Here is a 72,089-nt window from a genome sequence, read left to right on the forward strand (position 1 = left end):
ACTAATTAATTAAAAACCACTTCATCCACATGGTAAGATCATCTTTTATTTTCACATGCATGTCCTTTTAGGGTTAAATTCAAAAATACTAACTAAAATTTTAAATCTTATGATTCTATAAATTCACAAAGACTAACTAGATTAAAAACCCTTTCATCCACGTCCATGAGGTCTTGTATTGATGGCGATTGAGTGCTCTGTTAAGGCACTCTTTGATGTAAATTCTTTGTTTCAACTCCCCACCCCGATTAGGGTGATATATTGGACATGTTGAATATGTAGTTGTGTTAAACTTACAAAAAAACCCTCTGTAGTAAAATTCATAGTAACCACATCATGTATGATGGAGAGAAACCCAACTAGCAACCAATGATTGAGCTACACACTTTTAAATTTTAACTTAAAGAAAAATTGAAACAAAATTAGACTAATGAATTTAAAGAAAAATTGAAAGAAAATTATATTACACAACCCAAATAGATGGGGCTGAAGTTCTATGTGGGCTACATAGCCACCATGTGAAAAGAGAAAGTATACCATTTCATTTGTTAGTGAGATGAAGTATTGGAAAACAAATGAAATTTGATTTGAAATCAAATGTTAATGTAGCCAGAATAGGGTGTGATTAATTATCAAAAATAAATAGATACACAGAGCACATAAAATATAGAAAAAAATGATTTTTTTCTTTCTATCTTATGTTTTTTGCTCTTCCTTACCATCTCCTATGCATAAATAGGTCTTCAAATTTTCCCTATCACTTGGGAGAAGTAGGTAGGGAAACTAGTTAATTTCCTATCAAGGTAGGAATTTTTTTAAATACATAATAAAATGAACTTGATAATTGTCCTAAAGAAACTTTAGACTTTCTAGCTAACAACTACTATTGGTATGCAATACTCCAAGATATATATGTAAAAGCTATAAAAAATATAAGAAACAACTATCAATAAGTAAAATAAAGAAGCCAAACTAAAGGAAACAAAAAATTAACCTAGCTAACCAATCCCCCAATGGAGATAACCGACATAATTAGAAATTACTATTATTCCTCCACCCTTAATAAACAATTATGCATTCCTAATAGACAAACATGAGAACAAGTGCACACAAAATTAGTAGACACTTTGAATAGAATCAAATGGATTAGATTCTTTTGTTTGACAAGTTTTTCAAAATAAAAAGGTTCTCATCTTATTTATAAGGAAAGAGTTTTGTGGACCTCACAAAAGAGGGACATCTTGAGCTCATTGTCATAGTATCAAATCTTACTAAGTCTGATATTACAAGCTATGGGATACTCTTTTTGTTATAGTAGTAGTAGTAGCTAGATTGGATCTTCGACCTCACCTAGATTACTTACATAAATTACCATTTCACAATGATAAAATGAAAAGAAAGACAAATAAATTACTGCAAAATATGTTGATTTCAATGCCAAGATGACAATTAATGATTGGATTAACTAAGATTGGTTTTGAATGAAAGGGGTTGTTGGAGCTAGTCAACAAAATTATGTAACTTTTCATTGGCCTCATAGGTTAAAAATGTTTATTTTTGGTTATTTCACATTTTTATTTTATAATTTTTAATAAAATTAAAAAGTTAATGGATTTAGATAAAAATGCATTAACATATTTTATTTACCAAAAAATAAAAAATTATGTAATTTACAAACTATGGACCAAGCCTATAAATGCCCTTGTAGATTTGATTATAATTTCTTTTAAGTAAATAAAGAATATTGCATAGTGACAAAGAGATGAGTTGAAGATGTATGTGAAATATCACATTGGAAAATTGAGAAATATATTCAATTTTTTCATATTAAGTGGTGTGGTATAGTGATAATTTTACTTCTGAGCTGGTGGTTTAATTGGCAGATAGGCTCTCCAAAGAAACCATTCGGAATATATCAAAAGTTAGTGTTAGGAATATGTGAAATATCACATTGGAAAATTGGGAAATATATTCAAATTTTTCATATTAACTAGTGTGGTATAGTGATCATTTTACTTCTAAGCTAGTGGTTTAATTGGCAGACAAGCTCTCCAAAGAAACCATTCAGAATATATCAAAAGTTAGTGTTAGGAATATGTGAATAAATGATGTGAAATATCACATTGGAAAATTGCTAAATATATTCATTTTTTTCATATTAAGTGGTGTGGTATAGTGATCATTTTACTTCTAAGCTAGTGGTTTAAGATAGGCTTTCCAAGGAATATGTGTATATCAAAAATTAGTGTTACGAATATGTGAATAAATAGTTAATTGGATGTATTTTTTCACTTTTAACCTTTATTTTTATATAAAGCAATTTTATATATTTTCAATAGCTATATATATTTATGAGAAAATTGTACCTATTAAAAATAATTTTTTTATATTATGTATCTTTAAATTATAAATCAAATTTATAATAATCTTCATAATATATATATATATTCTATCATAAAAATATATATAACAAAATTATCATATATTACCATTATATTTCTCTCACATATATATATAATTAACCAAAACATAATGAGAGTAACACATGGTCGTATTATTGTAATAATACAGGGTATTCCCACATGATGAAATACTGCATAATCAAGCAAATATGGCCATTCTAAACAAAAGCTTATATGAATATAAGTCCATTCATTTAATTCACTATTCATAAACTAAAAATTATAATAATACCAACCATCTATTTTAACTATGATCTTTTTTATATACTTGAAGTCATGAGTCATGGCTGAAACGAGAATCTTCGATTCGGCTCAAATGCCCTTGAAGAGCGGAGTAATGTCATGATAACATCTTCAAGTACCCCCAAATAGCCTTGAAGTCGGCTCCACGTTTTCTTGCTCTTCAAGGCTATTTAGGGGTACTTGAAGATGTTATCATGACATTACTCCGCTCTTCAAGGGCATTTGAGCCGACTCGAAGATTCTCGTTTCAGCCATGACTCATGACTTCAAGTATATAAAAAAGATCATAGTTGAAATAGATGGTTGATATTATTATAGTTTTTAGTTTATGAATAGTGAATTAAATGAATGGACTTAGATTCATATAAGATTTTGTTTAGAATGGCCATATTTGCTTGATTATGCAGTATTTCATCATGTGGGAATACCCTGTATTATTACAATAATACGAGCATGTGTTACTCTCATTATGTTTTGGTTAACAATATAATGGTAATATATGATAATTTTGTTATATATATTTTTATGATAGTATATATATATATATATATATATATATATATATATATATATATATGTGGAAGATTATTATAAATTTGATTTATAATTTAAAAATATATAATATAAAAAATAAAAAAAAAATTAATAGGTACAATTTTCTCATAAATATATATGGCTATTGAAAATATATAAAATTGCTTTATATAAAAATAAAGGTTAAAAGTGAAAAAATACATCCAATTAACTATTTATTCACATATTAGTAACACTAATTTTTGATATACACATATTCCTTGGAGAGCCTATCTTAAACCAATAGCTTAGAAGTAAAATCATCACCATACCACACCACTTAATATGAAAAAATTGAATACAATTAGCAATTTTCCAATGTGATATTTCACATCATTTATTCACATATTCCTAACACTAACTTTTGATATATTCTGAATGGTTTCTTTGGAAAGCTTATCTGCCAATTAAACCACTAGCTTAGAAGTAAAATGATCACTATACCACACCACTAAATATGAAAAATTTGAATATATTTCCCAATTTTCCAATGTGATATTTCAGATAATTTATTCACATATTCCTAACACTAACTTTTGATATATTTTGAATGGTTTCTTTGGAGAGCCTATCTTCCAATTAAACCATCAGCTTAGAAGTAAAATGATCACTATACCACACCACTTAATATGAAAAAAATGAATATATTTCTCAATTTTCCAATGTGATATTTCACATACATCTTCAACTCATCTCTTTGTCACTATGCAATATTCTTTATTTACTTAAAAGAAATTATAATCAAATCTACAAGGGCATTTATAAGCTTGGTCCATAGTTTGTAAATTACATAATTTTTTATTTTTTGGTAAATAAAATATATTAATGCATTATTATCTAAATCCATTAACTTTTTAATTTTATTAAAAATTATAAAATAAAAATGTGAAATAACTAAAAATAAAAAATTTTAACCTATGAGGCCAAGGAAAAGTTACATAATTTTGTTGACTAGCTCCAACAACCCCTTTCATTCAAAACCAATCTCGGTTAATCCAATAATTAATTGTCATCTTGACATTGAAATCAACATATTTTGCAGTAATTTATTTGTCTTTCTTTTCATTTTATCATTGTGAAATGGTAATTTATGTGAGTAATCTAGGTGAGGTCCAAGATCCAATCTAGCTACTACTACTACTATAACAAAAAGAGTACCCCATAGCTTGTAATATTAGACTTAGTAAGATTTGATACTATCACAATGAGCTCAAGATGTCCCTCTTTTGGGATGTCCTCAAAACGCTTTCCTTATAAATAATATGAAAACCTTTTTATTTTGAAAAACTTGTTAAACAAAAGAATCTAAGCCATTTTATTCTTTTCAAAGTGTCTACTAATTTTGTGCTCACTTGTTCTCTTGTTTGTCTATTAGGAATGCATAATCGTTTATTAAGGGTGGAGGGATAATAGTAATTTCTAATTATGTCGGTTATCTCCATTGGGGGATTGGTTAGCTAGGTTAATTTTTTGTTTCCTTTAGTTTGGCTTCTTTATTTTACTTATTGATAGTTTTTTCTTATATTTTTTATAGCTTTTACATATATATCTTGGAGTATTGCATACCCATAGTAGTTGTTAGCTAGAAAGTCTAAAGTTTCTTTAGGACAATTATCAAGTTCACTTTTTTAAGTATTTAAAAAATTTCCTACCTTGATAGGAAATTAATTAGTTTCCCTACCTAGTTCTCCCAAGTGATAGGGAAAATTTGAAGACCTATTTACGCATAAGAGAGGGTAAGGAAGAGCTAAAAACACAGGATAGAAAGAAAAATATCATTTTTTTTTCTATATTTTATGTGCTATTTGTATTTATTTAGTTTTGATAATTAATCATAGCCTATTCCGGCTACATTAACATTTGATTTCAAATCAAATTTCATTTGTTTTCCAATACTTCATCTCACTAACAAATGAAATGGTATACTTTCTCTTTTCACATGGTGGCTATGTAGCCCACATAGAACTTCAACCCCATTTATTTGGGTTGTGTAATATAATTTTCTTTCAATTTTTCTTTAAGTTGAAATTTAAAAGTGTGTAGCTCAATCCTTGGTTGCTAGTTGGGTTTCTCTCCATCATACATGATGTGGTTACTATGAATTTTACTACACAGGGTTTTTTTGTAAGTTTAACACAACTACATATTCAACATGTCCAATATATCACCCTAATCGGGGTGGGGAGTTGAAACAAAGAATTTACATCAAAGAGTGCCTTAACAGTGCACTAGATCGCCATCAATACAAGACCTCATGGACGTGGATGAAAGGGTTTTTAATCTAGTTAGTCTTTATGAATTTACAGAATCATAAGATTTAAAATTTTAGTTAGCATTTTTTAATTTAACCCTAAAAGGACATGCATGTGAAAATAAAAGATGATCTTACCATGTGGATGAAGTGGTTTTTAATTTAGTTAGTTTTTGTGAATTTAGAGAATCATAAGATTCATTGTTTTAGTTAGTCTTTGTGAATTTATAGAATCATAAGATTTAAATCTAAGGAACCCCCATAAAGATGGCTTCGTAAGCTCAATCTCTTAGTCTTTGTAAATTTATAGATTCATAAGATTCAAAGTTTTAGTTAATCTTTGTGAACTTATAGAATCAAAAGTTCAAAACTAAGTAACCCCCATAAATATGGATTTCTAAGCTTAATCTCCTTAATATTGAAAGAATGAGATTTTATTTCTCATTTGATTATTCACTAGCTTGGACAATGATTGTCTTAACATTTTTTGGAATAATAGGTATGTTGAACTATAATCCCTTAGGAAAGTATTGAAATACTTCCTTTGTGCATGTAGCCCTCTTCCATTAATATTTGTAATATTGTTGAAGTGGTAGGGATGTGAACAGGTCAGCCCGTCCTTTGATTTGCATGGAGCACTCTCAATTTTATCCAAGAAAATTTCACTACCAAACTCTTATACTAATTGAAAATGACATATTGTGAGATAAAAGTTGTGAACTTGAACAGTGGGGCCTTCAAAATTCTATGGCAATCTTGTTTCTATTTTAAATAAGATAGTTTGCTTATCAAAATATTACATAAATAATTCTTTAGCATTTTTCTATCTACCCAACACGTAAAATTGGTTACAAGACAAAACAAAAGGTTATTTTAAACTTTAATATTTAGAAATTGAATTTCTAGTAACCTATTCATTTCAAATATGATGCCAAAATCTCTAACAAATTCATAAATCCATTTCTAAGTATCTTATTCTCCTCATGCTTATTCATTTTAGGCTAAATAATCCTATTAATAAGCAAATTTTAATTTCCAAACTCAACTGACTTGACTCAATCTTTGTAATAGCCTCCTCGCAACCACTCGACTTGGGTAAACATGTGACAAAGAGTTACTGTGATATGATTCAACTTCCTATGTAATAGTTAAGGAAGTGGAATCGATGGAACACAGACAAGCTGACCTTCTACACATGCAACATAACTCGCAGGAGACATCCAGGTGACCAACCCCTGAGACAAACTGACATTTTGTTGCCTTAAAGCCTCAGTCTCTCCCTTGACATGGGCATGCATGTGATTGGGGACTTTTCCAGGTAATTTTGTGCCACTTTTTTAGGGCGAGGACTCAGGCCACTGCACAGAACTCTATGAAACTTTCACAAATGAAAAGTAACATCAAAACAATGGTACAAATGCAAATACTTGAACAAGGACTTGATTGGACCCCTACTAGCCATGACAAGTATTTCATTAAACATGTCACAAATATGCATTCTGCACGTTTAAACAACATATTTGAACGTGGGGGTCTCATACTTATCTGAGAATCACTAATAATCATTGATGCCTCACCATAATAACTAAATTTCCATCTATTAAGTCATATATTCATTGTACATTCATTGTTTAACCAAAACATGATGAGAGCCATACATTATTAGTGTCATAAAACTCATTCATAACCAACATAGAAACAACATAAATATCAAGGATTTAACCCCCATATAAGCCACATATAAACAAATATATTTACCCATAAAATATCAAGGAGAAAGAGAGATCTTATCGATGAATGCAACGGCGAAACAAGTCTGGGACTTTCATGTTCCACCTAACCATAAATTGGATGAACCAAGTCTCACTTCATCCAATCACCCCCGTGCCATATTCTAAGCATGAATGTGGGTTCTCATAGAACAAATCTATCAAAACCAAACCAGGCAACTGTAATGGCAATTTGAAGGAAAATTGAGAAGATCGGTAGCGGAAAGGAACTCACCGTGAATTGTCTAAGGAAAGAGCAAGTGAAGCTCTTGAGAGTGTCAAATGATAAAGCAATAGAGAAAGCTAAGAAGGATTAATGGAAGAACTAGTGTTACTAAAAGGCCAAGTTTAGAGAGAAGTTTGGTGAGCTACCTGTAGCAGGGTGAAACAAACTTGTTATTGTAGAGGCTTAGTGTGGTTCACAAGTGAACAAGGTGAAGTTCACATAAGGAAAAGTGAAGATGGCTACTGATAGTCATGGCAAGTATTTTAGTGAAAACTATAATAGGATGGAGGAAGATGTCAAGGAAAATGGCATGAAGAGGAAGAGGATGTCTCAAGAGGAAATTGAATGAGGAATAGTTGAGATGAAAGTACAACTTAGTGTACTAAAGGAGTTGCTACAAGAAAATGCAAGAATATGCGGATGGCAAATGAAGAATGAGGTGAAATGGGCCATTAAAAAAAAATTGCAAGGAAACTAAGGAAGAAGATGAGGCACGTGATGATAATCTGGTTGAAGGAAGAGGAACTCTAAATAACTGAGTACAAGGAAGACAAAGTCTACTATTCAGAGCCAGATCAAGGACCATTGCTTGGGGAATATAATGATGAGGAGGACTCAAATCAGCATAAAGACCTTAAGACAAAGATATCAAAGGAGGATTTGTGTATGCATGCATATATTGTTGTAGTAAATAGAGAAAAGTTTCCCTATGATGATAGTCAGATAGAGGATCAGAGATATGAAGAGAATCAATCATATACTATGATTGAAGAAGTTAAATTGTTAGAGAAGTTGATGAAAGAACCCAAGAATGACATTTTCTTTCATTCAACACAAGAGGGTGATAACATAAACGAGAAGAGTCCAGCACGTGAAGCAAGAGATGACAACCTTAGAAATGCATATTTAAATGCGAAATTGAGAATGTTAGAAAAATGGTTGGACAATCGAGGACAAAGTGTGAAGTAAACGAAATTATAGTCGATTACAACAATTCAAAGGAAAATAAAGACAAATTTTCCATGAAGGAAATAGAACACTTAGTGAACGACAACAATAATCAATCCCAACATAGATGTAACACCTTTTAAAAAGATGAAGGAATGCATGAAATGACTAGGGAAGCTTCAAGCATCAATATGCTAGTGGAAAACAACAACAATAATGTTACAAGGAAGCAGTAATTCATACAAGAAAGAGGAGAAGTTGGACACAAAAACTGAAGTGATGAGGAAGATGATATTGAAAGCGCCTCAAAAGAGCTTTATTAAAAATATAAAAAGGAAGGATGACAATGATTCCAAATGACTGAAGGAAGATGGGAATTGCAACATAAATTTTCGAAGCCTAGAAGGCAGAACAAGACAACAACAGAACAACAACAACATGACCAAACAAATGCTCAATGAAAAATTACAGTTTGGGATCTTAGAGGATTTTAATCTGTTTATGAAGACATAAGGTCAAGAGACCATGAATTTCTTTTACATGGGGAGTATGATGTAGGAGCATCTAACCTTGGGTTTCATTTCATTAAGCGAGTAGTTTCTAAAGTTTGATTTAATTAATGATTTTAGGCTTCTGCAATATGTGTTCTGTGTAGTGTTATCTTCCGGAGTCATCGCATTAATGTTTGTTGGAATCGACGTTTCGAACCAACCTCGGTGGTTCATCTTCAGGAATAGATCCAAGAATGAATAAGTCAGAACTCAATAGGGTTGATAAATAAGGTTAGGGTTGGTCTGGAAATGAATACTAGCCCAGAGGTTTAATTCAGATTTGTTTATTTTTAATTTTGTTGTTAATTGTATAATTATTTTTATTTTTATTTTGTTGTTAATTATATAATTATTTTTATTTTTATTATTGGTTTTATTTTTAGTTCCTAATTAAATGTCTATTTTTTTTCTTCTTTAAGATTAAAATTAGGATTAGAAATTTATTAATTCATAATTAATACTAATTAGTGATTATAAACTAATTAATAATTATGTGTATTGTTAATTAATTTTTATTAATTATATGATTATTTTGATTTTAAGTTATGTTTGAATGATAAAAATAATAAATAATAATTAATACCTAGTGATTAATAATTATTAACACCCATAATTAATATTAATTAGTGATTATGAACTAATTAATCATTGTGTGTATTATTGATTAATTTTTATTAACTATATGATTATTTTAATTTTAAGTTATGTTTGAATGATTAAAAATAATAAATAATTAATACTTAGTGACTAATAATGATTAACCCAATTCATTATTATGTCTTAATAAATTAATTTATGTTATGAATGTATTTAATCTTGTTAAATTAAATTAAATAAAAACTTTTATGTTCTTTTTATGTTTAGTGAATGATGTTGCAAATTTAATTATATTTCTATGCATTTAATTGTTTAGTTTGAATGTATTTTCCTATGTTCTAGGAGAATTGTATGAGAATGATAATTATTGTAATTAGATCTACTCTTTAGGAGATATCTTGAGAATATTTGGGAGAGCTAGAGAGATTTGAGGATTAGGTGAGGGTTTTGTGGATAATGGGAGGATTTTTACGATCTAGAGAGATTCTTGGAGTTAGTTTAGGGTAGGATTAGGTGAGGATTTTGTGGATCATGAGAGCATTTTTAGGATCTAGAGAGATTGTAGGAGTTAGTTTAGGATCTGAAACCAAAATTAGTTTCAGATTTACTTTTATAAATCTACGTAATTCTATGAGGCATGTTAGAGTGGAGAATAAGGGAAAGTGTGTAAGCAAGTGGTCAAGCACAAAATGATGCCTATATTATGAATCTCACCCAATTTTTCATATTTTAAAGTGAATAAAAAAGTGTGCTTTTTTATTTTGTTTTATCTAAGGTGTGTGTTTGTTTGATCTATTTTGGTGTTAATGTATGGTCATTTATTTGAAGGTGTCGACTTGTTGACACCAATTGTGAAATCCTAGAGCCCAAAAACCTCCATCCTTATTTTTACTATATTTTATTTTATTTATTATTTATTAAGTATTATTTTTATTTTTATTTTTTAAATGTAATTTAAGATTTACATAAGAATACCATTGGAAAATCCATTAGTTTTGAAAACCTAGAGCCAAAAAATTATTTTATCTCATTGTTATTAAAATTATTAATTTTTACTTTATTTTATTTTTAGTTTTAATTCTTTTTAATGTAATTTTACCATTAGAGAAGAATATTGTGGGCAAAATGATTTAAAATAACTTTTGAATGATCTTAGTTAATTAATAAATGTATTACAGACTTATGTGCTACGGTGTGCCTATGTTATTTTATGCAACAGATCGATAAGATTGCGAAATACACCGACACTAAAACAGTAAGAGAACACATTAGGCAAACACATAAAACACAACAAGATTAATAAGGAGTTATCCCGATACTCTTGGGCTATGTCTCCTGGTCCAACCTTCAGTGGTGGCCTTTCTATTGTGTCTTAAAAAGCATAGTTTTACAACAGTGAGCTCAAATTGAGTCTCACTCAACAGATGATGATCAGTAGGACTATACTTGGATCCTCCAAGTCTCTAGAGTACACAGACTCCCCTTACTGAAACTCGACTTCAACATGTCTTAGTGGTATGAGTTCAATTTGGTACTCAGTACCTGATAGGTATACACATAAGAGTTGCTTGAACCTCTGAAGCCTTCCCTGGAGTTCACAGACTCTCGAACTCTCTCTGTCTCTGTCTGCTCGATGTTGCCTTTGTTCTGCAGGTCAGCTTGGCTTCTCTATTCTCTGTAATTTTTCTTCTCTCTCTCTCTCTTTGCTCTCTTTTCCTGCTTCCCCCTGCTTCCTCTGTCTGTTATTGGATTAAAGCCAATCTACTCCCTGACTGTTCATTTCTACTTCCCAGCTCTCTAGATGTCCCACGTCTGTCTGTTGGAATTCCCGTGCTCTACGTCATCATCACTGTAACGCTTCACAGAGAGGTGGCCACCTGTTTCCTCACGAACTTATTGTCAGTTCTCTTTGAACAGTCATTATTTCTGTTTCTCTAAGATCGCGCTTGAAACTGTTTCCTCTTACAACTCATCGGTCATGCGAGATTTCAAATCTTATCCACCTCAGCCTATTTCCCTGTCGAATCCGGTCATCCATTGGATTGCTTCTCCGTTGTTGTTCTGGGGCCTCCAGATCCTATGGTCTCCATCCATATCAGGCGAGTAAGTAGCATGCCCTTTACCCATGTGATGTAAGTGGTTTTCTCTCTCATCCACAGGATGTGTGTCACCTGTTGTATGGCATCGGGTGGGACTCGGTCGAACCTGCTTACCTTCTTGAGGTCCTTTCAATATCCTGATGATTTTAGCGCGGGGCCTACCTTCTAACGGAATCAGTGATTTCTGTACGGTTTTATACTTTCCACGTGACCGAGCGCTCGGGACTTTCTTTCACTGAGGGGGACACCTTGTGATATCGCTAATCAGAAACTGCTTCTATTTTTGGATTTGAGCCCCCATTTTCCAATTTGTGCTAGCGCGCGGTTACCATGGGCCAACAGTTTGGGCGCTTTGACCGAGGGTCCTCGTTGCTCCATGCTAGCCACAAATTTCCATTTTTCAGAGCTTATTTATGATAAGCTCAACATCCATAGAAATTTGAAGCTTCGGTATGAGTTTTATATTGTTCAGGAAACTGTGAGTGTTTGAGGATCCAATTCAGATCGGGACCAAAGCTTTTGGACCTTCCCATGCGCGTTGTCCTCACCTCTTGTCCAGAATTGTGTCTTCCTGCAATTCATTGAGATATTCAAGTAACAGATCATCAATAGAAGGCAATTGACTCTGCTCTTTGGTATCTTCAATTAGTGAAGGTTCAAATAGTCTCAAGTTTTCTGCATTAATGACTGAGTAGATGTGCATGTAAGCTGGTAAATAAAGGCGAAAAGCATTCTCACCAATTTTCTCAAGTATCTTGAAAGGTCCATAGCTTATTGGCTTTAAATTGTTACCTTCACCTTGCATTTTGTCCTTGCTGATATACAGCCAGACTTGATCACCAACTTGGAAACTATGCTCCATCCGATGCTTGTCATGCCTTGCCTTGTACTTGGCTTGGCTCTTTTCTAGCCGTTCCTGTACTGCCTGGTGAATCTCTTGGATTTGTTCAATGAACTTGGTTGCCTTGTCCACATCACTATGTCCATCAACTGTTGTCTTTACCGAAGACAAAATCCAAGGGAGACCTTGGTGTGAAGCCAAAACAGGTCTCAAAAGGAGATCTCTATGTAGAAGAATGCTTTGCTCGGTTGTAAGCATGTTGCAGATAACATAAATGTTCATCCCAAAGTTTGGGATGCTTGCTGCAATAGCCTCTGAGCAACTGGATCACTATCATGTTGATCACTTCTGTTTGGCCATCTATTTGAGGATAAAAAGTTGTGATCTCCTTCAGTTTGGTGTCCATCATTTCTCACAGACTTGACCAAAACTTCCCAACAAATCGGGTATCTCGATCAGATATAATGGAAGTAGGTAATACAAAATGAACCCATACATGCTGAAAGAACAACTTTGTAATTTGTTCAGCTGTAATATGTTTATTACAATGTATCAAAATACACATTTTACTGAACCTATCCACAACAACATATAAATAGTCATGACCTTTCCTAGATATAGGCAGTCCTCCAACAAAGTCCATGCAAACACTTTCCCAAGGATGAGAGGAAACTGGTCGTGGAGTGTGCAAGCCTAATTTTCTATTGTTGGGCTTGCTTTTAGCACACATGGTACACCCTCTTATATATCTAGAAATTGTCTCATTCATTTTTGGACACTAACAAAATCTTTGCTAATGTGAAACCTTTTTACTTACACAAAAGTGACCTGATATTAGAGAAGTGTGTGCTTCTCGAATTAACTTTACTCTTTCAGTTTGTGGAATGCATAACTTTCCCAAATGATACAAGAGTCGGTCCTTAACATGATAATCCAATTCTTCTACTCGTTTGCCTTGACTTAAAGTTTCATATACATATTTAAAATATATATCTTGAGCATATTTTTTAATATAGCTCTCTTGCAGTACTAAATTATGCTTAAGTATAGTGGATGCATTTATAATTAGTCTAGATAACATATCTGCAACTTTATTGTGTATGCCCTTTCTATATCTGATGACTAAATGAAACTGTTGTAGAAAACCCATCCATCTATAGTGTCTCGATTGCTGCAACTTAATTTGGGAGTGTAGATATTGAAGTGGTTGATGATCAGTATGTATAACTGTCTCTTTGCCTATTAAGTAATGTTCCACTTTTTCACACTCTGTACTAATTCATACAATTCATTAGCATATGTGGGATAGTTAACTACTGCAGAATTAAATTTATCCGAATAATAACATATGGGTTTACCGTGTTGTATCAACACTTCTCCCATGGCATAGTCACTAGCATCTGTTTGGATCTCAAATGGTATTTGAATATCATGCAGTGCCAGTACTGGTGCTGTACTAATATTTTCTTTCAAGGTGTCGAAGGCTTTCTGCTATTTTCCTCCCCACTGAAACACCTTGTTCAATCCTGTTAAAGCATGTAAGGGAGCTGCAATTAAGGAAAAGTTAGAAATGAACTTTCTCCAATATTGTGCTACTCCTAAGAAGCTTCTAACTTCTGTAGCAGATTTGGGTTTAGGCCAATTTACAATGGCTGCAACCGAGGGATCTATCTTCAATTCACCACCCCCTACTATATGATCCAAATAATTCAAAAATGTTTTACAAAATTCACATTTTGAGAGTTTAACATAAAGTTTTTCTCTTTTCAAAACATCTAGTGTCTTCTTAACATGCTTTAAATATTCTTCCCACCTTTTGCTAAATATAAGAATGTCATCCAAATATACAATAAAAAAATCATCAAGGAAAGGTCTGAGTACATCATTCACTATTCTCATGAAAGTAGCAGGAGCATTAGTTAAGCCAAAAGGCATAACCAACCACTCGTACAATCCCTGCTTTGTTTTGAAAGTAGTCTTCCATGCATCTTGTTCTGCAACTCTGACCTGATGATATCCACTATGCAAGTCTAACTTGGAAAAATAAACAACTTCTTTCAATTAATCTAATAGATCATCTATGCGAGGAAGGGGATAACGATTTTTTATCGTTATCTTATTCAGTGCTCGGTAATCAATGCACATTCTCCACGAGCCATCTTTCTTTCTCACCAAGACAATTGGAGACCCACATGGTGATGTGCTAGGTCTGATGTGTAATGTCTCTTAATAATAAATAATAAATAATATAATATAATATAATATTAAAATACAAGAAAATAAATAATAAACAATAAAAAAATAGTAATAGTAAATAATAAAGAATAAAGAATAATAAAATAATAAATAACAATACTAAAGCTCTAAATAAATATAAAAAGGAATAAAACAAGAAAGCAGTAAAAATCGGTAAAGCTATCAAAAAGTAAAAACAAAAGAAACGAAACAAGAAAGCAATAAAGTTGCAAGTGGACACATGGAGTGTGTGAATGTGGTTCCCGTTCCAATGTTTGCTCTATTTAATAGATGGTGAGGAAGATGAGAGGAATTCCATCATTCCATGATTCCACCATCCATTATCTTGGGAGAATAGTGTTGTGAGACAAAAGATACCCTGGCAGTGGTACGTTGATTGAGGGCTCGGAGGTGGCTAGTTGTAGCAAGATTGTGTACAATTGAGCCTACGGTTGGGTGGAGAATCGTCCCGAAAACCTTGTTACAGTTAGCAGACTTCAACCGAAGTCACAGATAAGTGTCTCTACTCATAGTTTTGAACTTTGATGTTAATTAGTGGATAATTTCATGTTGATTACTTGATTAATCTAATTAATTACATGTTTATTTTGGGTTGTTACATATGGTATCAGAGGCTTAGGCTCAACCCTTAGGGCCTATAGGCATCTTAAAAAAAAATGTTTTTTTTGTTGGGATTTTTTAACTCGAGTTGTTCTGAAAGTTTCAGGATCGTTACTTCAGGGAGGCCACATGTCCCTTTTGGTCTACAAACCCTCGTTGTACACGTAATTTTTAATTTTAGGGTTTTCAAAAAAAAAAAGTCTAAAAGCCAATCTAATAGCTAAAAGCCGTTAAAATATCTGATCTGCTCTTTAGTGAGGAATTTAATAAATAAAATCCTTTGCAAAATTTTCTAGGAGTTCTTCTAACATTCATCGTGCAAGACTAGTTAATTTTCTAGTGAAGCCGACGGTTCTTCTTCCTCTTAATTGACCAAGATCTAGCGGAATATCATCATATTAGGAGTTTTAAGAATTTTCAGCCCATAATATTTGTTATACCCATTTTTCAGCCCATAATATTTCAGCCCATAATATTTGCTATACCCATTTTTCATCGCGGGTTTCAGGTCAATATTTTTTATCCGATGTCTCATCTTCGGTTATTGCTATTTTCTAGCCAAAGCACTAAATTGTTTTTATATCATAGATATCCCTATTTATGTCTTGTGTCAGACCAACCATTTTTGGCTTGCTTTAGGTTTTTTTTTTAATATAAACTTAAGCTAAATAGTTGATTCGTAAGTTGTTTTTGCATTAACTGTGGTCTTATTTTATTTTTTTGGTCAGGTCTATTTTATGCAAAATTCAGTAGCAATTCTTAGTTTGCACTCATTTCTATATTAACTATACCTTATTGCTTAATTAGGTTTTGCTATCCAATTTGTCAAGAAACGCCTTAATCGTACAAGAAATCAATCTGATATATCAATAGTGAACTTGAGAATCTTCAAACTTCACATATTTTAGAATCTGCTTTGTAATCATACTTTTAAGTCCAGTTTCTTTGACACATCGAATACATAAATCTCCACAGTTGCGCATAAGCAAATAAATATAAGTTCCAAAGTAAGGTACCCTTTAGATGATATACTGGAGGTCTGTTAATGATTTAGTGAGCTTTTCTGTATGTAACAACCCCGAAATAACAACACATAATTAATTGGATTAATCAAGTGATTTATAATCAAAAGCACTTTATCAACTAGTTAACATTAAATTACAAAAATAATGAGTGAAGAGAGAGACAACTTACCTGTGGAACGCTAGTTGAATGCTACTTGAAGTTTTCTACGTGTAACAAAGTCTTGGGGACGACTCTCCACCCAACTGTAGGATGCCTGCCTTGGGATAGACGAGGTCTAAGTCAGGCGCGAGCCTTGGGGACAGCCTTTGACTACGATACAGATCAGGGAGGCTTACGTCTGGATCTAAAAGTGGGAAAAAGGACAGAGATTCCTTGAGATTTCCGAGGTGTTATGAAACTTTCAATGCCTGTTGGTTATACTAATTCAGTAGAGGGTGTCGGGTGAACATGAAGTAATAAATAATAAATAATAATAATAAAAATAATTCAACATAACATCGAGACGAAATTCTTTAAAGAAGGAGAGTATGTAATGTCCCTCCCTTAATAATAAATAATCAGTAATAAAAATAAAAAATAATAAAAATAAATAATAATAATAGATAACCATGATATTAAAAAAATACAAGAAAATAAATAATAAACAATGAATAAAAAAATAAAAATAGTAATAAATAATAAATAACCATACTCAAGCTCTAAATAAAAATAAATAGAAATAAAACAAGAAAACAATAACAAAATTAGTAAAGCTATCAAAAAGAAATAAAAAAAGAAAACAATAAAGTTGCATGTAGACACACGGAGTGTGTGCATGTGGTTCCCCTTCCAATGTTTGCCCTATTTATTAGATGGTGAGGAAGATGGGAGGCATTCCATCATTCCAAGATTCTATCATTCATTCTCTTGGGATAATAGTGTTCTAAGACAGAGGATTCACTGGCAGTATTACGTTGATTGAGGGCTGGGGGGTGGCCAGTTGTAGCAAGACCTTGAAAAATTGAGCCTATAGTTGGGTGGAGAGTCGTCCCCAAAACCTTGTTACAGTTAGCAGACTTCAACCGAAATCACAGGTAAGGGTTCTACCCATAGTTTTGAACTTGAACCGTGGGTGGAAATCGTTGATCTACGACATGAGGGACCGGAGTTGGTAGTGATTGCTAGAAAACATGGTTTACACACAAACTAGATCACAGTTGAATGGGCGAAACAATCTCGTTGGAATGCCTTATGAACCTAGTCTTGCAGCAAAAGTTTAGAATCATACTTTACAGATAACATGCATCCATCTCAATGGGTAAATATTTAGTTTCAACTTTCAACATATTTATTCCACTAACCTCTAACCTGGTTGTCTCTTGGGTAGTGATAACTGCATTGCCATACCTTTCTCAAAAGGGGAAAAAGGGCATTTTTCCCAGTGTCCCACTTTCTAATGTCATTCTTACAAATTCTCAGGTTTTGTATTTCACTCAAGAGCCGACATTCAATCATGTTCAAGGCACACTATTTTGTGTTTTTAGACTGGTTTAAATGGCATTGGTGGATGTCAACCAAGATTTTGTCTCTTACTGTAGTCCTTGGTGGCTGTGAAACCAAGACTACCATTCCTTGCATATCAACTTGTGTGCAATTTGAAGTTTGTGATGTGAGGATTATTTAAAGATGATGAGAATACTTTGGCAAGGACTGAATCAAATATATTTATAATGAGGGGTCTAAAGTGGTGCATGAGTAGAAAGCTCTGCTCAGGAAGGTACTTGACATGCCTAATTTGAGAATGCATTGGATGTGTACTCGCAACATTTGAGAAAAGTTTGGCAGCCTGTATAATTTATTAAGATTGTTTAGGCATTGGAGGAAAGACTAGCATCTGTCATGATCAAGCTTTATGGAAGTTTGTGCCCTATGTAATGCCCAACGTGTGCAGAGGAAATTTCCATGGAAGCTAGTGCACTGTGTGACACCAACTTGTACAGAAGAAGCCTTTTGAAGTTCTTTACTTTTCTGGTTGCAGAAGCAATGACTTTGAGCTCTCAATTTTAGCGTTAGATCATTTTTATTTCTATGTATTCTATTTGTGCTAATATGGCTAGTAGTGGGTATTTTCTCTAATATTGGAAAAAATGTACTAATGTCATTCCTTTTTTTTATAACATGGTGAAAGTAATTTTTGTTACTAGGTATGTAATCTTCCTTCCCAAAGTATAATTCTCGATTGAGGTAAATCATTATAATATTATACACATGAATTTGCATTTTTTTTTATATTCAACTGACCTAACTGTTGAAAGGCATTTATCATATCCATAACCAAATATATAGTCAGTTTCTCTAATGTACCCAAATCGTCCAAAATGATTTTTAATACCACTAAACTTGATGATTAATTCACTGAAGGAATAACATTAGAGGTGCTAGTAACTTAGAGGAGGGAGTTGCACACTGCATTCGCTTTTAACTTTCATAAACAATTCATGCTTTGGGGGTTTAACCCATAAACATGCTTGTTCTATATTTAGTTCCTTTTATTGGTGTCAAATTAAATATAATCTTGTATGATTACTTTTAAATAACTATGTTTTTAGTGGAAGACATTTTTTTTTTATTCTAATACTCTAGTATGCTAACTACCAAAATTTTCAATTTTTCTTTAATTTTAATCTTCTTTTCTTTTTCTCCATACTCTTCTATCAGAATCTTATTCGTAATGAATTATTATGATATTTCAAAAGAAACACTTAATTTTAGCAAATGCAAAATGCAATTCTTCGAAATTACTATGTTAATCTCATTATTAAACTGTCAATCCTCTATTTTGTAGTTGCAATTCTTCTCGGAAATTTGTTTTTGCATAAAAGTTCTCAGATCTCCATTATTACATAAAGTGCTCTGATACCATATGTAACAGCCCCAAAATAACAACACATAATTAATTGGATTAATCGAGCAATTTATAATCAAAGGAACTTTATCTTTTTTTTTGTGTAAGTCAGAAGTTATATTATAGCACAAAATATAGTACAAAAAATCTGCCTAGGCAGATCGAGAGCAAAGACAGACTGATAGACAAATCCAAACCAACTGCTCAGAAGATTCAAAAGATAGCTAAGGGCACACCACGCAGGGAGGCCAAAACTGAGAGCATCTGCTCAATGAACCGACACAGAAAACACTTGACAGTACATAGACGCAAAGCTAGAAAACAAAAGGCCGAAGCCTGAACCAGAAACAGAGAGAACAGACCGAGGGAGGAAGCTAGATGAACTTTCCCATGTGACTGATAGTGTCCAGGCCCACCTCCAGAACATGCTTATCCACTTTGGCCTGCAGGGCTTCAATCGGCTCGTTCTCCTGCACCTCCGTAGTATTGTGCTGCTGCTTTGCGCGGTCTGGACACATGGTATTCCTCAGTATTCTGATAAGTAATGTGAGTTTCTTGTTAACTGTTTCAACTGCTTCATGCACAGTTGTAATGTGACGGTCCATCGAGCTGTTGTAGTCTATGATTTTCGCCATCTGGGCCTCAGTCAGATTAATTTCATTCACCACATGCTCTTTAGCTTCGTCGTTAGATTCCAGGGCTTTGGCTAAGAGGGTTTTGATGCGCCAATTTTCTGCTTTAGTTCTGACATATTGTGTGGCTCGCTTCGAGGGAGTACCGGGGTCCTGAATCCAGTTTACCTCACCCGCCATGTCTTCCTCAGTCCGCCGAGCCTCCTCCTCTTTCACTTTGGCTTCCAGCTCGGCCACCTTTCGCTTATTCCTGCTGGCCGTTCTCGTCTCATACATAGTCTGCGCCTCGCGCAGCTCATGGTTAGCAGCCGCAGACCTACAGCTTCCCGTATCCATGACTTGCGCTCTGTGCTTATCCCGGCTGATACGAATGCCAATGAGCGAAACTTTCTCAGCGTCTTTAGAGATAACAGTAGGTAAACCAGGGTCCCGACAGTCTGATATATAGTGTATCCCCATGTTATTTCGTATGAAGCTTGTCCCTGTCCATCGCATAGTGGGAGTACTGTAGTAATAAATTGGGGTGATGGCCGCACAAACCGAGCCAATCCAAGCCGATATTACATTAATGTTGCAAATCTTCATCCAGCCAAAAATGCACCAAGTGTCCCGTTCATTTGTGCTGCTCCTACGGTTAATTCGGTGGTGTGACTTTTCATAATTGCCAGCTTGGCTGGCCGGCTTGTGCCAAGACCCAGGCCGAATCGCCCCTCCCAAAATTATCATAAAAGTTGCTGATATTTTCCTATACGGAAACGTACCAAGCATCCCGTCTCTAGTTCTTTTGATGCTGTTAAACCTGCGGTGTGATTTGCTATGATTGCTGTTCTGGCTGTCCTGCTGCCGCCAAGAATGCCACCGCCACTTTTGTTCTATCATCCAGCCCCCGTGGAGATTACTTCTGCCGTTACCGGTTTCTCCACTTATCCGGTACCTTGACCAGAAACCGTTATCGGCTAAGCTCGATCGGCTTCGGTTAAGTCCTTCTCTGCCAGCTGTGCACATGTTGTTTTAAGAATAGGGCAGTCCACCTCCTGCCAACACCTGTCCCAAACTCTGTCCTGGTTGTCCACGCCGAAGTTTTCCAGATGGTCTGCCAACCCATTCGCTTTCCTTCTGATCGTTTGGAACACTAAGCCTCCCATTCCTTCCAACAGCTCCGCGATACTCTCAGTGACCTTAGCCAGCCTCCAGTGGTTAATGGCTTTGCTAGCCTTGGTTCCTGCCTGAATGCGTTTGGCCGTAGAGATAACTAGTGAAGAATCTCCTTCCACAATTACATTGCCTCTTCGAATTGTCTTAAGAATTCTCAGACCCTGTTCGAGCGCAGCAAATTCCATTTCGTTGTTTGTGCTCTCTCCTAGCGCCCTGCAATATATATGTAAAATTTCTCCATTCTGATTGCGAATTACGCCTCCTATGCCTGCTTTACCTGGGTTCCCCCTTGAAGCTCCATCAAAATTCAGTTTTAGACCTCCGATCGGCGGACGTTGCCATCTTATGATTTGCGAGGAAGGTGGTGGCCTGTTCACCGACGTCGATGGATTGCTGGAGACCTCCAGATGAAAGCTCTTCAGGATGCGTAAGTCCTGAGCTGACGGTTTCTCATCCTGTTCTACTTTAGATTTTGTCTGAATAAGCTGTTGGATATTAGCTAGAATTTTTTCTTTAGCAAATTCTATATTTATGTGTTCATCTTGAAATGTTCTGCGACTACGCTCCTTCCATATAGTCCATAACATAAACCCTGGGACGCATTTCCATATGTTATTAACTCTTCGAGACTGTGAGAAGTTTTTTCTCCAATTGAGAATTGTTCCGTGAATGGATTCCCTGTCACGGTCAGATTCACTGAGAATACTCTCCATCCAACTCCACAGTTGGTTTGCCCAATCACAAGAGTTAAAAAGGTAATTCATAGTTTCCGCATCATTAGTGCACATTGGGCACCTTGAGGGTCCCCTGAAACCTTTTTTATACAGATTTTTCCAGGTTAGAGTTTTCCTTCGCATCAACAGCCACATAAAGGTTCTGATTTTCGGCCAGAAGAGGTTGTCCCATACCTTATTGCACCAGGGCACGACTTCAGGTTGCTCTTCCTTTTCTATTATGCTCCTGGCTTCTTTCAGGGAGAAATTTCCATTGCCATGCAGACCCCATCTCAGCTTGTCATTCTCTTCTGCTTTTCGAATCTTCCTTTTGAGAATTTTGTGATTCAAAATTTGAATGTTCTCCCTTGTTTTCTCGTCAATGTCTGTGTTGAAAATCATCCACTCCCTCCAAATCGGATCTCTACTGTTAGGGTTCCAGTACTGGTTAACTCTGTGTTTACCTTCATTTTGATTTATCTGCTTCAGGAATGCAAGCTCTGGGGATTCCAATTTAGGGAGTTGCTGCCAGGCATCCTCCCAGAAAAGAGCCTGGCTTCCATTCCTTATCTCCTAGAAACTGTGTTCCTGAACTATATTTCTGTTGTTTTTGGCATGGTTCCATATTGGCGAGCCAACAAGGACGTCCTGAATTCTTATGAGGTCCTGATCATTATATTCCGGCAGGTACTTCTCATTCCAATGTTTGGCCCAAGGTAAGCTTGTATCAGTTATCCATTTCCACCAGATTTTGGCCCCACAAATTCTGTTGACCACTAGGGGATCGGCTAGATTTAAACCACCTCTGTCCTTTGGTTTGCATAGTTTCTGCCACGCTACCAGAGACCATTTTTTCTTGTCTCCTTTTCCATTCCACAAAAAGGATCGTTGTATTGTTCTCATCTGATCCATGATCCCTTTAGGAGCCGGGAGAATTGATAAAAGGTATTGAGGAATGGCCTGCAGGACAACTTTAGTTAAAGTAAGCCTTCCTGTGAAATTTAGAGCTCTGTTAGTCCAGTGCTTGCATTTCCTTTCCATACTGGCAATAATTTTTTCCCAATGAGCCTTCTGCCATGGTTTGAGAGTCATAGGGGTTCCAAGATATTTTGAAGGAAGGGATCCAATTCTAAATCCTAGAAGCCGAGACAGGTGAATCTGGATTTCCTTATGAGTGTTGAAAAAGAAGATTGTGGACTTGGAGAAATTAATCTCCATACCCGAGGCGTTGCTAAACAAGTTGAGCATGTCCCTGTAGGCTTGCGCTTCTTTCACTGTGGGAACACCATGTAACATGGTGTCATCCACAAATTGTTGATGTGTTGTGGCTGGAATTGATCTGATAGGTTGAAGACCTTTAATATGGCCCTCTGCTTTTTTCTTGGCGATAATTCTGCTCAGGCCTTCCATGAGAATCACAAATAAAAAAGGGGATAGGGGGTCACCCTGTCTAATACCTCTCGAGGGAGAGAAGGGGACTGAAGGAGCGCCATTTATTAGGATAGAAAATCTTGGTGATTTAACTAGAGCGAGCACCCATTTTATCCATTCCCTGCTGAACCCGAACGCTTCTAATACTGCTTCCAGGTAGTTCTAGCTTACTTTGTCATATGCTTTAGATAGATCTAGTTGCATAAGCATTCCTGCTACTTTCCTTGACTGAAGTGAGTGAATCATCTCCTGTGCCATCAAGATGCTATCTAAAATTTTCCTGCCTTCAACGTAGCCAGATTGCTCCTGCGATATTATGCCCGGTAGTATTGACTTCAACCTGTTGGCAATGACCTTAGATATGATTTTGTAGATTACATTACATAATGCAATGGGTCTGAACTTTTCCGGTTTATTTGCTTCTTCAACCTTAGGTATGAGAGCAATGAAGGTAGATTTCAAAGATTTCAAGATGGAACTAGATCGTCTGGAGTCTTCCACCACCTCCCAAACTTCCTGCTTGACAACGTTCCAGCAGGCTTTGTAGAAGTTGATGGTAAATCCATCCGGCCCTGGAGCTTTATCGTTGGGAATGCTCCTCACTGCTTCCTCAACTTCTTCCAGAGAGATTACTCTCCGAAGGGCCCAGTTTTGATCATCTGTGATAGATTTAGGAATGGCATTAGTAATTTCCTTTATAGCTTCCTCTCTATTGGTTCCCGGTTCTTGTGCTATGGAGCAGAAGTGGTCCGATAACAGAGCTGATATTTCAGTGTGATTCTTAAGGACCTCCCCTTCATTGTTTTTTAGTTCTAAGATCTTGTTTGCGCTTCTATAATCCATGGCCGACCTATGAAAGAACTTAGTGTTCTGCTCCCCTTCTTTCAGCCATTGGATTCTCGATTTCTGTTTCCACAAAGTCTCTTCTTGCTTGCATCTGCTGTGCCACTGTTGAGTGAGCATTTTTTCTTGCTCAGAAGTTTCCTCGCTTCTGTTTCCTACTGTACCTTCCCTTTGAATTTGTTCCAGCTTGTTTTCTATGATACTTTTCTCCTGAAAGATGTTTCCAAACACTGTTTTGTTCCACTCTTTTATTCTATTTTTAATGGTTTTTAGCTTTTTTTGGAGGTTGAACATTTTGGAACCTGTTTCTTCTGCTGGTTCCGACCACCACTGCTCAACCATCGATAGAAAATTGGGATGGTCTAACCAAAACTTTTCGAATCTAAAGGGCTTATTCTTGGGGGTGCCCTGAAGTTTGACAATGAGTGAAATAGGCCAGTGATCCGAACCTCCACCTGGGAGGATATCCGATTCAACTGTTATTCCATCCAATAATATGCTTTCTGAAATTAAAAAACGATCAAGTCTGGAGGCTATTAATCTTTCGCCCCCCCTTCTGTTGTTCCAAGTGAATTTACCACTCTTAGGGTGAACATCCACCATCTTGGCATTGTCAATAAAACTTGTGAAGGCATCTGCATCCCTGTTAAGTTTCCTTAGGCCTCCTTTCTTTTCCAGAAGGGTGGTAATCATGTTGAAATCCCCCCCCAGAATACATTTGGAATTGGGGTGTCTTTCAATGAGTCTAGAGATCGAAGATAGGAAACTTATTTTGTCTTCTAATAACTGAGGGCTGTAAATGTTAATGCATAAGAAGGATCTAGAATTACCTGTGGGTTGAACCTCCACCGCAATGAAATGTTTACTTGCCTCCGCTGATAAAATCCGGATTACCCTTGTGTCCCAAAATGTTGCCAGGCATCCTTCACGACCTTGACTCTCGATCTCCAGGACTTCAAAATTTCTCCCCAGCTTGATGCGAATGCCTTCAATGCCATCTCTGTTACATTTAGTCTCTTGTAGGAACAATATTTTCGGTTTGTATTTCTGCATTTTCCTCTTTAGAACTCTCTGCTTAGCCTGGCTGTCAAGCCCCCTTGCATTCCATGATACAATCTTCATGATAAAACAATTTATTGGAAGGACGCGAAGGCGCTTAGAACCTTCATGTTTCCTGCGTTACATAGCATCTCACCCAGCTCCTGCAGTACTTCTCCACTTGTTTTACAGCCCCTGCGTCGTTTCTGCTTCAAACCTGAGGTTCTTCCCAGAAGGCTCTTGGTGTAGAAGCTACTGCCTTTGACTATTCTTAACTTCCTATTTTGTTTTTCTAGTTCAGCTTTTTGTCGTGCTATGAATAAATCATTAACCTTCTTGATTTCCTCATACGGCACTGTTTCAATTCCTTGAGTCCTCCAGCTTTCAGCAATAGCAGGGAGGTTTAGTCCTTCATAAGTTAGGGCCTCTTCCAGCTCTAGATCCTCACTCCCTCCTTCACTGGTTAGCATATCTGTTTCTTCTTCCGTTTCTTCAGTTCTCTCTTGCATTTGGATTTCATTGTTGAAATCTCCTTCCCCAGTTTCTTTCCTGGTTGGTTCTTCCTTTCCTTCATGCCCTGCGTCCTCAGTCGATGTGTTGTTCTTATCCTCTGAATCTGTCTCAAGGTCTAGGACACCGAAAGAGTTGTTGAAGTTGTTTCTGTTTGTGTTTCCTTTGTAAGCTCTTCTTCTGTTGGCTCTTTGTCTGTTCTTTGGTTTAATGAATGAATCTTTGTCTTTGTTGTCTTGCAGTGTTTCAGTTTATGCCTCCTTCTTGTTCATCGGGTAGTCTCTTATTAGATGCCCATGCTCATGGCATTTGCGACAACGAAAGGGTATCTGCTCATAGTCTATGGCCTGAAAGTATTCCTCATCCCTGTATTCTAACCATAATCCTTCGTGCAGCGCGCCAGAGACATCAATTTCAACACAGATTCTGGCATAGTAGGTATATCTTTTCTGTAGTGTTGCCTCTGATGCCTTAATGAAGGTTCCTAGTTTGTCACCAATTTGTTTTAACGCATTGAAGCCCTAGTGTCAATCGGGAGGGAGAACAGTCTGATCCAGACTGGGACTCGAGTGAAAGATTCCTTTTCTGGGACGAAGTTTGGCTTCCATGGTCTCATGTATAGACCCGCTGAAGCCAGAAAGTATGGACCACCATCGAATACTCGGTCTTTATCTTCTAGATTAGAAAACACTACCGTGAAAAAATATTTTGCACCCGGATGAAGCTGAACATCCCCTCTTGACTTCCATTGCTGTCTTATCCATTGGCACAGAGTTCTTTCTGATGGCCAAACTCCCATAAATTTATAGATAATGGCATTTTCCACCATATGTTCCCTATAAGCTTGGATCTTTGGGTCATTGATTATTACCCTCAGATTATCATTCTTCTTGGGCTTGCAAGCTTTGTTAGTTGTGGGCTTCTTGTTGGGGTTTGAGCTGGTTTCCCCCTCCTTCTCTGGTTGTCCCTCATCATTGTCTTTTTGCTCTTTGTCTTCTTCTGATTGTTCTCCCTTGTTCTTTGATGAGTTGGGTATTGCGGCTATTTTGTCTTTAGTATTTGTCCGGTCCTGCACCTCTTTGTTTCTGATTCCTGAGGTATTATCTGTTTTGTCATATTCTACTAGTTTTTTCTCCTTGTTCCTGCTGCGAGTCTGCTTATTGCTGTCCCTTCCTGATATTCTGACTCCTTCTTTCAGGTTTTGTCTCTGATTCTGCATGATGATCTCCTTGAAAGTTGGGGTCCCACTGGACCCCTTTGCTTCCATCCAAACCGACAGCGCTTGCCCCTTTCGAAACAGTGCAGCCAATCTGGATCTGTGCGGTTCCAGCTCTGAGTCAAGATCTGTCCAGCCTGAACCCTAGTTCCAGAGCGCTAATCAAAGGAACTTTATCAGCTAATTAACATTAAATTACAAAAATATGAGCGAAGAGAGAGACAACTTACTTATGGAACGCTAGTTGAATTTTTCTACCTAAAACAAAGTCTTGGGGATGACTCTCCACCCAACCGTAGGCTCAGTTGCACAAAATCTTGCTACAACTGGCCACCCTTGAGCCCTCAATCAATGTACTATTGCTAGGGATCCTTTGTCTCATAACACTATTCTCCCAAGAGAATGGATGATGAAATCATGGAATGATGAAATCATGGAATGATGGAATGCCTCTCATCTTCCTCACCATCTATTAAATAGAGTAAACACTGGAAGGGGAACCACATGCACACACTCCATGTGTCTACATACAACTTTATTACTTTTTTTGTTTTTACTTTTTGATAGCTTTACTGATTTTACTGCTTTCTTGTTTTATTTCTTTTTATATTTATTTAGAGCTTTAGTATTGTTATTTATTATTTATTATTACTATTTTTTTTTATTGCTTATTATTTATTTTCTTGTATTTTAACATTATATTATATTATATTATTTATTTATTTATTTATTATTATTATTATTATTAAGGAACATTACATACTTCCCCACTTTAAGGAACATCGTCCCGAAGTTAAGTTGAATTATATAATATTTTATTTATTTAGTTATTTATTACTTCATGTTTGCCCTACACCCTCTACTGAACTAGTATAACCAGTAGGCATCGAAAGTTTCACAACACCCGAGAAATCTCAAGGAATCTCTGTCCTTTTTCCCACTTTAGGAACCAGGCATAAGCCTCCCCGGTCTGTATCCTAGTCCAAGGCTAGCCCAAGGCTCGCGCATGATTCATACATCATATGCCCCAAGGCAGGCATCCGGTACGGTACTCAATGACTCCGGGCATCTCACAAGGCTGGCCCACTCCCTCCACAACTACTGAGGTGCACAACTGTGGGCATCGAAGTCCTTACACCCCCACCAGACTTCGGCATCCCAATTCAATAATAGGCACCTAGCCTAGAACATCAGGCACTTGGCCTCCTCAGGATGGTCCCAAAGCCCTTCAAGAGATACACAAGACAAAGGAACCACTGGCATATGTAGTGTTGATTGATTTTGTGAGTGGCCCATATGGTGTTACATATTATTCTTCCCAAGTATGGGCTACTACAAGATCATCAAATAAACTAGCCCTCTTAGCCCATTTGTGATTTCCTGTCAATCACCACATCTCAATATGAAACCAATGCATTAGCTATACCATCATAGTATCATAAAAAATAATCCACGCGCCATGTCTTGCATGTCATCATGAGAACATTCATCATTGTTAACCGCAACATTATGAATAATAATGAACTGCATGCTCATGCATATCATAAATTTGTATGCAACTATCATATGCTTTACCTCATGAAATATGTTGGGTCCCTATAATACTAGTGATTACCCCATTACTATTATAGTTATACCCCTTATTTATATTGTTGTGCCCCTATTACCCCCTTATTGTTATTTCTGTGCCCCATAGAATCCCTCTATTGTTATTTTTGTGGCTTTATATTATTATTGTTAGGTCCGCTGGATTATATTGTGACTCCTTAGACTCCTATATATAGAAAGGAGGTTTTGTCATTTGAATCATCCAAGAATTGTTCATTTGTGTAATGTAAAGGAGGTTAACCCCTCGAAGAGGCTGAATTCTAAGGCGTTGATCTATCTTTCCTATCTTTTCTTGAGCTGGTTTCATAACATTTGGTATCAGAGCTTTGGATTCTAGGGTTTCGCTGCTCCAAATAGGTCATCGTGGAATTTTCGCTATAACTTTTTTTCTGTAACGTTTTAGACGTCAAAACAAAAACCCATTTGATAAGAAATCGTGTTGAACCTTGGGTCTGAAATTCAAAGCTTTTCGCGCGATATTTTCGGAGATATGATCTGAGAAAGTTGGTCTTTTTGCAGACTCCTCAATTACATTCAAAACAGGTGACCTGGGGAAAATTGTCATAACTTTCTCTCTAGGAATTAGATTCAAATTTCGTAAGAAGGTACAGAAAGAGGATGGATTGTACTTTCTTTTATATCATTTTCAGAGCCAAATATCTAAAATTTTACACGTGGAAATTCACACAACTTCGCTCTTTTGAAAAGGTTTATAATCAGGTCATCTTGGGAGATTGTGCATAACTCTTTCTTGGAGAATCCAATTTGGATCATATTGGTGGCATTGGAAAGAGGACATAGAGAGCTACTATAGGTCACAAATTCAGAACTAGATGATTGGAAAGTACAGAGATACATCAGAGGCAATATCGAGCTCCTACAAAGTGAAAAACGATGTGTAGATTTTTTTTAAATTTTTGCTTAAGTTTGGTTTGAAAATTTATTTTGAAGGAATTCAAAGGGCATAGTAGAGAATTATTATCGGTAACTGATGCCCCGAGGAAAGAAAATGAAAACACCTAGTAAGGAACCTGAAAGCTCTAGCATGACTCATGAAGAAGAGGAAGAAATGCTACATGATATATCAAAATTACAAGAACAAGTGCAACAAATGTCACGCTCACAAAAGTTAACAGATGCTAAGATAAATGGCGTGGAAGCTAAGATAAATGGCATGGAAGCTAAGATGGACAATTTGAAGATAGATTTGAGCACAAATTTGAAGACAAGCATGGCAGATTTGAAGACAGATTTGATAAATTTTCTACAAGAAGTACTTACTTATGGTGAAAAGGTAGTAAAGGAAACTCATGATGAGAACAAAAGAAATGTTAATCATGATTCCATAGATGCTAATGTTGGATCGAAGAATCACCATATTCCAAAAATCGATATGAGGAAGTTTGATGGCAAGGATCCCGCCACATGGATATTACAGATGGAGCAATTCTTCGATCTCAATAATGTGCAAAACGCACAAAAGGTACGTATGGAAACTGTATATTTGGAACCAAATCAGTTTGTATGGTATCAATGGCTTTGTTCTCGTAAACAATTTATCACTTGGGCAATTTTTACGGAAGAATTGATAGCACATTATGAGGATACAAAAAGCAACACTTTTTTTAGCCAATTGATAAGTCTCAAACAAAAGGGTTCAATAATGGAGCACATTGAGGAGTTCCAAAAATTGAACATAAGGGTAAAAGATATTCCAGAGGAGCATAGGATTGATGTGTTCATAGGGTCTTTAAAGGATAATATCCAACATGATGTTCGCCTTTGGGAACCTGATTCATTAGAGAAGGCATTCAGGTTAGCAAGAAAAATGGAAAGCAAAATTATGGCAACTAGGAAGCATACCACTCACAACTATAAAGACGGAAGTGTTGTTTCCCCTAGTCTTCCACAACCTACAAGGTTGACACCACAACAATTGGAAGAAAAAAGAGCAAAAGGGCTTTGTTACAATTGTGATAGCAAATACACAAAAGGTCATAAGTGTGCTGAGAAGAAATTATTCTACATAGATTGTGAAGAGGAAGAAGAAAAGGAGCAAGAAAGGTCAAAAGAAGAGGATATATTCCAGGAACAAAGCCTAGATGAAGAACAAATAAATCCGACCATATCTTGTAATGCATTGGCGGAAATTACCACTCCTCAAACCATCAAGATAGAAGGACAAATCAAGAAGAAAAAGGTAATAGTGTTGATTGATTCAGGAAGCACCCACAATTTTATTCATTGTAGGGTAGCAAAAGAATTGAATTGCTTCCTATATCCAGCACCAGAGTGTCAAGTGATGATTGCAAATGGAGGAACAATAAATTGCTCTGGAAAGTGCCATAATATCAAGCTATCCATGGGAGAATATGTATTGACTAGCCCAATGCTTTCCATTCCAATGGGAGGTGCTGATGTTGTACTAGGAGTCCAATGGCTACAATCCTTGGGTACAATAGCTTTTAATTTTCAAGAACTTTTCATCAAATTTTCTACGGAAGGAAAGGAAGTTGAATTAAGGGGTATTGCAGGGAAACCAGGAAAGATAATCAGCTCTAATGGCATGACAAAGCTTCTAAAAAAGGAGCAAAGAGGTGTAATTGCACAATTATGTTCGCTAGATGTTTCCACATTGGAATCATCTATTTCTCCAGATCTCCAAAAAGTCCTGGACAATCATTCCAAGGTATTTGAGACTCCCAAAGGTCTCCCACCTATGCGTGATCATGATCATGCTATTCATCTGATTCCAGGAAGTGTTCCTCCAAACATCAGGCCGTACAGATATCCCTATGTCCAAAAAAGTGAAATTGAACGTATGGTTGCAGAAATGCTAGAGGCTGGTATAATTCAACCGAGTCAAAGTTCTTTCTCAGCTCCAGTAGTATTGGTGCACAAGAAGGATGGATCATGGCGCATGTGTCCAGATTATAGGGAGCTCAACAAGCTCACTATTAAAGATAAGTTCCCCATTCCTGTCATTGATGAATTACTGGATGAATTGCATGGATCAATTTACTTCACCAAGTTGGATCTTCGTTCGGGATATCATCAAATCAGAATGAAGATTGAAGACATTCCAAAAACGGCATTTAGAACTCATGAGGGTCATTATGAATTTTTGGTCATGCCTTTTGGCCTTACCAATGCACCTTCAACATTTCAAGGTTTGATGAATTCAATTTTCAAACCATTCCTTAGAAAATTTGTGTTAGTATTTTTTGATGATATACTAATCTACAGCAAGTCTTGGAAGGATCATGTTGAACATGTTGACAGGGTGCTACAACTATTGGAGGAGAAACAATTATATGCAAAAAGATCCAAATGTTTCTTTGGAGTCCAGGAGGTGGAATATTTGGGTCATATTGTATCTCATGAAGGAGTTAAGGTAGACCCTAGCAAAATTAAAGCCATTAAGGAATGGAAAATCCCCACATCCATAAAGCATCTGCGAGGATTTCTTGGGTTGACAGGGTATTATCGCAAGTTTGTTAAGAATTATGGGAGAATAGCAGCACCTCTAACAACATTATTGAAGAAAGATTCATTTTCATGGACTCCAGAAGCAACAAAGGCCTTTGAACATCTTAAAGAGGCAATGTGCCAAGCACCGGTCTTAGCTACACCGGACTTCACAAAAACCTTTATTGTGGAATGTGATGCTTCAGGAAATGGAATTGGTGCTGTTCTAATGCAAGATGAAAGACCCATTGCTTTTGAAAGTCGTCCAATCAAGGGAAAGTTTTTAAGCAAAGCTATTTATGAGAAGGAAATGTTGGCAATACTCCATGCACTTAAGAAATGGCGACCCTACCTAATGGGAAGACACTTCAAGGTAAAAACGGATCATGATAGCCTTAAATACTTTTTAGAACAAAGATTATCCTCTGAAGAGCAACAAAAGTGGGTCACAAAGATGTTGGGTTATGACTTTGAAATCATCTACAAAAAAGGGAAGCAAAATGTGGTGGCAGATGCACTCTCAAGAAAGGATGAGGATGTGGAAGCATTGTTGTGTGCCATTTCTATTATCCAACCAGATTGGATAAACGAAGCAAGGGAGGAATGGAAGAATGACGAAGAAGTGTGGGCACTTATTCGAAAGCTACAACAAGATTCCAGTACTTCTGATACATTTAGCTGGAAAAATGATTCGTTATGGTACAAAGATCGCTTATACCTCTGTAAGAATTCCCAGCTAAAACAAAAGATTCTTATGGAATTGCACACTTCTCCCTTAGGAGGGCACTCAGGATTTTTAAAAACTTACCACAGGGTTAAGAAGGAATTTTTTTGGGATGGCCTTAAATCAGATATTCAAAAGTTTGTGGCAGAATGTTTGGTTTGCCAACAAAATAAAGTTGAAACAATTAAGACACCGGGTCTATTACAACCTTTATCCATTCCAAGCCAACGTTGGGAGGAGGTTTCAATGGATTTTATCACAGGTTTACCCAAGTCTGAGGGAAAGAGTGTCATCATGGTGGTAGTTGACAGACTTACCAAGTATGCACACTTTTGTGCATTATCACATCCATTTAAAGCCAGTACAGTTTCTACTGCATTTATGGAAACAGTTCAAAAGCTACATGGAAACCCAAAGATTATTGTAAGTGACAGAGATCCCATTTTCACTGGAAATTTTTGGACAGAATTATTTTCTTGTCTTGGTACTCAGTTAGCTCATAGCTCATCTTATCATCCTCAATCTGATGGGCAAACTGAGATAGTAAACAAATGTTTGGAAGGATATCTTCGTTGCTTTGTATCTGATAAACAGACACAATGGGTCAAATGGTTGCCTCTGGCTGAATGGTGGTATAACACTTCCTTCCATACAACAACAAAAATGACCCCATTTATGGCACTTTATGGGTATCAACCACCATCCATCACATCATATTTAAGAGAAAATTCTAAGGTTCAGGCAGTGGAACATCACATCGAACATCAACAACAAGTCCTCCAACTCTTAAAGGATAACCTCGTGTTGGCACAAAATAGAATGAAACAACAGGCAGATCAACATCGCAGTGAAAGAAGTTTTGATGTAGGTGATTGGGTATTCCTACGGCTACAACCATATAAGCAAATGTCCCTAAAGCAAGCTAAGAAGGATAATAAATTATCACCAAAGTATTATGGTCCATACAAGGTGTTGCAAAAGATTGGTACTATGGCATACAAATTGGAGCTTCCTGCAGCTTCTCGATTGCACCCAGTTTTCCATGTTTCATGTTTAAAGAAGGTTATAGGCGACAAGCTCCCAATTCAAAAAATATTGCCAGAACTTGATGAGGAAGGAAAAATTATATTGGAACCGGAAGCAGTCACAGAAACAAGAACTCGACAGCTACGAAATCGATCAATTTCAGAGTATCTTATCAAGTGGAAGAACTTATCCGCTGAAGATTCCACATGGGAGGATGAGAATTTTATGCAGAAGTATCCAGAATTACTCAAGCGTTGAGGACAACACTTTTTTGAAGGAGAGGGGCATGTTGGGTCCCTATAATACTAGTGATTACCCCATTACTATTATAGTTATACCCCTTATTTATATTGTTGTGCCCCATAAAATCCCTCTATTGTTATTTTTGTGGCTTTATATTATTATTGTTAGGTCAGCTGGATTATATTGTGACTCCTTAGACTCCTATATATAGAAAGGAGGTTTTGTCATTTGAATCATCCAAGAATTGTTCATTTATGTAATGTAAAGGAGGTTGCCCCCTCGAAGAGGCTGAATTCTAAGGCGTTGATCTATCTTTTCTATCTTTTCTTGAGCTGGTTTCATAACAAAATACCATCATAAGTTATAACATCAACATATTTGAATCAAAGACATATCATGACTTCACATAATAAATGAACCACATGTCAGTAAACCTCATATTATAGCATCATAATTCCTATGCCACGTTATGCATATCATCAATCATGAGTATTCAACATTAAATACTATCATCATGTAGTAAATGAATATGTCAATATACCTCAACATAACATCATAATTCCTATGCATATCAACATCATCATAAGGATAAATCATCACTATAAGAATCACATGTGCATCATTATCCTGATATCATCATATCATGAAACCTCATCATAAATATGAGAATCATCTCAATACACATAAAATATAGAACAATAGTACTATAATCATCTTATCATGAATCAATTCTAAATACCAACTATGAAATAAGATTATTCAACATCTCCCTAGGATCTAGGTTATCTCACCAATCTTATTAGTGTCATGTTTTCATCAAGATACTGATTACTTTTTAATAATCATTCCCACTTTTTCCAACTACTAAGTTGTCCATTTACCCCATAGGTATAATTATTTTAAGTACATCATTAAATTTTAAATGCCCTCTAACTTTCAGCCATGTATTCTTCTTTCTCAGTGAAATTTAGTGAAATTCATCATTAAGATATTATTTGTTGCACAATTATTTTTTAAATCTTCAACACCAAAATTAAAATTTCATGATCACTATTAATATTTTGGTTATCCATTATGCATCCTCAAATTTGCATATCCTTATTGAAGTATCATTTAGAATTTCCAACAACATATGTTCTTATGCTTCATGTTCAATGTTTTCTCATTAATCCACCTAGTTTACAAGTATTCACAAATTCCAATGTTGACACTTCAATTTATTAGGTCATCATTATGACTCCTCAAGGAAACTAAAATTCAATCCTAGGTTGTGACTTGTAAATCATAATCACTGACCTAGATAAACATAACATATTTGTGAAGAGAGGAGAAAAGATAAAACCTATATACTATGAATTAGTAAATACATGAGCTTGATGACTAATTAAGTGAAAGTCAGAGAATACTTGACAACAATAAAAATTACAAGGTTGTATAATGTCAAAATACTTGACAACAAGAGAGTTCATAAATGTGTTGTATTACTTTTTTCTAAACTATAAATGATATTATGAATTTCAAAATTTACACACACACACACACACACACACACATAGATATGTTTATGTAAAAGGCCATAAAAGATATAAAATAAAATAGCATAAGTTGGTGCAAGCATACTATCATAAATCAAAAGGGCATATCATGCATAGCTACCCTACTACATGTATAGCATGTTAACAAATAATATACAATGAACAACAGACTACTACTAGCCTACTAGGCTTCAACCCCCTGTAAGAATGGGAAATTGAGAGCAGACTCAGAAAATAGAGCATTAGTCCCACAGTCATGAATGAACTACATTGGCAAGATCTGGTACAGATGACTCATAAATCCCATGGTGGATTGTATACAAGTAGCATTTGGCAAAATGGCAGTAACCCCACTACAGGGATACAATGTTAACAAATACAATACAATGTGAAATAAACCACCAATAGGCTTTAACCCCTATTAAAATGGGAAATTGCAAGCAGAATAAGGAAATACTGCAGTAATCCCACAATCATGAACTGGTGAGCAATCATAAACTAAATGGCAACACTACAACATACAAAATACAAAATCACAAAAGACATACTTATTACAAGCAGACAATGAATGATTGCTTCACTCCAATGCAGTGCAATAACCTTGTAGCATCATTAGTTGCTCTGCATATGAGACACTACACAAACCTCGACACAATTAATGGACCATGCACAAATTTAATTGCATCATTCCACACACCCCACAATCAAAAGTCATCAAGGGCTTGCTAGAAAGCTAGAGTAGGAAATCCACTTCTAGAAAGTTCATTTTTAGACACGATTGCATGCCATAAGGTCCAATATCAGAAACTCAGGATAGCCAAAACAGTCATCAATTAGCACATAGGTACTGCAAATTTTATAAACCCACCAAAGTAAATCATACACTATGATTTCAATTTAGTTTAATTAACTGTTATGATGTTGAATATTAATGTTACAACGACATTATTTATGTCTCTCAATAATGCTTGAAATACTAATATTTGAACAACATATTTCATATCTCTGTGAGGCTCATCTAGTACACTACAATTGCAGTTGACTCTGATTAATGCTGGAAATGTCCATCTGCTGTTAAATTCAAAATCTATGTTTACATGGTTCGTCATTATTCCTTGAATTCCCAATCTTCTGTGAGATTGCAAAATTTTGAGTTCCCACACTTAGGCTATTTTAGTTGGTCTTCCTGATTTTTTTTAATCAGCTTGCAAAATTTTAAGAATCTATATTATTGTGGATGGAATTTTGGCCCAAGTTTCTTCATAGGTTGTAGATATTAATTACCAAAACTGTTGTTTTAGATAGCTATTTGACCTATCCATTATAAGATTCTCATTATACTCATTAAATTTCAAGTATCTAGATTCTCTTAGATGGTTGCTTGAGGCTTTGAGCTATCAATGAAGTAGTTGTTTTCATTTGCTTCGTAGTAACAGTATTAGAAATATTTTGGAGCTGCTTATGAAACTGAAATCCTTGGTGGGTTTATAAAATTTGCAGTACCTATGTGCTAATTGATGACTATTTTGGCTATCCCAAGTTTCTGATATTGGACCTTATGGCATGCAATCGTGTCTAAAAATGAACTTTCTAGGCATGGATTTCCTGCTCTATATTTCCATCAAGCCCTTGATGACTTTTGATTGTGGGGTGTGTGGAATGATGCAATTAAATTTGTGCGTGGTCCATTAATTGTGTCGAGGTTTGTGTAGTGTCTCATATGCAGAGCAGCTGATGATGCTATAAGGTTATTGCACTACATTGGAGTGAAGCAAACATTCATTGTCTGCTTGTAATAAGTATGTATTTTTGTGATTTTGTATTTTTTATGTTGTAGTGTTTCCATTTAGTTCATGATTACTCACCAGTTCATGATTATGGGATTACTGCACTATTTCCTTATTCTGCTTGCAATTTCCTATTTTAATAGGGGTTAAAGCCTATTAGTGGTTTATTTCACATTGTATTGTATTTTTTAACACTTTATGCCTATAGTGGGGTTACTGCCATTTTTCCAAATGCTACTTGTATACAATCCACCATGGGATTTATGAGTCATTTATACCAGATCTTGCCAATGTAGTTCATTCATGATATTGGGACTAATGCTCTATTTTCTGAGTCTACTCTCAATTTCCCATTCTTACAAGGGATTGAAGCCTGGTAGGCTAGTAGTAGTATATTTTTCATTGTATCTTATTTGTTAACATGTTATACATGTAGCAGGGTAGCTATGCATGATATGCCCTTTTGATTTATGATAGTATGCTTGTGCCAACTTATGCTATTCTATGCTAATTTTATTTTATATCTTTTATGGCCCTTTACATAATATATATATATATATGTAAATTTTGAAATTCATACTATCATTTACAGTTTAGACAAAAGTAATACAACACATTTATAAACTCTCTTGTTGTCAAGTATTTTAACATTATACAACCTTGTAATTGTTATTGTTGTCAAGTATTCTCCAACTTTCACCTGCATATGCATGCGATGATAGCCAAACACTTATAGTTGATCCTCCAAAACAAAATGGTGATACCCCTAGAATTTCAAGTCTCACTTCCATAATTTAATATCAGACTTTTGTAATGATTCTACTGTAAGATCAAAGAAATAAGCTAGTTGTAGCTAGTTTAACAAGTATATCAGTCTACCAAGCCAGATCAGTTATCAAAATGTGATGAGAAAGAAAGTTGATGAATTGTAAAAAGAAAAGAAAAGAAGGTTGATGTAGAGACTTTGTACGCTCAAAAGACACCATTGGAATAATGCAACCAAACACTGTGATAATACTATCAGTCACTCAATATCAAGATTCATCACTCAAGAAGCATAAAATAAGAGCCAAGATACTTATTGTTGTGATAATTATGCAGTGAATTCTTAACCAAATATGTATTAACCGTGCCAAATTTATTCAACAAAGTTTTGAAGATTCTTGATTCATTTCAACCTCCTGTTTTGTAGATTTTTCCCCTACTGCACGACATGCAATCAGACCATTACCAAATTTGAAATTGTTTGGTTGATCATGCAAGTTACCAATTTAGCAGTGTGATTTGACAATATTTATAAATTCTTGCTCTCTACTTATTGTCACACTTAATAAACTCATGGATGGTGATAATCTACCCATAATTGATGATGTATAATTCTCTGAAAGATCGATATATTTTCTGTCTATCAGCTTATTTTCACATGTAATTTTTATTTTTATTTTAATCTAGTGCTATTCATTATGTCATAATTATGTGATTTAAAGACAAAAAAATTTACATACAATTCATTTTCAAATCCGATTGCACTGTGACCATTATTTACCCTAATTATATAGGTCGGACCCAGATAGACTCTTAAAGTCAGAATTTTCTTTTCTTATCCAGTCATGTTTTTTTTTTAAACTCTTCTTGAACCAAAATTGAAATAGATAGAAAAGTGAATTAAATCTGAAATTGGTCGAGGAGAAAGAAAATAATAAGGGGAATTAATCAAGAATTTGATAAAAGAAGCTGGATTTTTAAGATCTTATTCTGTGATCGAGATTAATAGGAAATGTGATTTGATTAAATATAGATTCCTTTTTGAGGTTTTCGTTATTGAAATTGATCTGCACCCTAATCTATTTCTGGTTCTATGTTGAAGATGTTTTATGGCAAGATTGCAGTAGATCAAATCCTAAAGTAAGAAGAAATACTGCAAAAAGTAAACAAACACTCATGATAGAAATTCAAAGTAATCTTATACAAAAGAAATAAGGAAAGAGCACATAATGTGTTCCCTTCTTACTGTTGGTTGTCCAATTGAATAGAGCACCATAAAACACTTTGTTATTTCTTCCTCAGACATCCCTATGTTATCTTTTAATGAAGATCACTATGTAGTCTTGTTCCTTCCTCGTTTTCCAGCCACCCAAATATCCCTTGTGCAAGGTCTGAGAGTCCCACTCAAAACAAGGTCAGTTACTTTTATAACTGGCTTTTACATTTGTTTCCTGCAATACATTTTTTTATTTCAGTTCCAACATGTTCATTTTTAAGATGGATCAGGCCTTTTCTTTCCCAGGATGATAGATGTCGTCATCTTGCTCATGAGATGTTACAATGCAATTTTGATTAACTCTGCCATATATCGTTTACTATTTTCGGTGGCATCGTTTTCTCCCACTCGTCAGAACTTTAGCATACGTTCGCTTGGTTCTAAGTTAAATTTTACTTTATTTGTCTGCACCACATTCATGAATGGTGGAAAAGGAATCCATAAGATTTGAACATGTCTCATCATAGTAAGCACCTCCTACTTACTGTTCAAGTTTCAACTTTCTTTCTCATCACATTTTGATAAATGATTTGGATTTGGTAGATTGATATACTTGTTAAACTAGCTACAACCAGCTTATTTCTTTAGAATCATTACAAAATTCTGATATTAAATTATGGAAGTGAGACCTGAAATTCAAGGGGTATCACCATCTATTTTGGATGATCAACTGTAAGTGTTTGGCTATCATTACATGCATATGCAAGTGACTTGATTTCACTGTTAGAAATCTGATTTTTTTCAGAGATCTCATATAGGTCTGATCTTGACATTACAGTGATAAATTACCTTTGCATTTGGCACTAAGCTTCAAGCTAGATCATTAGTACTCCTTATCTTGCATTCAGTGATCATTTGAGAAGCTATATGGTGGACTGATTATATCATCTAGTGACTCACATCACATTGCAGTTTTTCTTTAATTAGTTATTGAATTTTGGTATCTAAGGACTGAGATATTGTTGGCAATAAGCTACAACAATTGGATTTCTTGACGGCAGACTAACATTGTTATAACTTAAAGTTTGGTGCATTCATTAGTTCCTCATTGTTTTTCTCATGCATTATTGTGCCATTTTATAGACAACAGATTGATATTTACATTAGTATTGTAATTAGCCTCCTTTCTTATTTCTTCTCTGGTTTGGATACTAGCCTTTTCCTTTGTGGTTATCTACTCTCATTAGAATCTCATTGCATGGTAAAACCACTAATAGAAATCTCATTTTCTTGAGTTTTTTGTGCTTGCATCCTCTTACCATTTTCTAAATGCTATTTCATAAAATGAACAGTGCTATAATCAACTACAACAGTTAAAGGTGTGACAGTGCTTCACTAATCTAAAAGTTTATTAATCCAAGGTGTTGCTCACATAGCTCTCTGTGGACAACTTGTTTATCTCTAGCTACTTGTGCTTGTACACTTTATATTCCATTACAACCATATAACAAAGCGAAATTCTAAATGAGTCACATGATTAAAGGTATATAGTTTTGTTGTGACTTATTGATTCATTGGAAAAGTTTTTTTGTAATCTTGTAATCTTGGATAGCAGGTTATTCAATACTCTTGATCTACATTGTCTCATAAGAGCATTTTCATTGCATTTCAGTCTTGCATTTTCTGGTTGAATAATTGGTTTAATATTAAGGGCAAAGTCTTCTTTAGAGCAAGCATCCATGTTTCTCGAGTTACTTATATGGGATTTTAGGAACAGTGTACTCATTTATATCAGTCATAGTCAAAAGATACCCACTTAGAATATCTTAGAAATTTCCACAAAGAAATCTAAATTTACTTGTTGGTTCACTGTGGTATTATAACAGTTGGTAGACAGTATATTGTAGGTGTTTCTCTTCCAAATTGTGATTAAAATAACATGCAAAGTACTAAGCAAACATAAAAGAGAAACACCTACAATATACACCTTGCGTTAAATTTAAAAGCGCACACACCACTGAAAGTATACAGTCCAGCAATAGTATGATTTCTAAGGTTCATAATGATGATTGCTTATCAAATTTATCAAAATTTCCGTTGATGGATTGCTTACTTAGCTAAGATAGATACTTTTATGGAGCATATAAAAGCATGTTTTATTGTTTAAAATTTATGATACATCTAAATCGTACAGTATGATTTCAGTTTAGTTTAATTAACTGTTATGATGTTACATGAGGGTTCGTGATTCAAGGTTAATTGCATATATTGGATAAAGTTGTCTAAGGAGAAATGGAAAGGAGAAACTTGCAAATTTTTTGATGATGATAACTAATGTGATTATGGTCAACTTCGATCAGCTAAGTTGTGTGCATGACAATATCTATAATAGTTTTTCCCTCTAATGGGAGAGCCACATTGTAAAGTTTTACATAGGTTACTAACTATGAATTATGCATAACAAGATGTATGATCAGGCAATTTTATTATCCTGATGTCTTAAGACAGGAAATGATAAGCGGATTACATTTGGTAGCCATCCTCATGAATTTATTTATAGGGTATTACCCAAGTTGGGGAATAGTAACAACATTTCCAAAGTGTATCAATGCTATGCTTCTAAGACACAAGGAAAAGAAACCACAATGCGTGGAGGTGAGAAATTAGAGTCAATTTTATAAAATAGAATGAAGTGAAGAAGTTTCCATTTTTGAAGCTAGTAGCCATGGAATATTAGGAAATTAAGACTACGAAAAAAATAAAAATATATCTATGAATATCGGGTAGGAGGAAATGATGGAATGTTCTATTAAGAAGAATGTTCTTTTAAGGGTATTGATGAGTGGACTGAGAAACATGATTGGTAATGGTCATGGTGATGTTCTACGTAGTTTAATAGTTGAAGTATAGAAGGAATGTTGCTAGAAATTTTATAATGATACCTTGAGAGGGATTGTGTACATATTGACAAAAGAAATGAGAGTCAATTAATAGAGGGGTTGTACTTGACTGATTTGCACTCATTATTGCATGAGTGGGACTTCACATAGAGAAACTTATCAAGTTTTGTTCCCATAGCATTAAAATAGGTTGTTCCCAGAGAACACTACACACTTAAATTTTTCATGGACAATGATGGTAGTAGTGTTTCCAAATGTTTCAAAATCTGAAATAAAGATACTATTTAATGAGCAAGAATCTCTTGTCCAACTTGAAGAAGAGTGAATTTTGATAAATAAATCAAGTGGTATTGAGATAGGAACTTGACGAGATAAGAAAATATTTTTGTAGATGAAAATGATAATCGTTAAGTGATGTATGTATAAGTCAACATGGATCAACAAACCCTCATGCAAGTAAATTAAGCATGATATAAATTAAATCATGATGACCTAGTGTTTATATGAAATTGCATATAGTGGTATTTGAATCGGTAAGCCAAAGGGTAAATGGATGTAAAACCAAGGGATTTTAATTTTGAGATATAGATGATTTAAATAATGATTATATGACTAGTAATATCTTAACAATGAATTTCACCAGAATTTCCTTGGGGAAGGAAGAATATATGATAAGAGATTAAGACTCAAGATGTGAGGCTCATGTGAAATTTAGCGATGTACTTAAATGATTATACCTATGGTGTAAATGGTCAACTTCCTAGGTGAAAGAAGTGGAAATGATTATTGAAAAATTAATTGGTATCTTGATGAACACTGTTGTGTGTGGAGCCTGATTATCTTCTATATTAAAAGGTATCGCCACATAGGACCCCAGTTCAAAATGGGGGCGGCAATGCCGCCCGTAAAATATTCGCTGCAGGGGGGTCCAGGGTGGGCGGCTGTGACCTTTGGGAGCCCCCCCCTGGAGGGGAGTTTCGGGGGCAGTGCCCCCGAAGCTAAAAAAAGCTGTAAAATTTCCTTGTAAAAGTATAGTAATTTCTAGTCAGTCTGGGCCGTTCATTAGGCAGATGATCTCACGATAGAACTTATGTTTAGTTTAGGGTTATTTTTTCCCTAGAAGGCAACCCCTCTCTTTGTATGAGGGTGTTGTATTTGAGGCTGTGTGATAGATGTGTATTCTGTGAGCGAGAAACAGAGAGGTGAGACTGTGAGAGAAAACAGAGGATATTATAGCGGATTTGCTGTAGGTTGTGTCTCTTCATTTTGTTGAATAATAGAAAGGAAGGACTAGTTTTTCGGGGTGGACGTAACCTAAACTGGGTGAACCACGTATATCTGTGTCTCTCTTGTTTTGTGCGTTTTCAGTGTTTATATTTCTGCAATATTTTATGTATTCCATTGCTCCGTAATATATAATTTTCTAACAACTGGTATCAGAGCTGAAGGTCTATTTGGCTGATAAACTTGCAGGAAAGAAGGGTTCCTGGTTCAAGTGGGAGCAATGGTGGAAGATGGTAAGTTTAGGGTCGAGAAATTTAACGGCAAAAACTTCTCGCTATGGAAGATGCAGATGGAAGATTATCTGTATCAGAAAGATATATACCTAACCTTGGGCAGAAAATCAAATATGCCGACGGGTATGACAGATGAAGAATGGAACCTTCTCGATAGAAAGGAACTCAGAACAATACAATTGTGCCTTGCTGAGTCAGTCGCCTTCAACATTTCGAAGGAAACCACGACATAAGGTTTGATTCAGACGCTGTCGAAACTATATGAAAAAGCGTCGGCCTTAAACAAGGTATTTCTTATGAAACGGTTATCTAATATGAATATGTCGGAAGGTGGATCTGTTGCAGACCATTTAAATGATTTTAATACAGTTACAAGCCAGTTAAGTTCTGTAGGGGTAAACGTTGATGATGAAGTTAGAGCTCTATTATTCTTGTGCTCATTACCAGAAATTTGGAATGGTTTGGTAATGGCCATTAGTAACTCTATTTCTGGATGTAGTACTTTAAAGTTTGATGATGTTGTCGGTGCTATCCTTAGCGAGGAAATGCGACATAAAATCTCTGGTGAGACATCGGGAAATGCTTTGAGTGCAGAGTCTAGAGGAAGAAAAATGGAAAGAGGAAAGAGCTTAGGATATCGCAGTAAATCAAGGAAAGGCAGATCCAAGTCCAGATCGGGGATAGTGTGATGGAAATGTGGAAAGAAAGGACACCTAAAGAAAGACTGTAGATCTCGGAAGGGAAAAGAAGGAGATGCATAGCAAGAAAACAATCATGAAGCAAATGTGACAGGTGAGGTGTTAACAAGATGCTTTGATTCCTTCTTTTGAAAATATAACTGATTCCTGGGTGGTATATTTAGGGGCTTCATTCCATCCCACACCTGATAAGAAATACTTTCATGACTATGTTCAAGGAGATTTTGGACAAGTTCATTTGGGTGATGATAAACCCTGTAAAATCGTTGGAATGGGTAAGGTTCTTGTAAAACAACAGAATGGAAACCAATGGCTATTAAAGGAGGTAAGGCATGTTCTAGAGCTAAGGAAAAATCTGATTTCAACAGGGAAGTTAGGCAGTGAAGGTTGTGTGACAACTTTCACAGATAAAGCTTGGAAGGTCACCAAAGGAGCCCTGGTAATAGCAAAAGGCGAAAAGGTTGGTACATTGTATTTATGCAATGGTATTTCTAACTCTGTTAATGCTTTAACTTCCAAAGGAGCAGATGCAACATTATGGCATCATTGGCTCGGACACATGAGTGAAAAGGGGACGAAGATTATTCACTCAAGGAATTTGTTGCCAGGTTTGAAGAATGTTGATTTGGACTTCTGTGAGAATTGCATTTATGGAAAACAGAAGAGAGTCAGATTTCTCAGAGTTGGGAAAGAAAAGAAGAACGAAAAATTAGAGCTTGTGCATACAGATGTATGGGGACCTGTTCAGGTATCATCTCTCGGTGGCTCTCGTTATTATGTTACTTTTATTGATGATGCAACTAGGAAAACTTGGATTTATTGTATTAAGAATAAATCTGATGTATTTGATACTTTCAAGAAATGGAAAGCTTTGGTTGAGATTGAGACAGGAAAGAAATTGAAGTGTCTTAGATCAGACAATGGAGGTGAATATTGTAGCAAAGAGTTTGATAGGTACTGTTCAGAGCATGAAATTCGCAGAGAGAAGATAGTTCCAAGAACACCAAAAGAAAATGGTGTGTCAGAAAGGATGAACAGAACAATCATGGAGCGTGCAAGGTGCATGAGATTGCATGTAGGATTACCTTTATAGTTTTGGGCGGATGCTGTAGATACTGTTGTTTATCTAATAAACAAAGGGCCTTCAAGTTCCTTGGATGGTGGTGTTCCGGAGGAAGAATGGACAGCTAAAAAGGTAAACTACTCTATTTTAAAGCCTTTTGGTTGTGAGGCCTTTGTCCATATTGATAAAGAAAATAGAACAAAGCTTGAGGAAAAGTCAAAGAAATGTACCTTTAATGGATATGGTGTTAATGATTTTGGTTATCGCTTATATGATTACGAAAATCACAAAATCATTAGGAGCAGAGATGTAACATTCAATTAAAAGGTCTTGTATAAGAATCAGTTGTAGGAAAAGAAACAGGAAAAGGAAAACAAGGAATACACAGTTCTTGATAAAATCACTGAAAAAGTAAAGGTGCCTGAAAATAATAATAATCGACAACCACAACAACAGCAACCACAACAACAACAACAGGCACCCCAAACACCTGAAAGTGGTGTTAGAAGATCTACCAGGATAAGTAGACCCCCTGAACGATACTCTCCTTCATTATATTATTTATTGTTGACTGATTCTGATGAACCCGAATGTTATGAAGAAGCAATGTAGGTTGAAAGCAGGAAGAAGTGGGAGGTAGCCATAGAAGAAGAGATGGACTCCTTAATGCATAACTAGACTTGGGGTTTAGTCAGGTTTCCCGTAGGAAAAACTAAATTGAAGAATAAATAGGTTTACAGGCTGAAGGAAGAAGATGGAGGAAAACAGAGGTATAAAGCTAGACTTGTGGTGAAGGGGTTTGCACAGAAGAAAGGTATTGATTTTGATGAAATATTTTCTCCTGTTGCTAAAATGACTTCAATCAGAACTATTTTAAGTCTTGTAGCAGCTGAAGATTTGCATCTTGAGCAGTTAGATGTAAATACAACCTTTCTCCATGGGGGTTTGGAGGAAGAGATATATATGCAACAACCACAAGGATATGATGTGAAAGGGAAGGAAAAACTAGTGTGCAGGTTGAAGAAGAGCTTGTATGGCTTAAAACAGGCTCCAAGGCAGTGGTATCTAAAATTTGACAAGTTTATGTCTGAACAAGGTTATACTAGATGTCACTCTGATCATTGTGTTTATTTGAAAAAGCAAAATGATGGAAGCTATATTATATTGTTATTGTATGTAGATGACATGCTTGTTGCAGGATCTAACATGCAGGAAATAAATTTGCTCAAAAGAAAATTGGAAAATTCATTTGCAACGAAGGATTTGGGAGCTGCAAAACAAATCTTTGGTATGAGAATTACTAGAGACAAGAAAAATCGTAAATTAACATTGTCTCAGAATGAGTACAGACAAAAGGTGTTGAAAATATTTAACATGCACAATGCAAAACCAGTTAGTACACCTTTTGCTAGCCATTTCAAACTTAGCAAGGAAATGTGCCCAAACACCCAAGAAGACATGGATTATATGTCTAAAGTTCCATATGCATCAGCGGTTGGAAGCTTGATGTATGCAATGGTCTGCAAAAGGCCTGATATTGCACATGCAGTGGGAGTTGTAAGAAGGTACATGAACAATCCAGGAAAGGAACATTGGATGGCAGTGAAATGGATTCTCAGATATTTGAAAGGTACCACAAATCAAGCATTATGCTTTGGTGGTTCAAACATCTCCCTACAAGGATATGTTGATGCAGAAATGGCAGGTGACAGAGATAACATGAGCAGCACTATAGGATATGTATTTACTGTTGGAGGAACAACTGTCAGTTGGGTTTCAAAAATCCAAAGTGTTGTTGCACTTTCAACAACAGAAGCAGAGTATGTTACTGCTACAGAGGCTAGTAAAGAAATGATTTGGTTACAAATTTTTATGGGTGAATTGTGTAAGGAGCATGATATGGGCACGTTATACAGTGATAGCCAAAGTGCCATTCATCTTGCAAAGAACTTAGCATTTCATTCCAGGACTAAACACATACAACTCAAGTACCATTTCATGCGATCAGTGTTGGAAGATGGAGAGTTGAAGCTGGAAAAGATACACACTAGCCAGAATCCTACAAATATGCTAACAAAAGTTGTAACCAGGAGGAAACTGAGAATATGCTCAATTTCAGTTGGTCTTCAAGGATGACGATGAAGATGAGAAACAGCCAGGTCCTAAGAGGAGTCATTGTCCAGAAAATGGAGCAGCGGTGGAGTTGCTATGTAATCAGTATCCAAGTGGGAGATTGTTGTGTGTGGAGCCTGATTATCTTCTATATTCAAAGGTATCGCCACATAGGACCCCAGTTCGAAATGGGGGCGGCAACACCGCCCGTAAAATATTCGCTGCAGGGGGGGTCCAAGGGGGTAATTTCTAGTCAATCTGGGCCGTTCATTAGGCGGATGATCTGACGGTAGAACTTATGTTTAGTTTATGGTTTTTTTTGCCCTAGAAGGCAACCCCTCTCTTTGTATGAGGGTATTATATTTGAGGCTGTGTGATAGATGTGTATTCTGTGAGCGAGAAACAGAGAAATGAGACTGTGAGAGAAAACATAGGATATTACAGCGGATTTGTTGCAGGTTGTGTCTCTTCATTTTGCTGGATAATAGTAAGGAAGGACTGGCTGTTCAGGGTGGACGTAGCCCAAACTGGGTGAACCATGTATATCTGTGTCTCTCTTGTTTTGTGCGTTTTCAGTGTTTATATTTATGCAATATTTTATGTGTTCCATTACTCCGTAATATATAATTTTCTAACAAAAACATAACACTAATAACATTGATGAGATAACATAGATCCTAGATGGATGTTGAATAATTTTAGTTCATAGTTGAATGTTTGTAAAGTAAATGAAATTGATTTTTCTGATGAATCATGATAATAATGCTTATAGACTATTATTCTATATTTGATGAGTATTGAGATGCTTCTCATATTGATGATGATTCTTGTTACGATGGTGTTGATGCCCCAAAAATTGTTGTATCAACATTCGGGGATAACCACCCAGTCCGGACCTTAATACAACGCCTTTTCCGTTTGGAATGGTGGCTCCGACTAGGGATAATGGGACCATTTTCCCAGCAATGAATAAAATGGGTGGATAAATGATTGATTATCTAATCTAACGATAGGCAAATAATTTAATATATCAACAAAAATAAAAGAACTACTACTAATCCCGGGAACTATTATTCTTTGAAATGTAGCGTTTGATGATCTTTGTCTATTGATGTGCATATAGATGACTCTATCTAATAAACATAGACATTTATTCATTCAATGATTACTTTTTTTAAATAGTTAAAAAAAGTGATTAACACAAGATTGCTACACTTATCGTTTATATCATCGATACATATATGATCAGAAGAAAAGCATACTGTAAACATCCAATAGTGGAAGGAATAAAGAATGTTGTTAAAACACATACATATATCCGATAATAGCAAAAGCAATCAAATGACAATTCATATAAAAAGAATGAATTCAGACATAGATAATAGTACCATATGAGCTGCTTATCACTCCCAATATAAATCGCTATTTGAAATTCTTCTTCCAATGCAGAAATACTTTCAAACAAACACAGTAGTGCACATTCGCATAAAAGCTTCTTTTTCAAAATCAGAATAATTGGTCCAATTTTATAAAAGAATATACTTGAAGTACAATAGTGCAACTTCAGGTTTTGAGTCATCTACAAAACTTACGACCCTTTCACAATACAATGAAAGGGTCTATAAATACTTAATTAAGCTAACTATCTATGAAACTGAAATCCTACTTAATTGGTATCAATTGATCTTGAACATCTCCTTTACAGCAATCTGGCAGTCGATGGCATGAATCATCATTTAGGCTGTTTTCCTTTAAACCTGAGCTGGCATATTGCAAGCATTGGCTCCATTTCGGGCGGTCTGTTGAGACGAGAATTGAGTTGGGCGGCATAGGTGGCATCCTGAATATCGGGAATGATATACCTGATTGCATCTGTAAGGCATTTAAGGGCGGCTCTCTGGCTGTGTGGTTTGACTAAGAAGAACCAATAGGTGTCCCATGTCAAACTGTTAATTCCTGCGATTAATCTCCCATTTTTCTCTAGTTCCGGATAACATGAATGCTCCAATGTTTTCACCACTGTCAATTTACCTGGAGTACATTGGGAAATCATGTTAGACCAGTAGAGAGTGTTATTAACCAATTCAACCAAATTACTTGTGGTTGATTTGCATCTTGAAATTTCTCTCTCTTCTTTCATTAACTGGATTTCCATTCTGTAAATAATATCTCCTTATGTGATTCTAAAATATTTGGTAAATTAGCCGCCTGTCCCTGATCGGTATCTTGCCACTCAAGAAAATTAGTTAATGTTTCATTGGCTTGATCCAAGTCTGTTCTAGCTTTTTCAGATTTTTCACTTATTGATGTCGTCAAATCGCATAATGGTTCCGCCTTCTGCTGTGCTTCTGATAGTTGTGCTTGCAGTGAAAAGATCTCCTGGTCTTTTGTTTTTAATAAAATACTAACCTCTGATGCCTTATCTGTTGTTGTTGCCGAATAGGCTCCAGCATATTGTGATAGTTTTGTTAGGTCATCAGAGGGGTCAAATTCCTCCTTCAAAACCACGTTGCCCATCACTGTTTGTTCTGGGAATAGAGAATGTTGATCAGTCCTTCTCCTCTTCCTCTGTCGTTTTACCACATCTTTGTGTCTTGGGCTATAGAAGACATCTAAGGGAGGATTTTCTTCTATTTGAAAAACAATCTAATCGGAGGGATCCTTTGGGATTATCTCTACTTCTTTCGAACAGGGTAGGCTGCTGGTTCCACTTGGAACCTGTTTTGAAGTGGTCTCCTATGTGTCTGCCGCTTTTGATGTTTCAACGTCCTTTGAGCACTCAAGATTGCTGATAATTGAATCGAATTGCTGCCATTCCTGGAGCAATTTCGGGTCAATTTGAGTATCTACATTCACCTCTATGCTGCTTTGTTCCTGTTCTTTTGTCTGGGTTTCCTCTTGTCTTTTCATATGCACTTCCTCTTGTTCTTTTGATGTAACAAGAGGTTCCTTAGTAAGTCGTTGTTGAGGCTCGCTTGATTCTGTTGTTGGGGTTGTTGCTAACAAATCTAGAGGCAGAGTTTGCAATCTCTGTTCTCTAAGTCTGTTGAATTCAACTAACCCGTCATATTTGTATTCCATTTTGGCCAGCGATTTAACTTGGGACATTGACTCGGCTAAGGAGAACAGGTCATCAAACTTATCTTCTTTATGATCAAAGTTTGTCAATTTGGCCTGTTCAAGTGCATTATTGGCGACTTTGTTTGGATCAAATTGCCTATTAGGGAGAGTTGCTAGAGTTAATGACTTCATCTTTTCAGATTCTTTCTCTGCATGTTTGAAATCATGCAAAGTGTAGACACCACATCTCAGAGGAAAAGAGGGCCAAACCTGCTTCTTATTTTTCTTTAGAGTTTGTGTAACTCCCTCGGAGATAATCTGATAGGATATCTCCCTCGCCAGCAGTTTATCAGGTACGTACAAAGGAAGGACATGAGGTTTGGCTTGGCTACCGAAAATTCTTATATAAGTAAATTTTTCCTCTCCGAACCATCTTCCTATTGATGTCAAATCAATCCCTGCTTGGTAGGAAATCATGGGAGCAGGTTTATCAAAATAGAGTAATGGTGCTTATAGGAAGTTTTCCACAATTTCTGATGGTATATGTGAATGGGTATGGGGTATTGTGAAGTCCACCTCCAGCCGAGCACGGGAAATTCAGAATTAAAACACAGGGTGTCTAGTATATAAGCACTGTAGTAGAATGGGAGAATAAGCCTTTCAGTGACGCGGGTTTTGCTTCTAAAATCAAGAATTGTTGTTGCTAGCTTATCTGACAGTATAGTTTCCTAATCCATTATTTCACTATTACATTCCGCTTCCATCAAGGGAACCATTTCTATAGTGAAATTAGCAGACTCGTGCAACCCCCACAATATACACATCATTATCCCAACATAACAATAAGGAGAACATAGAGAATCAACAAAGTACTTACCCAAAGATTCATGCTTGTGTTTTGTCGGATTTTGTCTCCAATCCCGAATGGGTTCGGATTCAATTTCATTCTCATTTCGGAATTTCTCCACAAATTCCTTGTTGTACTTCTTCTCTGGCACAGGAAAATGATACATTTGCCTCAAATCATTAGACTGAAATGAATCGAAGATCCTCCCATCTCTGGTGCAGAAGGTTCTATTTGTGATTGGGATTTCCTCAACTGCTCACCTCACTACATCCGTATATGGGAGAATTTGTTCCTGAGCTGCTATTCGATGAAGGAAAGAGTCGGCTAAGTCCTTTAAAGTAGCATCAACTTTTCAATTGGTATCTACTGTGGCTTCTACTGCTTTCACCTTTGGTTCTTCTGCCTCAATCAAATTATAGGTACTTTGTCAAGTAGTTCTCCTCAGTCCTAGACATGTAGTATCGGATATCAATCCTTTTCTTTTAGTTCCTGGATCAGCGATGAGTTGTCCGGTGGCTGGCGAAGTGGAAGCGATTGCAGTTTTCTTAGACTTCTTCCCCATTCTGCTTGAATCTATTACTTCGGAAGAGTTCTGCACAGGAGTGAAAATGAGCGTAATACAGAGAATTGGTAGCGCAAACCAAATATGAGCGAGATATATTGATCAATGCACGATGAAGGATTTACTCAAAGTGGCCGCGGATACAATCTGTGAAAAGATTTTTAGGCTTACTATTTCATTAAATGGTCGTTAAAACCTACTAATCCTTTATATGCCCATCATATTGTTTATTGGCCGAATGATTTGTTTAAGCATACCTTAGATGCTTTGGCGGTTGAGCGCAGGTGAATCACTGTTTGGAAGATAAGGCCTTTAATACAAATTAATCGTAATATCCTTGCTTTAACAATTTTTTGAAATTCGCGCTTTTGGCTTTATCGCAATCGGGCGTCGGAGGAAAACTTAAATAGTTATATTGGTTCCTTTTGGAATCCCCGATTTCCAATAGCGATATCGCATCGCATCGGGAGTATTAACTGAGCACTTTGAAAAGCATGTCTGGTACATCCCCGATCACCGATAGCGATATCCCATCGCATCGGAGAAAAAGGGACTTTATCGCATCGCATCAGAGCGAAAGGCACTTTTGTTATGGTAACTTATTATTGCCGATATCCGATAGCCTATTGTGTGTTGTCGCGTCGGAGAAAACCAATGGGTCTTTTAAGTTATGCCTCCTTTGTCATTGCAACATGCGATCTTGTGATCGCTTTATCGCAATGATAAAAGATTAATCATTTATATTATAAGACCATATAATTGGTTTATCAAAAAGGTTTTGTAATGTTTTAATTTGTTTTCGGGCCTTTTGAATAATACAAAGTTTATACCAATTAAAATAAAAAGGGACCCATTTCATATTATAGTTTTGTGAATAAAAATGATATGAAATGGGGGGTTGTTGTAGAGCACAAGAATTGGCGATTCGCTAAAATAAACAGTTACCTTTGAAAAGTACGGAAATACTTAAACTTTTTCAAAATAGAGTTCTCATCAAAGAGGAAAATTCTAATATAACTAGGTATATATGCATTCCATGTAAAATGAAACTATCTTTGCTAATTTCCTCTCTTGTTTAAAATTAGATACATTCTAAGTTTTAAATTGGCCTCTATTGGTTGATAATGATAAAACATAAAACCTTTCCAAATCAGCTATTAGAATTGACTCGCTTTGTCATAGGTAGAGCCTCTGCTGCCAGCAAACGTTCATAGTTTCGACAGGGATACCTTTTAACCATGTTATTGTCTATTGTCCCATTCATTTCAGAGTATGATTAACAGAATGAATTCAAAACATGCTTTTCACATTTTGCGTTTCTTTTCTACTTTTCTGTTATTTTGTAAGATAAAAAGCCATTTTCCTGGTTTGTTGACTAGCTGAGTGACAATGCCATTCACTCGTAGTAATTTAATCGAACACGCTAGCTCGTGATGAAACCCCTTGTATTATAATTCTAAGCCATTACCCTATTTTGGTATGCAGTATTGGTAATGTCGGTTAAACTATTTCCCTATGACCATGGTAAACATGCTTGTAATAAGACCTCTTATCTTTTATATCAAATATTTTAGAATTACACTCTGAGTAATCATAAGCTTTGGTGAGTGGGATGGACAATTTTCTCCTTAAGAGTAAATGGATGACAAGGTAAGAGTTAAAGATGTTGAAGTTGGATTAGTTCCTATTTTGATATTGATAACCTTTTTATGACCAATTTGAAAACATAAAATGATTTACAATATTTCTAAACTTTGAGAAGCGTTCACAAAAATTGGAGTGTGGTTTCAGAATGGAATTATACCTAGTTTCCTAGAAATTATCCCTTTTGTTTAAGACTTCTATTATTTTAAAAGTAAATATCAACCCTACTTGTTTTGAGCAACTTTTAAGTACAGCAAAGGTCAATGGAAGATACCTTACAAATTTATTTTCTAATGGTCCTACAAACAACAAAATTCTATTAAAAAAGGAGAAGGGGTTACCTCCTCAATTGTTTTTCAAGATAAGGCCATTAACAGGGAGATAATCTCTCAAACCTGATAAATCTTGTAATATGAAGGTCGAATGGCCTATCTTCTCACAGATCTGAAATGGCCCAAGCCACATTTTCTGGAACTTGGTGTGTTTTCCCTTATCTTCATGGGCTTTGTCCCATTTCAGGACTAAATCACTGACTTGAAATTGTTTTGAACCGGATGAGACTGAATCAAAGGATGACTTGATGATTTGCTGATGTTTTTCATGAATAACCTTGGATTTTTCTCTTTCCTCTTCTAATTTTAGAATTTGGTCATGTCTAAGTTGAATATAAGAAGAAGGGCTTTCCTCAATAAACTGAACTAGGGCTAGAGAAGGAAGGACAAGATTTGTTGGTAGCACTGCTTCTTTTCCACACAGAAGATTAAACGAGGAAGAACCTATGGAAGCCTTGTGCATTATCCTATCAGCCCATAGTGCAAATATTAAGGATTTGTGCCATTTTTTATGACTCTGTTTGATAGTTCGCTTAATAATTTTAATCATATTTTTATTTGTAGACTCTGCTAAACCATTACCCTGGGGATAGTAATTAGCAGAATATTTCAATTTAAATCCTCTTTTAATATCGAAATCAATCATAGCATTGCCTGAGAAGTAAGATGCATTATCAAAAACAAGAGAATTTGGGACACCAAACCTGGTAATGATCAATTGATCTATGAATTCAATAATTTCCTCAGAATTTGTTGTCTTTAAAGGAATTTCTTCAACCCACTTAGTAAAATAATCAGTAGCGGTAAGGATATACTTATGCTGTTTGGAAGAATGTGGAGTAATTTCTCCAATGATGTCCAATCCCCATTGCTCAAATGGTTGTTCAATGTTGACTGGTTGCAAAGGGAAAGCTGGTTTTCTTTGTCTTCCACTAGAAGTTTGACAATTTCGGCATTTCCTTACATATTCATGAGCATCTCTAAACAGAGTGGGGCAATAATATCCAGCATGAATGATATTGTGGGCTGTTGTATCAGCTCCAAAATTTCCTCCTGCTGGTCCACCATGTAATTCCTGCAAAACCTTTTGTGCTTCAGATTTTTCTAGGCATCTTAATAAGATTGAGTCATAATTTTTCCTAAAAAGCACATCATCAATAATTGTGAAATTTTTTGCTTTTAATCTAATGGCCCTTTTGTTTTTGTAAAACAGGTTAGGAGGTGCATATCAATTTTTCAAATAAAAGATTAAGTTAGCATATTGTGACTTAGAATCAGTAATACTTATCTGGTTGATTTCTTCGGTTTGATCTGTATCACCTGATTTTGGAATGTTGGATGCTCCTGCCAATAACCTGCAAAAACCTTGGCCTCTAGCAATCTTTGCTCATTTAATTTCTAATTCATATTCTTGAAGTGTTGTAACCCAATTTGCCCTTTTTTCACCTAATTCCCTTTGGATTAATAGTTTCCTTACTGCAGGGAAAGGAACTATAACTTTTGTGGGCTTTTAAAAGGAAAGGTCTGTAATGTTTGACGGCTTTATATACATCAAAGGCTTGTTTTTCTACTTCAGAGTAATTCAATTCAGCACCCTGAAGATTTGAACTATAGAATGAAATGGGTGCTTCGAAATTGTGATTGTTAAACTGTGTGAGTACTGTTGCATAAGACAAATCGGATGCGATAGTATACAATGTGAAATGATTAGAAAAATTAGGAGTACTTAAAGTGGGGGCATTGATTATTGATTGTTTAATTAAATCAAACACTTCCTTTTCTGCTAATCCCCATCTAAAGACTGAATTTTTCTTAATCATAGTTTGAAGTGGCAAAATGATTTGAGAAAAGTCAGGAACGAATCTTTTGACAAAATTGATTTGGCCTAAAAATGACTGCATGGATTTTTTATTATGAGGGAAAGGGATTTCAGATATTTCTTTGATCCTGCTTGGATCAATATAAATGCCATCTTTAGAAACAATAAAGCCTAAGAGCTTTCCTTGGTCAAGAGCGAAGAAGGATTTTTTAGGGTTAAGTGAAATACCGTACCTTTTGCAGCGTTGAAAGATTTGATTTAAATCATGCAAATGATTGGATTTCTCTTTAGAAAATACAGTAATATCGTCTAAGTAGATGACTACTGTTTTGTTAATCAACACTTTAAAAGCTATATCCATCGCTCTTTGGAACGTGGCTCCTGCATTAATAAGTCCGAAAGGCATTTTCTGATACACACGCGTTCCCCATTTTGTTCTGAATGTGGTTTTCAGTTGGTCTTCAGGATGGACCAAAACTTGGTTATATCCTGAAAAACCATCTAAAAAGGACATTAATTCAGAGCCTGCCACTGATTGGAGTATCTGCTCCATAGTAGGTAATGGAAATTTATCTTTTAGGCTCGCCTTATTCAAATTTCTGAAATCTATAAAAATCCTAATGTCGCCATTTTTCTTTCTAACTAGCACCATATTGGAGACCCAGTTTGAGTGCCGAACAGGAAAAATAATCTTAGCTTTCAAGAGTTTATTGAGTTCTGATTTTATTTGACTCTCTAAGTTCGGATATATTTTTCTCAACTTCTGCTGAATTGGTTTCTACTCGGGAAGCATTGGAATGGTATGATGGATGATGGATGTATCATATGTCTTTAAATCGTCATATTTCCAAGCAAAAACATGTTTATCTTTTCGTAACAGTCTAATGAATTCTTCCTTCTCTTCCATGGAAAGTCCTAATCCTAAATTAATGTTTTGAGGAGTTTGCTCAGTGCCAAGGTTTATCAATTCAAACCTTAAGGTAGAACTTTGGAACTTTGTATTGGTCACAGGTTTAAACCTGTCTTTAATATCATAAAGATCCTCAAGCTCCACCACAGGCTTTGGGATTGAATTTTCCTCGTGTTTACGTCGCATTTGAAGGTCATGCTCGTTTTCCTCAATGATTTGATCATCATAGGACTTTTCGGAAGTTAAAAACTGTAAAATGTCTTCATCATGGTTGAATACTCTCCAATTAGTGATATTGTTAGGAATCGATGGCCTAAAAAGTAATTATACTGAAAATATATCTGGGCTATAATCTTCGGAAGGTAGGAGCTTGGAAGCAACATTGGCTAGCAGGTCGGCTGCTGAATTTTGAGACCTGGGAATGGAAGAAATATTGAATGCCGAAAAGTGGTAGGTGAGTTCCTGTACCAGCGACTGATAATGTTTGAGATGGCTAGAAAGACAATGAATTGTATTCCTTACCTGTTTAATAATAATTTCAGAATCTCCAAACACTTTCAAATATTGGACCTTGAGGCCAATCGCTTTATATAGTCCTTGGACTAGGGCTTCGTACTTAGCTCTATTATTCATGCATTCAAACTCTATCCTACAGGACAGCATTGTTTTTTCTCCCTGTGGGCTAATCAAAATACATCCTGCTCCTGAGCCCTCACTAGACTTGGACCCATCGAAATATAATGACCAAAATAAAGAAGTATTAACAATTTTATTTACAATTTTCTCAGTATCATTAAAACATCTTGACCTATCTGTTTGTGAATAATTTTCGATCTGAGATGTGGAATTGTTTACGAAGAAAGGAGATGGTTGGACAATGAAGTTGCCAAAGAATGACTCTGATGAATAATTCCAAAAAATGTTGTTATTAAATGCTATTGGTTGGTTTTCTTGTTCAAATTCTATAACTATATGGGTCATGTGTTTTTTCCGATCGATTTTTATTTGATTTGGCTTTCCCTTATAGGGAAGCCACATATGGGACGAATTGGTAGAAATATACCCATGGAGTTTTTCAAACCAATCCCTACTCAAGATCAAACCATAAAATTCAGGTATATCAACGATTAAGATATCAATTCTTTGAACTACTCTAGGATCAGCTGATAACCTGATAGTTACCAAGTTGATTTCCCCTAAAACCTGTACTTTAGTCCTGTCCAACTGCACAATATGAATGGCGGACTTTTGGGGTTCAATGTTCAGTTTGGAACAAACTTAAGCTGGCATTATATTAGATTATGCCCCTGAGTCAATCAAACAGTTTTGCAGGTTTTATTGTAGATCTCGTAGGTTAGAAGGAAAGGTGGAGTATGAGAATTTGATCTATCTCCTATGAGAACTGCATCAGTAGCTTCGACCATACCAGAAGGTTGTTGACATGCAACATTTGCAGCTTTAGCACTGGGAAGGGCTGAAGTAGGAACAACATTTAATTCTTTGAGAAGAAATTTTTGCTGATGTTTCAATTTACTAAGTTCAAACATGGTAATGTTTGCCTTAGTCCTTTTCATATCATCAACAATATTGTAATCCATTGAATCAGACACTACCAATGTCTTAGATGTTGATGGGATATTTGAGGTTGAAGGTTGGTTTTGTGGAACTGTTACAGGTGGCTTCTTTGGGGGTACCTTTTCCTTTGTTGTAGTAGCACCTGCACTCCTTTTCTTCGAAGTTGTCTGAATAGGTTCGGAGGTACCTTTATTCCTGGTAGTGACAGGAAACGCTTCTTCTTCATTTTCTGTATCGGAGTTAGGAAATATAAAATCCCACATTCCATGGCATTCAACAACTTCCTCTTCTTCATCAGTTGGTGAAGTTGTTTCTTCTTCTCCTTCTTCAAGATCTGAATCTGCATTAGATATAACATTCGGTGGTTTTGATTCAATTTTCTTGTAATTCCTAAAGGGTCTTTTGGTTGAGGTTTCAGCTACCTGTTTTTTGATTTCAACCATTTCATTTGACATAGTCTTGAGGACCTTTTGTAGACCCTCCATGTCATATGGATCTTTAGGGGTTTTCTTCTTTGAATCATCTTTAAAAGAAACTTTTTTGGTTTTTCTATCTTCAAGAGCAGCTTTCTTCTCTAGAGCATTTATACGTTTCTCCATAGCAAGTGCTTCTTTCATGTCTTCAGCTAAAGTTGGTTTTCCAACCCTGTCTACAAAAATAGCTATATTGGTAGGTAGGGCAGTTATATACCACTCACTTTGGATTTGCTCACTTGGTTTGGAGGCGATTGGGATTTTATTCAAGAGTTTATTGAATCGTGCATTAAATTATTTAATTGGTTCCCTATGCTCTATCCTAAGATTGGAGAGATCATTTATTAGTGTAGCCAAAGACCTATCATCACCATACTTAGTAAGAAACTGTTCTTGGCAAGTCGTGCAACTAGTAATGGAACCAGAAGGCAAGTAAAAATACTAGGATCCTGCTGATCCTTGCAAAGTATAAGGGAAAAGCCTAACGACAACGTCTTGCTCTGTTACTCCCTTCAAATTAACTTCCAACATGAAGTTATTGATATGTTCCTCAGCTTGTGTTCCATCATTTGGATTAAATTTGGGTAGCCATTTCTCAGGTGCATCAGGTAATGCATGCAATGGAGCAGGCATATTGACTGCACCAGGCCTGGTCCATGGATGTGCCATTGTAACCGCAATAGTGGATGATATTACTATTGAACTCCTAGAAGTCTGGGAAGGAGTTGATATTAAGGATTGCGCAGGTTGGGATGTTGAAGTTGCTAATCCCTGATGAACAATAATGTGTGATGAGGGAGTGGATGGTTGACTTCGCACTAGGGAAGGTGAGATGGAGGATGTGGATGAAAGTTATTCACTGTCAGATCCTTCAATGTTCTTCTTCGCCTTTTTCCTTTTGGGTAAAGGGAACTAAGTAGGTTCAATACCGAATTTTCCAATCTCAAGTCCGGTGAGAGGGTGAGGTAAATTGAACTGCGAAGTCGCACTGCTTTGAGATACCTCAGATTTTTGTGGTGATATCGAGAAACTCTGAAGTTTATGGATGAGAGACTGAACTTCAGGAGATTCAAGACTTAATTGTTTTGGAGTATAGTGGGTTTGAGCAGTGGTAGTTGATTCCTCTTCTTCTTGTTTGGATACTGGAGAACCAGCATGCAATTGGGAAGTACGAGGTGATGCGGAGGGAGAATTACTCTTAGAATGGTCTGTAGATTTGGGTTTGTTTTCCATTCACAGTTGATGGCCCTCCTAGCGCCAAAAATGTTGATGCCCCGAAAATCGTTGTATCAACTTTGGGGGATAACCACCCGGTCCGGACCTTAATAAAACTCCCTTTCCGTTTGGAATGGTGGCTCCGACTGGGGATAATGGGACCAGTTTCGAAGTAATGAATAAAATGGGTGGATGAATGATTGATTATCTAATCTAACGATTGGAAAATAATTTAATCTATCAGCAAAAATAAAAGAAATACTACAAATCTCGGGAAATATTATTCTTTGAAATGTAGCGTTTGATGATCTTTGTCTATTGACAGGCATATAGATGACTCTATCTAATAAACATAGACAATTGTTTATTCAATGACTACTTTGTTTAAATAGTTAAACAAATTGATTAACACAAGATTGCTACACTTATCATTTATATCATCGATACATATATGATCAGAAGAAAAGCATACTGTAAACATCCAATAGTGGAAGGAATAAAGAATGTTGTTAAAACACATACATATATCCGATAATAGCAAAAGCAATCAAATGACAATTCATACAAAAATAATGAATTCAGACATAGATCATATTACCATATGAGCTGCTTATCACTCCCAATATCAATCGCTATTTGAAATTCTTCTTCCAACGCAGAAATACTTTCAAACAAAGACAGTAGTGAACATTCGCATAAAAGCTTCTTTGTCAAAATCAGAATAATTGGTCCAGTTTTATAAAAGAATATACCTGAAGTACAATAGTGCAACTTCAGGTTTTGAGTCATATACAAAACTTACGACCCTTTCCAAATACAATGAAAGGGTCTATAAATACTTAATTAAGCTAACTATCTATGAAACTGAAATCCTACTTAATTGGTATCAATTGATCTTGAATATCTCCTTTACATCAATCTGGCAGTCGGCGACATGAATCATCATTTAGGTTGTTTGCCTTTAAACCTGAGCTGACATATCGCAAGAATTGGCTCCACTTCGGCTGGTCTGTTGAGACGAGAATTGAGTTGGGTGGCATAGGTGGCATCCTGAATGTAAGGAATGATATACCCGATTGCATCTGTAAGACATTTGAGGGCAGCTCTCTGGCTGTGTGGTTTGACTAAGAAGAACCAATAGGTGTCCCATGTCAAACTGTTAATTCTTGCGATTAATCTCCCATTTTTCTCTAGTTCTGGATAACATGACTGCTCCAATGTTTTCGCCGCTGTCAATTTACCTGGAGTACATTGGGAAATCATGTTAGAGAAGTAGATATTGTTATTAACCAATTCAACCAAATTACTTGTGGTTGATTTGCATCTTGAAATTTCTCTCTCTTCTTTCATTAACTAGGACTGCCATTCTGTAAATAATGTCTCCTTATGTGATTCTAAAATCTTTGGTAAATTAGCCGCCTGTCCCTGATCGGTATCTTGCCACTCAAGAAAATTAGTTAATGTTTCATCAGCTTGATCCAAGTCTGTTCTAGCTTTTTCAGATTTTTCACTTATTGATGTCATCAAATCACATAATGATTCCGCCTTCTGTTGTGCTTCTGATAGTTGTGGTTGCAGTGAAAAGATCTCCTATGATGCCTTATCTATTTTTGTTGCCGAATAGGCTCCAGCATATTGTGATAGTTTTGTTAGGTCATCAGAGGGGTCAAATTCCTCCTTCCAAACCATGTTGCCTGTCACTGTTTGTTCTGGGAATAGGGAACGTTGATGAGTGCTTCTCCTCTTCCTCTGTCGTTTTACCACAGCTTTGTGTCTTGGGCTATAGGAGACATCTAAGGGAGGAATTTCTTCTATTTGCAAAACAATCTGATCGGAGGGATCCTTTGGGATTATCTCTACTTCTTTTGAACTAGGTAGGCCGCTGGTTCCACTTGGAACCTGTTTTGAAGTGGTTTCCTATGTGTCTGCCGCTTTTGATGTTTCGGCGTCCTTTGAGCACTCAAGATTGCTGATAATTGAATCGAATTATTGTCATTCCTGGAGCAATTTCGGGTCAATTTGAGTATCTGCATTCACCTCTATGCTGCTTTTTCCTGTTCTTTCGTCTGGGTTTCCTCTTGTCTTTTCATATGCACTTCCTCTTGTTATTTTGATGTAACAGGAGGTTCCTTAGTAAGTCGATGTTCAGGCTCACTTGATTATGTTGTTGGGGTTGTTGCTAACAGATCTAGAGGCAGAGTTTGCAACCTTTGTTCTCTAAGTCTGTTGAATTCAACTAACCCGTCATCTTTGTATTCCATTTTGGCCAGCGATTTAACTTGGGACATTGACTTGGCTGAGGAGAACAGGTCATGAAACTTATCTTCTTTATGATCAAACTTTGTCAATTTGGCCTGTTCAAGTGCATTATAGACGACTTTGTTTGGATCAAATCTTCTATTAGTGAGAGTTGCTAGAGTTAATGAATTCTTCTTTTCAGATTCTTTCTCTGCATGTTTAAAATCATGCAAAGTGTAGACACCACATCTTAGAGGAAAAGAGGGCCAAACCTGCTTCTTATTTTTCTTTAGAGTTTGTGTAACTCCCTCGGAGATAATCTGATAGGCTATCTCCCTCACCAGCAGTTTATCAGGTATGTACAAAGGAAGGACATGAGGTTTGGCTTGGCTGCCGAAAATTCTTATATAAGTAAATTTTTCCTCTCCGAACCATCTTCCTATTGATGTCAAATCAATCCTTGCTTGGTAGGAAATCTTGGGAGCAGGTTTATCAAAAGTAGAGTAATGAATGGGTAACATAAAGCCATTGCAGACTTGGTATAAATGGTGCTTATAGGAAGCTTTCCACAATTTCTGATGGTATATGTGAATGGGCATGGGGTCTTGTGAAGTCCACCTCTAGCCGAGCATGGGAAATTCAAAATTAAAACACAGAGTGTCTAGTATATAAGCACTGTAGTAGAATGGGGGAATAAGCCTTTCAGTGACGCGGGTTTTGCTTCTAAAATCAAGAACTGATGTTGCTAGCTTATCTGACAGTATAGTTGCCCAATCCATTATTTCACTATTACACGCCGCTTCCATCAAGGGAGCCATTTCTATAGTGAAATTAGCGGAATCATGCAACCCCCACAATCTACACATCATTATCCTAGCATAACAATAAGGAGAAAATAGAGAATCAACAGAGTACTTACCCGAAGATTCATGCTTGTGTTTTGCCGGATTTTGTCTCCAATCCTGAATGAGTTCAGATTCAATTTCGTTCTCATTTCGGAATTTCTCCAGAAATGCCTTGTTGTACTTCTTCTCTGGCACAGGCAAATGATACATTTGCCTCAAATCATTAGACTGAAATGAACCGAAGATCGTCCCATCTCTGGTGCAGAAGTTTCTATCTGTGATTGGGATTTCCTCAACTTCCCACCTCACTACATCCGTATATGGGAGAATTTGTTCCCGATCTGCTATCCGATGAAGGAAAGAGTCGGCTAAGTCCTTTAAAGTAGCATCATATTTTCGATTGGTATCTACTGTGGCTTGTACTTCTGTCACCTCTGGTTCTTCTGCCTCAATCAAATTATAGGTACTTTGCCAAGTAGTTCTACTGAGTCCTAGACATGTAGTATCAGATATCAATCCTTTTCTTTTAGTTCCTAGATCAGCGATGAGTTGTCCTGTGGCTGGCGAAGCGGAAGCGATTGCAGTTTTCTTAGACTTCTTCCCCATTCTGCTTGAATCTATTACTTCGGAAGAGTTCTACACAGGAGTGAAAATGAGCATAATACAGATAATTGGTAGCGCAAAACAAATATGAGCGAGATATATTGATCAATGCACGATGAAGGATTAACTTAAAGTGGCCGCGGATACAATCTGTGAAAATATTTTTAGGCTTACTATTTCATTAAATGGTCATTAAAACCTGCCAATCCTTTAAATGCCCATCATATCATTTATTGGCCGAATGATTTGTTTAAGCATGCTTAGATGTTTTGGCAGTTGAGCGCAGGTGAATCACTATTTGGAAGATAAGGCCTTTAATATGAATTAATCGTAATATCCCTGCTTTAACAATTCTTTGAAATTCGCGCTTTTGGCTTTACTGCAATCGGGCATCGGGGGAAAACTTAAATTGTTATATTGGTTCCTTTTGGAATCCCCGATTGCCGATAGCGATATCGCATCGCATCGGGAGTATTAACTGAGCACTTTGAAAAGCATGTATGGTACATCCCTGATCGCCGATAGCGATATCGCATCGCATCGGAGCAAAAGCGACTTTATCGCATTGCATCGGAGCGAAAGGCACTTTTATTATGGTAACTTATTATTGCTGATATCCGATAGCCTTTTGCATGTTGTCGCGTCGGAGAAAACCAATGGGTCTTTTAAGTTATGCCTCCTTTGTCATTGCGACATGCAATCTTGCGATTGCTTTATCGCAATGATAAAAGATTAATCATTTATATTATAAGACCAAATAATTGGTTTATCAAAAAGGTTTTGTAATGTTTTCATTTTTTTTCGGACCTTTTTGAATGATACAAAGTTGATACCAATTAAAATAAAAAGGGACCCATTTCATATTATAGTTTTGTGAATAAAAATGATATGAAATGGGGGGTTGTTGTAGAGCACAACAGATGGTATGAGGGTGATCATGCACATGTGGTTCATATTTATATAGTTGTTACAATAGTGATGATGTATCCTTATGATGATGATGATATGCATAGGTAATATGATGTTAAATCAAGGTATATTGAAATATTCATTTACTACGTGATGATAGCTATTTAATTTTGAATACTAATTATTATAGACATTTTTGGGCACTGCAACCTCAATCATACATGTCCATAAACCTAGGGCTACTAAGTCCCTAAAGGTGTTGCTTCACACCCTAAAGGAACAAGGTCAGCTGATTACATCATCTCCCAGAAGTTCTCCATAGAAAATTGCTCAGAACTGGTCAAAGCTGGACAATATAGACTGTCCAGTGCAGAGGGCAAAATGCATCTCACCTGCTCAGTGTAAAGGGTGTGTTGCATACTGTAAATCCCTTCTGTAGGTTGTGATGTGCAAGAGTAAACAAATGGCAGAGATAGTTTGCAAGGTGGATCATCATGGAATCTTCTAGAAACTTCTCCTATGACACTTGCCTCTCTGAATTCACCCAGGGATGAGTAAGAGATCATCAATCTCCAAGTGGAATCAAGAACTATCAAAAAGAGGACACTAATCAAAATCCCAGAAGCTGACTCACCCCCCTGCAATCATCTATATATGGATCCCTTATCCCAGATATCCAGAGGCTGGAATTTTGTATCTTGTAAGGAAGTGTTGTTGGTTTCTTGGTGAAACATCATAGTGTTGGGTGATCTAAGCTTTTCATGAGATGAAGAAGGACTTTTATGCTTGGAGGATGACACTGGGTTAGAACAATTGGTTTTAATCCTCTTTGTTATTCTTGATATTAATAAAGCTATTCAAGTTTTCCTCCACATTCTTGTATGTTTGATGATATATGCATTTGTGTGGTCAATATATATTTGGTCCTATATTGTTTATGATTGTAGATCTTTGTTCTTCGATAGTGTTATGATGCTTTGATTCCACAGGTTCTCTTTGAAGATGGGTAGACAAAGGAAAAGTGGTAAGGATCTGTCAGAAGGGAGAGGAACCAAGCAAGGACCCAAGCGCAAGACTGAGGTTGGTGTCCTTTGTTCCCCTCTTATCTACTTGTCATAAAGGAAAGCGAAAGTAGTTTTAGTTTGTTTGTTTCTAAGATAGCTATCAGTCTTAGTGGGACTAGCAGCTCCGAGTGGACACTAGATTTCCCGATAACAAAATGGTGACTCCACTGGGGAGCGAATAGATTGTTTGCTTGTCTATATTTGTTTGCTTTATAAACATACAGACGGAGCCTGAAGTTAAGCCAGCTAGCCTTGGAACTGCATTTGCTATGCAAGTGCAAAGTAGATCAATGCGGCTTCAGTCTATCTCTGGGTTTTGTTTATAAAATGAAAAATCAATTTGCAAACCTTATAATTGCCCTAGTGGTGGCTCTAGTAACCTCATTATATCAGCCCCTGTGATTTCTATTTACTAACTATCGTTAGCTCGCCCTAAATCCATGAACTAGGATGCAAACTGTGACCTGGAACCAAGTTGAAGTCTCATCGCTGGACCATCAAACTTTCTCCTCTTGGGAATCTGGATGCATCACACCTCCCATGTGCAGTAGGTGCGCTAAATCGCACTATCCCTGTGTTGCAGGTGCGCTGATCAGACAAGACCTCTTATGCTCTCAAATTTTGGTTTCTGTGTTCACTCTCTTCAGCTTTATTCAAGAGTTTTGTTGTCTGTGATCAGTATGCCACTGAAGAAACTCTCTTCCTTTCCATTATTCTACCTCCATTGTGCAAACAACTGTGAATGTTTTCATGTATTGTGCGCCATTTTCAGTTCTCTTTTACAAATAAGTAGCGTAATCGAATTTTCGTTTCTTGATTTGGAAGTGTCGCAAGTGTCGTTTTCAGTCATAGAAAAGAATCCTATTATTCTTGATAGTCGATTATACTGTTACTCTTGTATTTGATTTGAATTAGTATTTTTTCAAGTGTCGAAAGCAATTTTCAATTCAAAATAGCAAAGTGTCATCATTATCTTCCTTTTGTTTTTGAAGAGAAATTTGTTAGTACTGTCGCTTTGAAAAGATAATTCAAATTTGTACTTAGCATTATTTTTGTCATTCACACATTAAGAAGGCTGAAAATAAATACATGCATGTGCATTTGCATTTAGACTACTTATTGGTTTGATTTAGGACAGTGCATCTAGTGTGTGCTCTCTGCTCTATGTTGAAAGAATATCATCTCTCTTCCTTTAGTGGCTAGGATTTTCATTGCAAAAAGAATATTAAATGATTGTTTATCATCTTAGATTGCATTTTAGGAATTGTATATCTACATCACGCGATGAACCTGAAAGGAAAATTTCTTAAGAATGACCAACTGTAAAATAAATTTAATGAACATAAAAATGCTTTGGAACCTAACGCACAACATCTAGAAGTCTAGGCTAGAGACGTATTCCGGCGTCGTAAAGCCTGGTAACTGTCACTTTCATTGTTGGTTGGGTGATTCCTCCTCTTTGAGATGACAAGTGCCAGTACGGACTTGTGCTCACATGTACCGTGAAGTATATATTGGGAGACCACAATAGGCTATATCATTTATCTAGAGGAATCTGTGTCTACCGCCCTATCGATCACAATGCACTGAACACAACATTCAGGAAGATTGACTACTGTACCATAAAAAGTATTCTGTAGTTTTGCGATTGGTTTGGTAATCCCTCTGTATAGATTTCCAGAGTAGTCTCTTTCATTCCTTTTCAGACTCCTTAAAGAAACGTCCATCTGAGCACTTGTCACTTTAGGCTCATTAAAAATCGAAGGCGACTAGAGTCATCTTTTGTTTTTTTCTCGACTCTTAAAAATTGAAAAAACAAGTTGTGTCAAAGCGTCTAAAATTTATTTTAATCAGAATAGCATCACCATTCCCACTTTGTTCTTAGGTTGAGGAAAATGGAGTCCACCAACCAAGGATTTCCCCTTGGAGAAAATCCTAGTCCTTTCTCCTCTTGCGGAGATGTTGGTGCACCTCATATGGCGACATTGTCACTTCCAGGATTGACGATTGGTTTGCTAGTATGGCTCTTCTCGACCTCCGTCATTCAGAACACTGTGATTCCTGAACAAGCAATTCAGCAACTAAATGATACTAAAGTTACCCCCAAACCTTCTACTTCGTCCGATTCTCCCTCTCCTCCTTCCTCTTCGCTTGATGAAGCTGGTAAAGCCAAAAATCAAGTAACTAAGAAGGAGAAAAATCTGAAGGAGAAGCAAGAGAAGAAGAAGAAGGAGCCGAAGGCGAAAAGGGTAACCAGGAATCGTGTAGTGAAAATCCACACACCACGTTGTCCAAGCCTAAATCTCTATGTGTCGTTTGCAAAGGAGACCACTATCATCGAGATTGTCCTTGCATCCCTTGGATCTTAAGGGACTGGTCTTCTCGATTGCGCAATCCGGTGTCATCAACCTCTGAAGATCATGTTGAAAGTACACCATCAACTAGTGAAAGTGAAGCATTTGGACAGAAAAGGAAATGGAAATTTCCTTGGTACATGTGTGAAGGCGATCATGTCGTCCACCGTTGTCCCTTCCTAGATGAAGCTAAAAGAGTTTTGGATGATCGTTCGACTTCACCACTACGGCTTCCCCCTGGATACAAGAAACTCTTGCCAAGTCCATCACTAGTTGAAAATCCGACCGACATGCCATTATGGTTGATCGAACCATATATCATTGAAGATAAACCCGCTGAATCCATACCAGACGAAAGTCAAAAGGTTGAGGTGGCAGTCGACTCAGTCTTGTCTTTGGAAGGTCCATCTTCAGATGATACAATCATCGAAGAGAATGAGAACGACACCGTTCAAATTTTTTTCATAAACACAGACTCCGATGGACATGGGGGCAATCTACACATTCCTTTATCGTAGGAAGGAAGTTCGTGAGAGTCATATACGGCCATCTATTTGGTCCCACCTCCAAGAAACCTAGTCGTTTCCTTCAATTGGAATCTACTAGGCAGACGTCGTTTACCGGCTACTGTACCATTCTGAATCATTGTACAAGCTTACAAAATGGTCATGGTCGGTACCATCATAGATGAAGGGGCTTCTATGAGTATCCTTTCCTCAACTGCTTGGAAAGTGCTTGGTTCACCATCACTTCTGCCTAAGATGAGAATTCTGAAAGGCTTCGACAAAGGAACCAGTCGACCGTTAGGGATCCTTCCCAATGTGCCCATAATGTTGAGAAGGAAAACTGCTTATATGAACGTAATGGTAGTCCAAGGACCTCGAGATTATAATCTACTCCTTGGGCATGACTATATTTATAGCATGTGAGCCATTGTCTCCTCACTCTTTAGAGTAATTGTGTTCCGCATGAAGGCCGAGTGGTCAAGCTCGTAGACCGACTTTCATTCCCCGGCTCACACATAGTTAATAGTCAAATGCCATCCCTAAATGGTCTTTTCATGCAAGTAATGTCTCATAAATCTATGCTCCGTCCACCTAAAGAGCGCGAGTGATTTGGGGGGACAAGACTAAAACCCAAGGGGCATGCACCTTGGTCTGTTTCGGTAGGAAAACTTAGGTATAGGGTAGGTTTCTGTGGAGGATATATGACTAGTTTGACACACCCGTCCATTTAGGAAAATGGTATTAGACTGGAATAAGATTCCTTCGTCAAAGTTATGTGAGTGGAGGTGACCGCGCCACTCACCTTTGTCTATTTCGGTAGACATCGCCAAGGAAGTGTTTTGTCTGTGACGTGGATGGAGAAATATTGCAAATGCGAGAGCTTTCATATGGTAGCTTCGAAACTTTACTTCACTATGCCTAGGGCATGCAAACCTTTTTGCCTGAAAGTAAAGTGCGACCATTTATTTTCGTAGTTTGTAGTTTCTCAACCCTTTAAACTCGTAGGATTGGTCGTTCCTAGCTTACATAATGAAAGGAGCTAGAGCAAATTTTAGAATGGTGCAAGCTCCATAAAAGTTGAACCTATCGATGAGACATCCTTATTATACAACTGGCATGAGCGTTTTTATGCGAAGTTCAAGCTCATTAAAAATTAAACCTTAGCAATGAGAAAACATTCCCCCAGAGTTTAAGCTCATTAAAAAATGAACCAATCCCTCGGTAAATAACCATTATGAATGCATTATCATCACATTTTGAGCCCTAGTCATGTTCTTATCATCACCTCCACTATGTTTTAGCTGATCATTCATCTCCATTTAATTTTTTACCCCTTTTGAGGAACAGATACAAAGATTGATCATGTTAGCCATCCTTGTGACACTGCCATGATTGGGAAATTCAAAACCTTACTTGGAATCAGCCGCTACCTGAAATTATCACTAATTCCTCAAAAAATGAGTCTCCTTTAAGCTCTTTTAATCTAACTCGTAAAATATGAAAATATTGCTAAGTAATTGGCCTCTCCAGCTCGTTAAAGCTATCAGGAGTATTATCCCTCCTCTAGATTCTAATCTTTTTGGACCTGAGGTATTATTACACAAAAATATTGAGCGCTGGTTTTGTTCGGCTCGTTAAAATTCCCGAAAAATCATCCATTTCGTATTACTTTATACTTTTTCGAACTTAAGGGATTATATGACAAAAAAGGATTATTGGAGTTTCCTTTACATCCCTTTCAGAGTCACTAAAATTGAAAAGGACCGAGCTATCTTTGTCGTTAAACTCGTTAAAACCGAATAGCGACAAACTTGTCCACATAGACAAGAACAAGTTTCACTGTCGCTAGGCTCATTAAAACATAGCGACGAGTTTTCCCGAAGGGAAAATTATAGTATAAGCATATGTTATCCTCCTCAAGCTTGACAAAAATAAAGAGGTACTAGTAAGCATTGACTGGGGAAAATTTGGGAAGAAAACTTGAAGAAACTTTATTTGTAGTAAGTCGCTCTTGAACATGACACTTTCACTCCACATCCGAGTCAGGTTGGGTTATTCCATTCACTGGTCATATCACCATTGGTCCATATCACCATCCATATTTGGGGTTAACGCTACCAATCCATGTCAATGTCGCTGGTATGTTCAAGAGAAATCGCTTAGAGAATTCACTTGAGTCTCATCCGCTACAATACATTCACGCCCATTCTTTCATGACCACCACCCTGAAACCTATATCATCAGATAGTTTTCACCTCCAAAATTAATTACTTAGTTCCATGTCATAGATGTGGGATTCATTAAGGCCCTCCTACGATGGGTCGCTTCTTGTCGACATCAACTTATTATCCAAGAAGTCGACTTAGGAACAACCCTTTCAGTACTTTGAAGCTTGCATGCCTCAATGGCAAGTTTCTCACTTCTGGCGATAGGTTTACATCAATGGCCTTTGACCGAAAGATTTTGCGTGGTGTTCGAAGCCAAGTCCCTTTTCACACCATGCGAAATTTACTGTAGTACCTTGACGGTCATCATCATTATTGGTGATTCCTCTCACACTTGTTAACAGCTTACACCATTGGCTAGTAATCAGGCGATGTCTTTCCATGTTCGACTCAAGAACATCTTTCACATGGATCGACTTCTACTCTGAGTGAAGATTGGACAAGTTTGAAGACCTCGGATCTAGTTTCATCCATCCGGGCTGCGATATATTCAAGAAAATAAAGACATCAAATGTACATCATTGCTGCATAGATAATCATCCAAATCAAAGGATGATGACTCTATCAAAATCATCAATCTACCACACAGACGGTTGTCTGTCATATGTACATGAAAATGAATTTATAAAATTGAGCATGGGAATGCCCGCCTCAGCTAGATCATGAAAAATATTATGAAGATAATGTATTGTATTGTATCTTATTACAGGTCGCCTTCCAGCCCGAAAAAACTTCGGATCCTCATGATAAAGCATTTCACCCGACATCAAAAGATTAACGACCTCATGCTTTAGGGGGAAACTGTTAAAGACATTTTTGGGCACTACAACCCTAATCATACATGTCCATAAACCTAGGGCTCCTAAGCCCCTAAAGGTGCTCCTTCACACCCTAAAGGAACAAGGTCAGTTGATTACATCATCTTCCAAAAGTTCTCCATAGAAAACTGCTCAGAACTGGTCAAATCTAGACCATACAGACTGCCCAGTTTAGAGGGTGCAATGCATCTCACCTGCTCAGTGTAAAGGGTGCGATGCATACTAGAAAGCCCTTCTGTAGGGTGTGATGGGCGAGAGTAGACAAATGGCAGAGATAGTTTGCAAGGTGGATTGTCACGGAATCTTCCAGAAACTTCTCTTATGACACTTGCCTCTCTGAATTTTCCCAGTGATGAGTAAGAGATCATCAATCTCCAAGTGGAATCAAGAACTATCAGAGAGAGGACACTAATCAAAATCCTAGAAGCTGACTCACCCCCCTGCAATCATCTATATATGGATCCCTCATCCCAGAGATCCAGAGGCTGGAATTTTGTATCTTGTAAGGAAGTGCTTTTGGTTTCTTGGTGGAACATCATAGTGTTGGGTGATCTAAGCTTTTCA

Source organism: Pinus tabuliformis, chromosome 9, assembly GCF_031772625.1.
Source record: "Pinus tabuliformis cultivar Carrire ecotype Pingquan chromosome 9, CPIR1, whole genome shotgun sequence".
NCBI lineage: Eukaryota > Viridiplantae > Streptophyta > Pinopsida > Pinales > Pinaceae > Pinus > Pinus tabuliformis.